The sequence below is a fragment of the Ostrinia nubilalis genome, chromosome 3, assembly GCF_963855985.1.
Source record: "Ostrinia nubilalis chromosome 3, ilOstNubi1.1, whole genome shotgun sequence".
Classification (NCBI taxonomy): Eukaryota; Metazoa; Arthropoda; class Insecta; order Lepidoptera; family Crambidae; genus Ostrinia; species Ostrinia nubilalis.
This window is the reverse complement of record NC_087090.1, coordinates 13,491,803-13,563,891: the sequence shown is the minus strand read 5'-3', so window position 1 is coordinate 13,563,891 and position 72,089 is coordinate 13,491,803. Positions and strand designations below refer to the sequence as shown.

General features: G+C 37.6%; 3 protein-coding genes across 8 annotated transcripts; 1 reads left to right on the top strand and 2 right to left on the bottom strand.

Moving 5' to 3' along the window:
- The first annotated feature begins 1,413 nt into the window (after positions 1-1,413).
- LOC135088351 (mannose-P-dolichol utilization defect 1 protein homolog) lies at positions 1,414-2,700 on the top strand. Its single transcript, XM_063983199.1, has 4 exons — positions 1,414-1,655; positions 1,738-1,936; positions 2,029-2,233; positions 2,386-2,700. The coding sequence occupies exons 1-4, from the start codon at positions 1,568-1,570 to the stop codon at positions 2,635-2,637; spliced, it is 744 nt and encodes a 247-aa protein (XP_063839269.1). The 5' UTR covers positions 1,414-1,567; the 3' UTR covers positions 2,638-2,700.
- Positions 2,701-3,644: 944 nt separating this feature from the next.
- LOC135087998 (tetratricopeptide repeat protein 14 homolog) lies at positions 3,645-16,664 on the bottom strand. 5 transcript variants are annotated; one of them, XM_063982874.1, is made up of 19 exons: positions 16,523-16,664; positions 16,047-16,355; positions 15,682-15,758; positions 15,489-15,611; positions 14,715-14,935; positions 13,250-13,390; positions 12,472-13,148; positions 11,856-12,091; positions 11,163-11,332; positions 10,190-10,342; positions 9,997-10,068; positions 9,363-9,548; positions 8,554-8,644; positions 8,128-8,262; positions 7,444-7,667; positions 6,305-6,487; positions 4,835-5,077; positions 4,338-4,457; positions 3,645-4,238 (listed from the first exon to the last, which is right to left on the bottom strand). In XM_063982874.1, the coding sequence occupies exons 2-19, from the start codon at positions 16,345-16,347 to the stop codon at positions 4,076-4,078; spliced, it is 3,516 nt and encodes a 1,171-aa protein (XP_063838944.1). In that variant the 5' UTR covers positions 16,348-16,355; positions 16,523-16,664; the 3' UTR covers positions 3,645-4,075. The 5 variants fall into 5 exon arrangements, with proteins under 5 accessions (XP_063838944.1, XP_063838945.1, XP_063838946.1 ...); XM_063982875.1 differs by having other exon boundaries at positions 7,456-7,667; XM_063982876.1 differs by lacking the exon at positions 8,128-8,262.
- Positions 16,665-61,398: 44,734 nt separating this feature from the next.
- Positions 61,399-66,659, bottom strand: LOC135087997 (uncharacterized). Of its 2 annotated transcripts, none has more exons than XM_063982872.1 (3): positions 66,551-66,659; positions 66,107-66,333; positions 61,399-65,733 (listed from the first exon to the last, which is right to left on the bottom strand). In XM_063982872.1, exons 1-3 carry the CDS (start codon positions 66,606-66,608, stop codon positions 65,458-65,460), a joined length of 561 nt encoding a protein of 186 aa, XP_063838942.1. In that variant the 5' UTR covers positions 66,609-66,659; the 3' UTR covers positions 61,399-65,457. The 2 variants fall into 2 exon arrangements, with proteins under 2 accessions (XP_063838942.1, XP_063838943.1); XM_063982873.1 differs by having other exon boundaries at positions 66,484-66,656.
- Positions 66,660-72,089: the final 5,430 nt, after the last annotated feature.

The window sequence follows — 72,089 nt, the reverse complement described above, 5'->3', positions numbered from 1 at the left end:
CTGATCAGCAGAGCTGTTGTACTAGGGCCGCGAGGAGAAAACCTCTATAAAAAACAACTGAGGGGATAAGGGGGGAGGGGATTGGGGTTTGGGGGCTCCGGACGAATGTCCAACTAGGACAATAACTCGCGGCTTCGTTTCTTTGGGCTCTGGTGGAAACCGTCGGGTTTTAGTGGGTAGGAGGCCCCGCCTTTAGTGGGTAGGCGGTGAGAGTCCGAGAAAAGACAGACAGAATTTGAGAAGTGAGTTTATTGTTTTATTTTATTGGTCTACGCCAATGATTCCGAATGTGGTCCAACGGGAGACTCAACGGGGCAAAGAATGGGAACTTACAAGTTGTGAATGGCGATCCACGAAACTATCTAGTTTCTTTATAATTGTAAAGCAATATTGTATTTTATTATATAGCCTGACCAGGAACATAAAAACCCTCGCCATGTTGCGGAAAACTAATGGTACTAATTTCTTTTAATGGCAACAGTAACTGAAAACTTCATTGTCATGTCACCTTGCATGTCAGTCTATTGCTGTCAAAGTGTAAACAAACTTTATTTTAAATGTGCGCAATTGATTTTGTGAATTAAATTGCTAAAATCTTTTTATAGTCGTGAAAGAAAAGTGGTTTACAATGTGTTAAAGTATTTGTCGAAGAGAAATACTAAGGGTTCGGACAATATTTTCATTGAATAATGTTTCCGACAAAGGTTGTCAAATTGACTGACAATACTGACATGTTTATCGCATAGTACAGTCCACTATGAAAATTAGCTGTGGTTTGTTTCAACTACCTATTTTAAAAAAAATTGTCACTTTCTAAGTGTTGAATTTTATGGAATTGGGAAAGAAGTACCGAGTTTGAAGCGTTCATGAGCAAACATTGCAGTTGAATATTCAAGTTCTGAATTTGATTATTGATGAATAATAAAATAAATCCTACTAGCTCGATTGATGGTTTCATTTAATTTATTTAAACCAGGTTACCTATAATAATACTTTTTCGTTAATTTATGAAAATATCAAATTAGCCCGTAATCCTGAATCCTGATACATAAAGTTAGCCTATTAATTTAACATAGGTACGACTGTACTCAGTGTTGCACTATCAAATGCAATTGACGCGCCTCTATGCCAGGGTTTTTATGTTCCTGTGGGTCTAGACAAAGTGCAAATTATAATCGCAAACCAGTCGAAAAGTGGTCGAAAAGCCCCTTTTTTGTATGGAGTTTTGACGGATTCGATTTTCGATTCGATCAAAAAGTGCGTTTTGTCTAGGGGGGCTGGTCAGGCTATACGTAAATTATCCATTAATTTTAGCGAGATTTTATGTCGTAAAAAAACCTTTTTTTTACTTTCAGGGATAAATATTTTAGAGAGATGGTAACACCACCACCCGCCCGCTCTTCAATCGTTGACGTTAATGACATCCCTTGATTTGATTGACTTTGTGGAAGAAAGTTGAGTCAACCGCATTGAACTAAAAAATGGAATTGTGATTATCGTGGTTGCGTTCGATAGTTTAATTTATTTATTAAGCATAATAATTTAGTTACATAATTATATATCCATAATGGCTGAATTTTTAAAAGGCCTATTGTTGTCAGTGTTATCAGAAAAATGTTACGATGAATACTTCATCAAATACAATTTTATGGATGGTATGTGTATTGTGCTGCTTTTAGTGATTTATTTACCGCACATTGACATAGTTTTACTTAATTCTCTCTTCTATTCTTTTAGTTCCGTGCTTCAAGTCATCGCTGAGTAAGGGACTTGGTATCGGTATCATTGCCGGATCGATATTGGTCAAAGTCCCCCAGATACTTAAAATACTAAGCAGTAAAAGTGCGGAGGGTATAAACATTTACGGAGTTTATTTGGAACTGTTTGCAATAACTGCTAACTTTGCTTACAGTTATGTTATGGGCTTCCCATTTAGGTTTGTATAATAAAAAATGCATTGACCCTGTTTTTTACAGATACAGTTACAGTAAATGAGTTCATGCGTTGAGTTTGTTTTTTATCTTTCAGTGCATGGGGAGAAGGTACATTCCTAGCAATACAAACTGCAATTATTGCATCTCTGGTATTGCATTATGGTGGGGGTTCTGGAAAAGCTGCCTTGTTCTTGGCGACGTACGTCGGCCTCGTGTCCACTCTAGTTAGTGGAGTTACACCTACAGACATATTGTGGACAATGCAAGCAGTCAATGTTCCTATTATTGTCATGGCAAAGGTAATAAACTGAATTGTGACTACTAGCCAAACTAGATATAAGTATTTTCATATTATGTTTCAAGGGTGTGCTTAGTACTTTCCACTTTTAATTTGTTAATTTCAGAAAATTCAAGCTCCACTGTCTCACATTAATAACTTTTCTTGTTTCAGGCTATTCAAGTTATCACCAACTACAAAAATGGCAGCACTGGTCAATTATCGGCTGTTACATGTCTGCTATTATTTGGAGGCAGTATCGCCAGAATTTTCACATCCATTCAAGAAACGGGAGACTTTATTATAATTCTTACTTATTGTGTATCTACCGCAGCCAATGCAGCTATTGTCCTGCAGCTGTTCTGGTATTGGAATGTTGATAAGTCAAATAAAAACAAGAATAAGAAGAAGAAGAAAAGAACATAAGACTGTTGATTCTGAAAACATGCATTTTAGATCAAATGAATTGAATAAATATGTTTATAAAAACATTGAATTTTAATTTGCAACACACCTAAGTAGTTTTATTAAAAAGAATTATTAGAGACATAACAATATGCTAGTATATAATATAATAATAATAATAAATCTTTGGACAATTTCACACAGCGCCAGCTAGCCCCAAAGTAAGCAACTTAATGCTTATGTTATTGGTGCTAGCTTAACGGATATACTACTTATATACTTTTTTTTTAAATACATACATATTATACATAGTAACACCCAGACCCGTCACAGAAATTAAAATTCATCACTTTAATTTCTGCCCGGCCGGGAATCGAACCCGGGACCTCTCGGCATAGTAGTCCGTTCTGAACCACTACACCAAACGGCCGACTAATATTATAAATGCGAAAGTAACTGTCCGTCACGCTTTCACGCCTAAACCACTGAAGCGATTTTGATGAAATTTGGCATAGAGATAGTAGAGTCCCGGGAGAGGACATAGGATAGTTTATTATCCCGGTTTTTGAAACAGGGACGCGCGCGATAAGGTTTTTCTATGACAGACAAAATTCCACGCGGGCGGTAAGTAAGCTAGTGTACTATGTTAGTAAAATTTTTTTGTTCTATTAGAATCTTACTAATATTATAAATGCGAAAGTTTGTGGGGCAGAGGGCGTCCACAAGCCCTCCATCGCGTTCGGTAGAACTAAAGAAAGTTTGTATTGATGTTAACATGTTACGCTTTCACGCAAAAACTACTGAACGGATTTTGATGAAACTTGTTTATAACCCAGAATAACATACAGGGTGTTAAATTAACATGGGCTAGTGTCGGCTCATGTAACCATTTACCTAACACCCTGTATAGGCAGAATAATGTATTATAATTTAAGACGATCTGAGGCAAACTAAATTTCACGCAGGTGAAGCCGCGAGAAAAAGCTAGTAGTAATTTAATAAAAGGGGAATAGGCAGAAAAAATAACGTTCACATTAAAAACATTTATTTTGCTGTTGAGCTAAACAAATTTGGTTTGGCAAAGATAATAATAATTACAGACCCAGTTTAATATTACATAACTTTAGGGAGGAATAAGATAATATTAATTCAGAAATACACGGCGAAATGTAATCAGTTAAATTAATATTGCAACATTATCTGGCACCAAAAAGTAATCTAATTTAAAATCAAATGCTCTACAAACGGTATGTTTGTGATAATTATAATGTATGATTTAAAATTAAACAATGGACTTCACTGAAACTTTAATTGTCTTATCACCATAACTATATTTACAACTAAACGATAATAATTATAAGAATAGTGTGTACACACAGTGTAAAACTAAATCGTGCAAACTCACTGGGCACCCTATGACTTGTAACCGTCGCCCTAGCCTACTCGCGCGTAATGACATCTATTCTTTGGGGGGTTGTTCGGCGGGCTTCTCTTCAGCGGGGGGACGTTCTGGTTCGTTGCCGTCGGCCCACTTCCCGTCGTACTCTTTCCTGTCAACGTATCTTTCTTCCTCGTACTCTCCTTCGCTGCGATGGCTGTCGCGTTCAGAGTAGCGCGAGTAGCTAAACAATAAAAAATATAATTAATTAAACTCTAAAATCACTAAATACAAGTTGATTGCGAAAATTGCGTTTTTAGACGTAAGAGAGTTTAGTACAAACCTGTCTCTGTCTTTGTCACGCCTCTCAGGACTGTAGGAGCGGGAGCGACGAGTGCGGTCGGGGCTGCGGGATCGAGAGTACCTGCCACCACGGCGGTCTCGGAAGTCACGGAATCCACCCCTGAAATAGTCAATATAATTAAAATATGTTTACGAAGCTAAAATTACTCGTGTAGAATCATGGCTCAAAATTTAAGCCCTACCTACATAGAATATTTTTTGGGTATTGCCACTTAAAAATTTGGTCATCAGTTGGAGTGACAGGCGCAGAATAATTTTAGTCAAATCATCATAATAATCATAATCATTTATTTACAATTAAACATGGTATATAAATGTGTTAGGTACAGACAGTGAGGACGATACATGTTTAGCTAAAATTATTAGCATGCAAAAGTTAAATTAGAAACACCACAATATTAGCGACGATTCTAAAGAAGAACAAAACTAAGCAAGTCAAAAAACTCTTTTAAATCGTAAAGGGTCAGTCAAAATTACCTGAAAGGTCTACCCCTCCCGCCGCCTCCCCTCCTAGGCCTGAAAGGTCGTCCGCCGCGCGACCTGTTATCGCGCCACTCGGGCTGGAAGCGGCGTCCATCGTCGCGCCTGAAGTCGCCGCCGCGGCCGCGTCCGCGGTTGCCGCCGCCGTTGTAAGTGTGGAAGCGAGGCCGGTAGTACGTGCCGCGCTCGTACCCGCCTCGCCCGCGCCAGTTGCCGCGGCGGTTGAAGCGGCGATTACCCCTGGTTTTGAGGATTTAATCATCATAGTGACAGCTAGCAAACAGTATTAAAGTTAAACATACAGAAGTTCAGAAATAGTATGCGAATCGCCTTACAATTTGTAAAATGAATTCAAATTCTTCAAATGTGCACATTGAACAGATGGTTATTTTTTACCAGCCCGATTTAATATGAATTGCTGGCATGACATGGATAAATTTTGTCAAATACCATGTGTTGTGTACCTTTAGTACATGAAACAATCATCTGGACACAAAAAATTGAATATTTTTTACTATTGGAAAAGTAACATTAGAGTACCCATGAAGTGGTGGTTACTCTAATGGTGATGCTTTTAATTTTAATAAAACTCGGTTCTTCTTTCAATAACACATAACATGATTTTACTGGCAAACTGCATCTAGTACAAACATAAATGTAAAGTGTATTTGTGTAAACTTTGATTTCGTAGGAATGATGGATGAATTGATAACATAACAAAATAAAAATATGAATTAGAATTTTGTGGAGTGTTTCTGCCTTACTTCATCATATGCCGATTCCTGCTTACCATGCCAGCATAAAAAACAATATTGTGATGATTAATATTTGACCTAACTTTTATTTTGGAAAAGTGATGTGATATTTTTTGCATTTTATCGATTCTCAAAATGAATATTGCCAAATAAAGAAAAGGAATGAACAAATTGGGAACTCATTGCATAGATCACTTGTCATGAAATTTTAGGCTTGAATTAACACAAATCAAATATCTGATCATGAAGTTTGACACTGTTGTTGGGACCTCCTCAGTAGACTTGCCTAAAAATCGACCATCTCCCACTTGAAATCACTCATACTATCGATAGAATCTGTTTAAGGTTCAGTTTCCAACAAGGCGGACCGGAGAAATGGTTTGAATAACCAATCGTTAGTAGATAATTATAAAAAAATATGCTAACGCTACTAGCGCGCGTTAGTCGCATTTGCAACGCACTACAGAAGTGATGCCAACGCGTTACTGCATCGCTACAAAAAGACGCCGTGGGCGAGGGCCCTTCGATAGGCTATCGACACTGGATTTTTAGGCAAGCCTACACCTTAACCCTTTAACTGGTATAGAGAAAAATATTTTTCATTAGTTTTGAACCTTATGTTTTCTCAATAAGGTTCAAAATATGGTGGCAACAATTCTGCCACTACCAGGTAAAGGTTTAACTCACAAAATATTACTAGTCGCATAATCACCTGTCTCTCGACGTGGATCGGCTGCGACTTCGGCTCCGCGAGTAGTACGATCGGCTTGCGTCGGATCGCGAGCGCGACCGCGGGGAGGCCGAGCGCCGGCGCCGCGACGCCGCCGAGCCAGACGCGCTGGAACCCGAGCGAGACCGCGAGCCTGAGCGGGAGCGGTACTTGCGAGGACGGGACCTGCGAAGTGAGTGTTTATTAGTGTTGTATTTATTAATATTGAACCCTATTTACCGATTCAGCAGATCTACACTAGTATGTAGTTACGTCTCTAGTTAATAGACAAATCGCTCTATGTCGCCATCTTGTTGTCTGTGGTAATCTCTCTGCAATAAAACTGCGTCTGCTAAATTTAAACTATTTTTATTTAAATTCATCAATTAGATAAAGAAGAAGAAGTAAGGCCGGGACCTGAGGATGTTTATTAGAAATTATTAACATTTGGAGTAGGCGCACACCGTTGATTTTTCGTCGGCCGATAGTTTAGTCGGACAGTTGATCAGTATGGGCATGTATGAGAGTGCGCACACTACGCCGATTCTTCATACAAATTAAAATCGGGCACAACTATCGGCCAACTAAAAATCAACGGTGTGCGCTAACTCTTAGTTAGCCTCTTTGGTTCGTGTGATAGATAGTCAACTATTGAGGTACTATCGGCAACAGTGTTAACTGCCCATTGCCAGTCATGTTGTCTCGTTCTATCGCAAAGAATCACCATTTGATGAGAGCGAGAGCAAAATCGGAAATGGATAGTTAATGACACTCTCATTATGAAAGTGCGTGTGAAATTAGCTGGGAGTGTCACGAAATTTTTATATTCTAATTTTTTACTGTTTTTGGATTTAGGTTTATGTCTATGTTTATGATTATTTTAAGGTAAAAACACACACATACTTAGCACATAGGTCACAAAATAACGGCGATGTAAAATTGGTATTTTGCAAACAAATATTTATAGGCAGTCGAATTTCTTAAAAAATATTTTCTAAATACATTTAGCATTACACTGCAACAAGCCTGATTAATGTACCAGCTCACCTGCAAAACGAATGCCGTCTATTGGCATTTTGAAGCAGCAACCAACATCCAGCAAGGCACAAGCTTAAAAAATGACGCGGTGAGAATTAACTCACCTGCTTCTAGACCTTTTGGGCGAGCGTCGGTCGTCGTCGGAGGAGTTCGATGACCTTCGGCGCGGCGAGGGCGGCGAACGAGGGCGGCGGCCGGCCGGCGTGGGCGGTTTGATGCGCGTCACGAATTGCTCGGGCCGCCCGTCGCCGACCGATACGGGAGTCTCGCCTTCCTGAGCGAGACGGAACGAGCCGAACTTGTCGAGGACTATGTTGCCTTTGCGCACCTGTGGAAGATGAAAAGGTTTTGGAATGACTTAGGCTAAAGAAAATTACGCTCGACGATCTAATGATGATAAGGGGGAACGCGGGTTCGAATCCCGCCACCGCTCGACTATTGTGGTGAGCTCACTCGTGACACAAGGCCCTAGCTTAGTACGAGGAGCTAACGGGACTTAAAAAAATGGTAAAAAATTCAGTTACATTCTATGTAATAGTTCAGAGCTCAGGGAAGGGCTTTTCAGGACTTTTTATAAAGTAGTATTATTTCCATTGCTTTTGATAAAAAAAAAATGTTTGTTAAATAAAAGAACGGATGACAGATAAGGGTTTTAGTTTATCTTAATCTTACCAACATCGTCGTTCTTTGGTGCAGCTCCATTTCTCTTCATTGACATGGCGTCATAACACATTAAATCCGGAATCCCGCTGCAATCTGAGCTTAGTTATAATAAGACTTGTCCTTACCGGCGGGTGCACGGGCTCGGTGCCGGGCGGGTCGGGCTCGCGCGACTTGGAAGGCGGCGGCGCGGCCGGCAGCGGCGGCGGCTCCTTCATGGCCATGGCACGCCGCACTGACACGTTCTTATCGCCCGGCGCCGGCTAAACATGTCCAACGTTAATACATTCCTCTTTTTTATTGTGAATAAAAAAGAGCAACTGGGCTTTCATTTTACTTATTAAATTACTTCATTAACAGTGCAACAGAATTAACTATGTGAAAAAAGCTATAATTGAACAAGTGCCATCATTTCATTGCAGCGAGCGTGCAATGAATGTATGTATTAATATTTGCACAAGTTTATTACATTATTAAAACAATAAAAACATAATAAAATAAATAATTTACCTGTGTTGAAGATGGGAAATATATAAATTAAATAATTAGCTTACCTTTGGTGCGTCTTGGGAATCGTCTGAGCTATCTTCAAACGCGTATCTTTCTTTGTAACCCTTTGATACAGGGGCATCCTTCTTCTTTACCCTAATAACAAGAGAAAACATAGATTATAAATTTATCAACGACAGTTCTTAAGGCCTCAGCCTCGTATTTAGCGGGCAGCGGCGCGGGAACGGCAGGATCTTATGCGTAAAATCAAATAGACCGGTTCTCGAAAACAGCGGCGCGGCAGCGGGCAACGAGCGGGCGGCGCACTCCAGTCTAGACAAAATAAATTTTATAAAATCCGATTTGTATGAAAATTAAAATAATTAAAATGAAGATATCAATTTTCTGCCTTCACCATACCATTTATATGACCATGTTAACATGGGCTAGTGTCGGCTCATATACCCATTTACCTAACACCCTGTATAATGTGCTAAAATATGGAAACATCATTATGCTACACAAAAATAATTTTATCCATCAAAACCAGCAAGATGGCCTCATAAAGGTTGCAGAAAGGAGTTGGATGCAGATTGCTGCCGATTGGTTAATCTGGAAATCAATGGGGGAGGCCTATATTCAGTAGTGGCTGAAATGATGAGGTAAAGTTGACTATTCAATGGCCACTACTCACGAATTTTTCACGGCACTCGTGGACATTTTCCACTTGGGTTTCTCGGGCTGACACTAACTGCGCCCGTCGCGATTTCCAACCATTTCTATCTCCACCATCACGTGGTACACGCTCAGAAATATTCGGCCTATTGCTAAATCCGCTATCTATAGGATATGACAGTGACTATACAACACTCACGAATCTTTCACAGCGCTCATAGACATCTTCCACTTGGGTTTCTCCAGCGGCGGCGGCGGTGCTTGATCCAATGGACTGACGGAGCCGCGCCCGTCACGTTTGCCGACCATTTCTTTCTCCACCATCACGTGGTACGCGCTCAGTTTTGACTCCAACTCTTCTAGGCCGTGCATCTCGTCTAATATCCTGGAGTGAATGGTTTTGTTAGTAGCAGGGATTTAAATTGTACAACAGGCGTTCAAACGATGGCAAACCCAACTAAACAGTGGCTACTAAGGCCTCATTTCTTTAGGAAACTATGGTGGCTTCACCGTGGCTAACTTTTCGGTTACCGGCAACTTTGTTGCGCAACCAAACAAAATATATTATGATGTGCTGTTGACTGTACTCTAGAATCCAGGAAAAACTATTCTAAGGATTAAATTACTGATTTCAGAATACATAAAAATACCATAATGAAATGTAATTGTAATCAAGCGAAAAGCTGTAAACCCATTTACTTATTGTGTTAGCAAGAGATACATTGATGGATAGTAGTAATGTTAGTTACAACAATTTCCCATTATTGCGTTTACTAAGTTCGCACACTGTTTGTTTTGTGCCTTAGTATGCGCAATAACGAAATAAAAGGTACCTCTTGTCCCCGTGTTTTCTGTCATATTCGCCCTCAGAACTGAGGTCTCTCTTTTTCCCTTTCAATTCTTTCCTGTAAAATTAATATTTTTATCAGGTTTTGTGTAGCGAATAAGAGTTTGTGACTAAAAACGTAAAATGTTGAATTTGAAAGTTTTTTTAATATTATTTTAAAACTAATAGGGTGTTTTTACCTTATGGCATCTCTGAATTTCTTGTCGCTGATGTTCTCCAGGTCGCGCAAGCTGTACTCCGAGTTGTTGGCCGCTGCGCGAGCGAGTTTCGCCTTTCTTTTGTCTTCCCTCTCTTGTTCCTTGCGCTTCCTCTTTGATTCTTTCTTCTTTTTCCTAAAATATAGCCCTCACATTAGTTGCATGTCCGCCACGAACAAAGAACGGCAAGCATTGCAAGCAAAGACATAAATATCACACGGCCCTGGTTTCTTGTCATGCAACTAGATTTATGTGGTTGCACAGTTGAGTTTGCTTTAACAATTTGTTTTATTTGCACTTTTATTGTATTTGTGATACCACGTATTGTGCTGGCAGACAAAAGAAATGACATGATTAAAATTCGTAGTAAGATGTTTTTGTACATAAGTTAGTAATGCATAAACATCTGTTATTTTAATTACTTTTAAATATATTATAATTATTAAAATAAATAACTCACAACTAATTAATGCAGACTGTTTTAATTTACACATTTTAGACTCCTCAGGTTGTGGTACATTGTTATTACTCTTCCAATAGGTCAAGTCACCATTTATTTCAATAAAGCAAATTGTCAAATGTGTATTTTTCCACACATGGAGACTATTCATCAAATGTTATGATGGTGCTGTCACCTTTGTAGAACATTAGGGTTTCCATATGGTGACCACAGACGGCTTGAGTGCGGTGCAACCGTGCAACGTGACAAAAAAGCAGCTGTAATAGTGTGACAAGAGAGAGAAAATAGAGACTGAGTGAGTGAAAGAGAAAAGAGAACTAGAGGGTGTAAAGAGAGAGAGACGCGAAATGGCGACGGTTGATATATCGCGTTGCACCCACAGAGACGCGAGATGGCGTCACCTTGCACTCACGATGCCTGTGTGTGAAAGAGAGGTAAAAGTCACGATGCCTGTGTGTGAAAGAGAGGTAAAAGTAGATTGTGTGTGACACCGACTTATCTTTCTTCTTCTTCTTCTTCTTGTCGTGCTCGGCGCCCGGCTGCGGCTGTTGGCCGAGCTCCTGCATCTTGCGGTTGCGCTTGTACTGCGCCGTCTCCTCGAGGAAGTTGCGCACTTTGTCCTCGTAGTCCGAATCCTCCTTGGTCATTTCCAGGAATTTGCGGACCTGTTTGGGATAATTCAGTTTTAGTAAGAGCACATGGGTAAAGAACAAAGCTATAGCTTCATACAATCGCGCTTTATGTCAATTTGGCACACTGCAGCGCTATTAAGAAGCATTCTTCTCAAATCATGGTTTATGACATAAGGTTGTCTTCGTTGGGTTGGACCTGAAGGCACTCATCTGAAAAGTAGGATTATTTAGCACAGCTAATAATTAATTATCATGGACGTCTTCATAAAGCAAGGTGATCTGGTATGTTTTCTTCTATTACACACATTACATTTGAGGATATAAATATACTTCGGTAATAATAGAATCACAATTTTTTGAACAATATGGCTTGAGATGACATCTATTGAATTCTAATTGAAATTACCAATTAATTTAGACTATAAACTGATCAAAATCATATGATAGTACCCAAAGAGGTTCTAATTTGTTTGCTATGTGTTTTAAAGAGCACGTTAACCAAAAGTGAGCTGAACAACAAATTGATATCTAAACCTAGGAAAAAGCACCCACTGACCTTCAGCTCATAGTCGATATCAGCTTGCGATCTGATGGGCTGCGAGTTGTTCTCTTCAATAGGCGGCGGCGGCGGCTGGTACCCGTAGGGGTGGTTGAACTGAGAGTTGTGGGTGCGAGACGCAGAATCAGCCTCTCCAAGCATCGCCATCCGTTTGCTGAGCGGCGACAGAGACCGCTGCCGCTTGTTGTTCGATTGCGAACGCCTCTTCTTCTTTCGGTTGGGGCCTTCCGAATCTGCCGATAAAAAACTTTGCATAACCAAACCCATTCAATGTTGTTTTACTAAGTCCAGGTTGACTTTACTTTTTTTTAGAAAAAAATCGTTATTTATGTTATAAATTTATGTATAATGTTGCCAAATGGGATCCTTCTTTCGTTCAGTCATTCTAACAACAAAATATTATCCCATATTGTTACTACGTATGACGAAATTAGGAGAACGATTAAATGCACGACAATTTTGGGGAATCCCCGTGATTTGTTCGTGGTTCGTTAGAGTATTGCTAGTATAAGATTAATAGTAGTTTTAGTAGAAAATTAATAAGTCAAACACACCATTTTCAAACAATCATGATATTTATCAACCTTAAGTCTAAATAAATCTTTACACTTACCACTGCTTTCCGAAGATGAGGACGACGATTCAGAGGAGGAACTGGAACTACTCGAGTCACTTGACGATGACGAGGAACTGCTAGACCTCTTCTTCTTACCCTTGCCTCTCTTCTTCTTCTTTTTCTTTTCCTTCTTCTCCGTCAAATTCAACAGCTGTTTCAGTGTCTCTTTCATTTCAAACGACTTGGCACCGGTCAGACCAGGCAACAACAGCTCAGCTGGTTCAATCAATGGCTTGGTCGTCGATGTTTTACTCTTCAGGAAGTCTAACGAATTCTGAGCCTCTTCATGGAATGGTATGATAGCTAAGCAATCTTCGTATGCCTTCTGGGCTTCAGTTATCTTGTTCTCATCCTCATAGCTACGACCTAAAGCTACGAGAGTCTCTCCAAGATATTTCCTTGCATTAGCATGATTAGGGTTTAGTTTCAAAGAAGTCTCAAAATCTTCTATGGCCTTCTTGAATGTTCCACTATTTGCATACAGAGCTCCTCTTGCTACTAGGCCTTCTACGTTTCTCGGATCTATACTGAGAGCTTTGTTCAAACATTGGAATGCTTCTGAGTGTCTTCCAGCCTTGAAATGTTCTATTCCTTCAGCGACCGAGCGGAATGCCCACTTGCTGGCTTGCGCTTGGCGAAGTTCATCGGCACAATCCGGCGGCGGGAATCCACCCCTAAGTGAACAAAATAAGTATAAGGATTAATGTTTCAAAAGGCAGGTAGGTAATTGCAATTCATGTATTGAGCATGTTATTTGCAATATAAAATTTATTACCTTAGTGATTGGAAGTTGGTGCAATGCATGTTCGCGATTCCTAGCAGTTCAGAGAGATATTGGACGCAGTTGGGGTTATTGAAGCCTGGACTCTTCTCCAAAATAGCTTCATAACTTTCTCCTTTCATATCCATAGTTTTCCTGTCAGAAAACAAAACAATTAATACATATTATATGGCGACGCAGTTTCATTTCATGAAGAAATCTCAGAGATTTTATAGTTACATCTTCTGAAAATTAATAAGGAAGTAATCAAGCATTTAACCTATTTTTTTTTCAATGTCACACATACGTTTATCCTCACCTGTTCCCATGAAGCTGTTCAAAAAACGTTATTTTACTTGTATATTTCAGACAAAAACATTGATGTCGCCTCGACTATGTGACATAAATTTTACCAAAGTGCCTGGGCTACATTCATGGTAACATGGCAGCTAAGTCTTGGGAATTGTTGTACACCTAGAAAAGAACACCCTAAAATAGTGGAGGGAATGTCTTCCTTTCGGGTTTACAGCAGGGTCCAGACTGAACCAATTGGAACTGCAGCAATGTCTTTTCAGACCAGTTTGTGTCGTTTCTGGAGCCTCACATCAGCTAAAATTTTTGGTAGCTACTTCTTTATAAAAATAAATAACGCCAACGTCCGAAAGGTAACTTTCACAAAAATGTCCAATCAAATGGTAATTGCTGGAATATTAAATATTAGCTTTAATAGAGAATTAAGTTTCCTGTTATAGACATCGAATTTGACCGGAAGTTGTACTGACCTTCTTCATGTTATAAATAAAACAAAAACAATGTGTAAATGATTTCGGCTTTTGCAAGACTTGAAGTACATCAATGATCCATCCTAATGTTATATTCATTTAGGTAAATATCCTTTTATCATCCACATGTTCTGGTTGTCAAAATTTCTTTTGATCTTATACCATGCAATCATTTTCACATAATTGGTGAAGTGTGATTTGTATGTACTGAAAAGTGATCAAACTAGTGAAAACATTTATCCAAAGCCATCTTCCTTGCACTTACATACCTACCCAAGTGATTAAAAACAGCTGTGTGAAAAACCAACCAAATTCCACATGAGTGCTTACAAAAGCAGAGGTATTTTTGTTGGTATCTCTTTATAATTTTGCTTAAAACGTTTGCTCATATTCCTTTGCCAGTAAATTCTTCAGGATTTGATTCTTATTCTTGATCCATTCTAACTTGTAGGACAGCATTCCATTTCATCAGCATTCTTTGATATTAATTGCAAAACCACTTCCATGTCATAAACAAGTTTCTTCAATTATACAAATAAATATACCACTGATTTTATAGCCTCGTGACCTTCACACAATATAAGATACATATAAAAACAATACAAAATGTGTTTTAAAACAAAAGTAGCTTTGATAGCCCTGTAAAATTGTGTACGACATTTATCAATAAATTGTAGCGTGGCTGCTATTATACATACTTGTACACCAGCGGAAAGTCGTCTGTGCTGAGCAGTCCTAGAGGGGGCTTTGGCGGAGGATCGTCCGGGCCGCGGGTGGCTCCTTTCATGCCGCACACCATTTTGTCCGTATCTGGGATAACTTCAATGACTTCGCAGCACACAGTGTCATTCATCAGGTAGTTTCTTGATACATTTTTCTTGTCTACAGCTGGTATGATATTTGTAACTGGTAAAAATGCCTGGAACAAAACATGAATTAATGAAGTGCGTCGAAAAATCGTTTAATGTCATTTTCACCATAGTAACTGGATCACTGAATTTTATTAGTATTTGCAAACAAGACCAAGTTCATTAGAAAGAGAAATTCTTTTTAAAAGGATTCTGAATTCACTCACATCTGTTAGGAGAATTGATAAAAGTAAAAAACAATAATATCACTTATTTGAATGGAAAATTTGAATTTGTATGGTAAAAGTGGTAATATGCTCGTTTTGTAAAAGTTGTAAATATGCTGCTTTTAAGTCTGTGGGCGGGAGGGAGGCTATTTCACCCACGCCTCTAAGAAATGAGGCCACTTACCTCATTTCTTACTTCACCATATTGTGAAACATGCACATAAATGGACACAAGTATTCTCTATCAAACTACTTTTTATGATAACTTGATGTCTGTCCAATGTAACTATTAAGTATTACCAGAACAAAAATGCCTCAACTAAAAGTTCTTGGGCCAATGTACTTAGGATAAATCTAGCTTTGTAAGACAACTTAGACAAAGAAGACAAAAGTTTACCTTCACATTAATGTCTGCCACAAATCTGGAAGTGGGCCCTGCTGTGCAGAGTACCTTGAGCATCATGCCAGAAGCAGTCCTGTTGATCACTGCACCAATTATAAGTTCTCCTGTCTTCACATTCTGAAAATAGAATTTAAATTAGATTCTGATTATAGTCAGAAAATGAATTTCATTACTTCTGAATACTTACGTCAAAGAAATGCCTCAATCTTGCCGATTTATCAACATTCAAGAATGTTTCAAATGGGGGCATCAAAGCATAGAGATCTGTAACAAAATAGAAATAAATGAATTTAGTAAAATAATTCCTGCAATGTAATTAATTGAATTGACCAGTTACTAAGTTGATAATAAGTTGGTACTTGATAAGAGTTTAAATTGTTGATTCTAAAGACAATGTAAATATTGAAATGGGTTTAGATTGTAATGGTAATTTATTCTGTGTAATTAGCATATTGAGTGATAAAAACAACACCTACATGAGCAAACAATGCATGTAAGTTTTAGAGGTGAAAAAGGATTTTTGAATGATACTACATATTATGAGACGCTTACTATCTTCTGGTGTGGTAGCATCAGCGCCCAAACTCGACGAAGACGGCGTTTCTTCCAGCAATGTAGAATCAAATATAGCATTGGCCTCCTTCGCTATGAACTGGTGAAGTTTGAGTCGCTTTGACCGGTCTTGGAATGTCAGGTGCTTGTGCCTGGACTGGTACACCGCGAAATCCAGCGAACCCACTCCGATCTTCGTTAAATCATCCTCCCCGCGTTCACCCTCCCACGTTTTTTGGAGTTGCTGCCCGTGGTAATTTATGGACTGCGCCACTAGGGACGCGTCCAGTGACGTTTCCATAGCGAACACTAAAACAAAATCTTAGTTATCAATTGAATAAATATGTAAATAAACGTAAATTAACCGCTAGTAAATTGATTGACAGCCGATAAAAGTGAGAGTACAAGAAGGACGCCATTTTAGTCCTTGATGTAAGGTTATAGCAGGAAACAACCAGGGAAACAATAGCACTTACCGGTTTTATATCTTGTTTGTAGTTATTTTATATGAACTTCACATTTATAATGATACACACGCTAAAACGAGAGCTTTTGTTTGAATTTCACAACAAAACTACGCCGCTATTTCATTCGCAATAAAATTGCAAATGGCGTCTGTTTTAGTGTGACCAGATGAAATTAAACAAAACTACCTATTACCAGTACTCGACATCTAGAAAAACTACTAAGAATATTTTTTGGTATTTCTTGAAGATGAACTCTTGAGCTTCAGGAAACTTTCAGTACGTGTAGGTACTATACTGAAAACTGAAAATTAGGGTTTCCATAATTATTATTGCACTCACCAGTTGGCGCTACTAGCAGAGTAAAAACAAATGAGTAGGTCATCTTCATAGAAACGCACCGAGCGCGGTTTGTATGTGAGCGCGCGCCAATACGTATGCGGCGCACACGCACACACTGACAAAATTCAGGGCAACTCACCGCTAATCAACGCTAAATTTTGTCAGTGTGTGCGTGCGAGCCGCATACGTATTGGCGCGTTCACATACAAACCGCGCTCGGGCGTTTCTATGAAGATGACCTACTCATTTGTATTTACTCTGCTACTAGCTATAGTCTGAGCCCCGATTACGGTAACTTTTATAACGTCTACAATCCAGACGCGTTTCTGATTCTGCGATACGATTGGTCAAAACAGCTGACGTACGCTGTTGAACGACCAATCGTATCGCAGAATCGAGAAGCGTGTCTGGATTGTTGACGTTAAAAATTACCGTAATCGGGGCTCTGGTCCGTGAGCACGTAGAATTTTGTCCAATGACCCCTAGCTACCCATCCTTATCGCTCGCGCGTAATTATATTGCTGTCGCGACTATGCGACTGGCACCCGCAGTAAGTGTGCGAGCGCGATAGTAACATAATTACGCGCGAGCGATAAGGATCGGTAGCTAGGGGTCATTGGACAAAATTCTAAGTGCTCACGGACCGGGCTTTAGTAAGGTCCTATCACACTTGTGTGGCAATGCCCGTTTTTACAATGAATCCCTAATTTTTAAGTGACCCCTATGGTAGAACATTTTTTTTATGTGACAGGAGGCAAACGAGCAGACGGATCACCTGATGCTGATGGTACAACATAAGTGATTACCGTCGCCCATAGACACCCGCAGACCCAGGGGAATTTGTTTTCTTAACAGGAGTCACTTATAAAATAAGGATTGATGGTAAAAACGGGCATAAGACACAGATTATGGGCTAAGACATGGCGCTAACTGGTGAACATTGACAGACTATTTTCGAGTAAGGTCAGGTCATAGGTAGGCGCCTGACTGCCTGACGCCCACATCATACTAAGTCGCCCGATAGTTTGCTCATGGCATGAAGAATCCGCCGATATCTAATCGGCGTAGGACTGTAGGTAATCCACAAGTAATCATTACAACGACATTACACTGTAATGTGTTCACTTTCATACAAGTACAATTCAATAAATACATTTTAAAAATAAAACTAACGTGACAACTTACCTTACCACAAACTTTTTGTAGTAATAAGGCACAAAGGCCCATTATATTATAGTAGTGACGGATAGCTGATTCCCGTGTCTCCCGCGAGACTATTGTAAACCCACTCTAATTACAATCATCTCAGCGCTTACCAGCTCCCCAAAACGAAGCGAAGTAACTCTACGTAAATATGCTGTGCTGGAGTAGCTGGAGCGAAGCGATTTCGAAATTACCTACAACTGTCGCGTTATGCAATTTGTCTAGGGGGTTGATTCCCATTCGACAAGGAGACACAAAACTTAACCACTTGAGTAAAGAAACCTTTTTCTTTAACCCACCTTGCTGCAGGCGCTTAGTAACTAGTTACCACCATAATGACCGCGAAGAGAAAAATGAAAGCTTTTTGTTTGTGTGTGACCGCTGATTTTCAGTTACAGAATAAAATTTTAGAAGATGACTTTTGACTTATCATTTAATTAACTATCTACTGCTAACTAACTAACTAAGTACTAACAGTGAACTTCAATAAAAGTATTTTTATTTAGATAACTAGCAACTACAGGAATGCCTATGCTACCAAATCTTTGCCTCCATACTAAGTATTGAGTAATACCTACCTCTTACATACTTCAAAGCGTCCGTAAGCGTCATTGGGAAGGACTCCTCAATAGAAAAGCGAATACAAAAGAGGAAAGAGGGCTAGGTAATGGCAGACACAATGAAAATACTGTTTGGACTGGAAGGCCGCCCTCACACAATGGTGGACCGCGAAACTTATTTTATTCCTCACATTTATTTTGTGTACCTACGTACGTATTGAAGCTTTCAACTTTCCACGTGAATAAGTTTGAAGTTATGGTCGGTGCAGGCGATCAATAGAAATTGTGTAGGCTGTATTTTATTTACCGTAGCAGATCTACTTATTGGTAAAAGATTTTCAGGTCTGCTACGCTGCTGCTAAAAAGTAGTATAAATTAAATGGCATAAGGACTGCATCTTGCTTCTTATTATTTCTATAGTTATTCATTAAACTTCAGAAATAATACAAAACAATCGAATTGAAAACCTCCATCATAGGCAAGAACCGACTGTATGGCATGAACTAATTTTATGACGTTATTTTTTCTGACTCGCAGCAACCATAGAAGCTTTCTACTTTTAATTTAACTAATTATGTAATTTACACGAGTGTTTTAATTAATGCTGTACTATATTTTTTACTTGGTTATAAAAACAACAATCAGGTACTACCTACTTTGACCGACGCGAATACGCGAAGTCACACGTTAAATAAGTAGGTTCCGTAGTTGCAACTTGCAGTGTGTTTATTTTACAACTTAGTTGTACGATTAATGTTTAGATATACCTATTAATCAGAAGTAAAGTTGCATAATTTATTTATGCTCTTTTTGAGTTTCTATAAAAATACAAAACATAGCTCAGTGCATTATGCACTTATTAATTAGCAAGGTTAACTCTACATTGTAGAGTCCACAATACGTCTGCTCCATTAATATCAGTTATTTCGACACGCAATGCAGATTGTATGTCATTTTTGCGTGTAACGTGACATTAATGCGGTAATAAAATAAGGTTGCAAATTGTATGTCGATAGTTTTTGTAGATGCTATTATGTACATATTCGTATGCAAGGTGTATTGTACGGGATCGCACAATGCCGCCCGCGGCTTTGTACCGCGTATTCGCACCATTGTATTCGGACATATTACCCAACATTTCCACATTGTATCTTCTACTTCTGGCTTCTTCCTTTGATGAGATGTGTACTCTATTTGTAAGTATCTGTGTTGAAGGCGAAACTTTATCATGGCAGTCATATTGGGTTATGGGATCGATCTAGATATAACTGAAAAAACAATGATGAAGAATGATGAGGATAGTCGTCTTAGCCCCCAAGCAGTAGCCGGCTACCGCGTAACAATTGATTATCTATTGTGTCTAGATTCGCGGAGCTTGAAGGATTAAAAAATAAATTGTTTAATCTACACTGTAGATCCTACAGAATCTGTGGTTCCAATAAATATTTTAAAATTTATCCAGTACCCCTTCGTTTAATAGTATGTGTCTAAAATAAATAACTTACTAAGTTAGGCCAGTAGAATTAAACACAAAAATTGATTAAATCGGAAATAATTCCTACAAAAGATTTTTTTGCTTTAATGGCTTCATTGGTTGCCCATTAAGACTCTCCTAAGTTTTCGACTTCGACGGAGTTGTGCTTAAGTGGTGGGGGCCCCCGAAAGGGGCGTTTTTTCGGTTTTCCGGTTATACCGCGTAAAGGACTTACCCTATCGAAAAGTGGTCTTCATGACGGTTAAAGGGCACTTAATCCTGCATTGAATAAGACCAAATTCATATGTTTTGGATAAACCGTTCTCGCGCTAAAGTTCGGCAAAGTAGAAAATATAGGTATAATTAATGACCCTCTCCACGTCCAATGGCTTGTTACCCACATGCTTCCAAGCCTTGTAAAGGGTCGCCTTAACCAGTGTAACCCCAACAAGGCTCACGAGTTTGATTCGCTTATCCTTGTTCGTCCCAGCCGTTCCTTAACTGCGGTTGCTGCACCTCTTCCTGGCACTCTCCTGAACGACTCTGTGTTACCTGATGTGGCTGCCCCTCTTCCTTGTACCCTCCTGTACGATTTCATTGCTTAGCCATATACCTGGTCCAAGGTTCGACGCCACAAAATCAACTTCGTACGAGTGAAAATAGTTTAAATACTATTTCCCGTGCTTGCAACATTTTTCTTTACTGCTTCGCCTCTATTAGTCGTAGAATGATTGTATATATCCTATAGCCTTCCTCAATGTATGAGCTATTCAACACAAAAATAATGATTTCAATCAAACTAGTAATTCTTAAGATTAGCGCGTTCAAACAAACAAACAAAAAACTCTTCAGCGTTTTAATATGAACTTGTTGTTGTTGATTTTTGGCGTCGAACCTTAGACCAGGCATACGGCTAGGCAACGTAGTCATGCAGGAGGATACAAGGAAGAGGGGCAGCCACAGTAGGTAACACAGAGCCTTGATAGGGTTACACTGGTTGAGGTGGCCCTTTTTAAGACTTGGAAGCCTGTGGGTAACAAACCATTGGACATGGAGAGGGTCATTAATTATACGTATATTTTCTACTTTGCCGAACTTTAGCGCGAGAACGGTTTGTCCAAAACATATGAATTTGGTCTTATTCAATGCAGGATTAAGTGCCCTTCAACCGTCATCAAGACCACTTTTTGATAGGGTAAGTCCTTTACGCGGTATAACCGGAAAACCGAAAAAATGCCCCTTTCGGGGGCCCCCACCACTTAAGCACAACTCCGTCGAAGTCGAAAACTTAGGAGAGTCTTAATGGGCAACCAATGAAGCCATTAAAACAATAAATGTTTTGTAGGAATTATTTCCGATTTAAAAGCTAATTCTACTGGACTAAGTAGGTAGGTACATAACTTTTTTTTCTGTTGTCCAAATCCTGAAATTCCCTTATTTTTCCAGTCAATTTTATTCCAACTCCATAAGTAGTTCTTACTTATTTTTTTTTTAATTTTTATTCTTTCAAGAATTCAAGAATTGAAAAAATACTTACTTTTCAAAAGTTTCAAAGCTCAAAAGGGTGCAAGAGTGGTGCGCAAAAGTCCTGCGCGAAACCACAGGCAGAACGAAAGCACGCCGCGCCGGCCGGCTCGCAGTCTGTCCTCGCCTGCCGCCAACCGCGCCACTCTCTGAGGCACGCTCCCTCACATTCCGGGCCGAACTTTTTCGACAATGCGCGGGAAAACTCCCGCCATTATTCTTTTTTCGAATTTTCTTTTATTTTTTGTGCGTCAGTGAATTCTTGTGTGCCAGTTTTGAGTGACTGTGCAGTGTTTGTGAATTATTGGTGATCTGTGCAGTGTTGTGGCCTCTTTGGAATATTATTTACGCGAAACGGAACACACGAGGAGCGGTAAGTTTGTTTACAAACAATAAGCAGTTGGATTTATTTATTTGCTTACAATAATATTATTTGGCTTACGTTTTTGAAGGTAGATTTATTACAGCTTTTAACGCATTATTGGTATTTAAAAATTTCCCAATAAATGATGTCGTATGAAACAGCTTAGTTCATACGAAAGAAATTCAATTTCCACATTCAATAAAATTCAATAATAATTTACAATTTTGCCATAGCTTTCTATATTCTTCAATTTCAGCGTACAATGAATGAACAGTGTGCAGAATCCTTACATGTTTTTCTTTTAATACAAAATGCCTTGTATAAAAGTGAAATCAAAGTTCAAAGTATTCAATTTGGTAGGTGGAAAGAAATACAAGCTTTGCCCACATCTGAAATACATGTTATCAATATAGGTATCTATTATAATTCAACATAAAACACCCTTCTCTTCTTGGGTCGGGTGTTAAAAATAAAATATGGAAATTGTTTTTTTCTATTTTTAATTATTTTTTGATTCCGCTCATAATCAAATTCAAAATCAAATGGCTTAGTTATTTTATGTTAGCTTTCATTAATTTATTTAAGTATGTAGGTAAGTATATTTAATTTGACGTGAAGGCACAGAATAAGTAATAGTGGTAATAGTACCAAGGTAGTGAAGGACTAATGTTGATAGTCAATTGTTTTGAAGACCTTTATCTAAGTTACAAAAGCACATTGTGCCTGTAACAGTACTTAGTTTTAGTGACAAAAGTAAATAAACCTTCCAGCGAAATGTAAACATTTTCCGTGCGTACGTCACTGGAAAAACCTCCAACAAAAGTTTCATTCATTCGCGAAAATCGATAGCGATGGCATCAATAAGCGGCGATAAAGTTGCAAACAGCCAAATAATAGTAGAGTCGCGGAATTAACGCTCCTATTGTGTTAGTACAATAATCCGCTATCTAGGCCAGCCTCAGTGCTGCAGACGAACCTTTTGTCTTTCATGTTCGCCGTTAATAATGGCGGGCACCGAAACAGCCGCGCACAATACCGCGAAATGTGCGCGTTTTCATTTGCAAGACAAAACGCGCTTTGTTGTGTGTCCGCTCAATACTAAATTTATAGCGGGTGGAGCGAGCCGTATTGACGGTCACTAACGAACGGCCGAACGCTCGTAAATGCATTTTCATCGGCCGCCTGCGGCCGCTGCGGCGCAATCCTCCGAAGGGTTGCTGCCATCACCGCGGATAAAGCATAAAGCCAAACTTCGGCCAAACATACACAATCCATTGTTAGGCTAAATATCGGACCAGCTGCAAAACTAAGCAAAGTGTTTGCAGCTTGAGTATTGGATTGTGTAGAGGATAACATGCTGCTCCGAAGATATTCTGGGAAAATTGCAGGGAAATGTTTGGTCGAACATACCACAAATGTTCGTGAAAACCTTGGATGGTCTAATGGAGAACAGACATTAGATTTGGCCAAGCTGTCTTATACGAGTAGGTAGGACACACTCATTTAGAAAGGGCAAAAAGGGCTCAGCGTTCTATTTCGTCAAAGCCGGAATAATTATTTTTAAGTTTTTGAAAATTCAAATTAGAATAACAAATGACACACAGAAAACGTACAAATTGTGGTAGGTAAACGAACGAATTTACTTTTTCACGATAATTAATCAAAAAATTTTTTGCTGACATTCCTTACACTTTTGAATATCACTTGCTGAAGCAAATCAAAGAAGAACTGTAAAGCAAAGACGAATGCTTTTAAAAGGAAGCGGAAGTGAAAGACTGCAAAGAGCGCCGGCCACCAAAGCCTTTGCGGTCGCACCGAATAGTGCTCTATTGGCCATGGCACTGCCAGCTAGCTGCAATGAAAGAGGTAGGTATTTTTAGTAAAAAAAACTAAGTTTTGGAATTTTCGCAAAAAGAAAATTTTGCAAGAAGATGTCGTTCGTTATTTTGATCTAACATCACGAATTTATCTAACTCGACATCTTCAGACGCCTCTAGAGATGCAAGAGCTTAATTAGCGAGAACATTCCAAAAGACATCAAAGGCCAGCCAGAAAGGCCTAACCGAATAAAAACCCCACACGCAAAGTTACTCCAGTCGAAAGAGGTTGTCCTCACAAAGCTCGTAATTGGCGTTCTTTTTCTACTTCCCTCAAGTATTCAGAGCCAATGAGACGTGTGCATTTAAATGACGTTCCACGCTTTGTGGGGGTCACACTAAACTTCTCAACCGCTTTGACCTTTGTTTGGGCCGACGCTACCAAAGATCTCTCTCGCTAAGAAGGCATTAGTCATGCCTATTTCTACTATTATGCAGTGCTTGTGTCTTGTATACCTACGTGTGTCAATGCTGGTGCATCTTTTGAAACAACCGCGATGTTATAGAAACGGGCCTTGTTAGAAATCTATTGACACGCGTTTTCAAATAGGAATGACTCAAATTAGAATTCTTAAATATGTTTTATGAAATATTAATAACTGTTATTGCATAAATATTAAAGGTCTCTTTGTTATTTGTGATTAATTAACATTTTCATATGGGAATCTAAATCTTTAATTTACTACGACCTAATCTCTCACGTCACCATATTCCATTGTTCTTTTTGACTTCAATAAAAAAGTAGGTACTTGTTCGAGCCAGGAGTCTGCGTAAGTCAATTTATTCACGAATCATTGCTGTTATTGTGATGTACATAGGGTTGCATTTGCAAGTCATCTGTTACACCCAATCAACTTTTTGGCGCTTCAGAAAAACTGCTTCCTTTGCACCGCACGCACCACAAAACATACTTACGTAACTACCCCCCTTTCTCCTATTGAATCGCTCCCCCGCTCCCATTCATTCTTTAAAGCTTTTGTAGGAGCGCTCAGGCTTTTTGTAACAATGCCACACAACTTGAATAGTAACTGTCGAAATATTGTAAAAGCGTGATGTCAACTCGGAGACACTGCTTCGTGATTAGAGAAACAGCTACGGAATGATGTTGTTAATTATTCGTTCATTGTGAGTTGTTTTGTGCCTTTTGTAATAGATTAGCTAATAAAAACTATGTGTGGTTAATTATTCTTTAGGTCTAGCACCTAAAAAATAATTATGAATGAAAATCGGTCAAGTGTGAGTATTATACATCATTATCTAAAAGTTAAATAATAACATCAATTTCATGCACGGTTTAAGAAGTGGTTTTCAGTTTGAAGATGGAACACCTTTTTTTTTAATTTTACATTCAGTTACTTCGGTGATTTAAGAGAACTTTACTTTTAGTGAATTTGTCTAGGCCTACTCAATTAATTGTTGCACTATTGCTGCCAGATGTTATTTTTACTTTCAGTGAGTTAGGTCACCCTGCAAATCGAAGTCCGAAATCCAAAAAACGTAGTCCGAAGCGTACATCAGCTTCAAACACCATTAACAGTCGAACAATCGGTGCTCTGATGAATTTCGGTTTATGTTCAACGTCTTTGAGGCTCTACTTTCAGCTACACAATAGGAACAAAAGTTATTCAACGACAATGCGAGCGGCAAATACCGATCGCCCCCACCACCCTGTTCCTATCTATTGTTTACTTTAATACCCTATTTTTATGTATATTATCGGCAGCGACATAATCGCGAAATTGAGTCATTGGAGCTCGACAGGATTCGCTTTTGGTATCTATTGAATTTCGTGGTGGGAGACATTAGTCTCCCACCACGAAATTCAATAGATACCAAAAGCCATTACCATTAGGTAGAGCTGTTCCCTTACTTTTTACCCGACTGCGCCAGAAGGAGGGTTATGTTTTTATGTAGGACAAATAACTAAACTTCGCACTCATAAGCAAAGGGTTAGAACACACATTTGTCTTTAAGCTATTATATACAATAAAATTAATTTAAAGACAAGTGAATTATGTATGACTGAAAATGACAAATCTTTGAAGGTTTTTTAATTCTCTACTTACTCGTGGTACCTACTTACTTACACATGCCAGAAGTTGGAATAATAGGAAAAAGGAAGAGTTTTTCATTCCGATAAATTCCGATTAATCGTATTTTGTAAGAGTTCTGTAAGAAGTCATACAAACTTTAAAAAATACTTTGTCCCTGAAAGTTGAAGGTCTGGTACTTGTTACAGTATTGTATTATTTTTCAGCTTAACTGAAACCATACAAAGAATTGTATTTGAGTCAGTCAATGAATAGGCCGTAATGTATGGGAGGTATTATCGTCTCGCCATTATTTCATCATACAATCGGCTCTTTTATATCGCGGAATGTACTTGCAATATTTATTGTGCTACCTTTCTATTAAAATTATTGTTTATTATACTTGTTTCTAACGATTGTTTGTACATTTCAACAATACTGTATGTGGAATTGTGGACATGTTGCTTTTACAGTTTTAATGAACATGATTCTTTATACTGTAGACATTACCAGACGTGAACAAAAAACATGTGTATATTGAATTTTTTTAAAATGTTTGTCACTTGGATTGAATATTTGAATTTATACATGACGCGTCCCTGAATTAAATAGGAACTATGTATTTACAATTTACATAATTTACTAAAATTGAGCCTTGATCTAATCGTATCTTCCCTAATCTAAACTTACCTTTCCCTTGTACTGTGGCGATAAGACACTTATTTCAACGTCGTTGTTTTTTTCGTACTACCACAGAATAATAAATTAGTACTAAATATCGAACAAATGAATTACGATGACTTAATTAACGTAACAAGCCTTATACTCGTAATAAATAAGCAAAATATTCTTACAAAAAATAATAAAGGTGACTAGCGGCTGCCCTCGACTTCGTACGCGTGGTTCCCGTTTTACCCTCTTAGGGGTGGAGTTTCGTAAAATCCTTTCTTAGCGGATGCCTACGTCATAACATCTACCTGCATGCCAAATTTCAGCCTGATCCGTCTAGTGGTTTGGGCTATGCGTTGATAGATCACTATGTCAGTCAGTGAGTCAGTCAGTCACCTTTGAGTTATATATATTTAGATTAAAATGATGTACCCAAGTCCTGAGTCCTGCGGAGTCGTACCGACTTGCAAGCCTAACCTATTTTCCTTTGATGCCGGCCTCATTCTTCGCTTTTGTCGCGAGATGTGGCAACATTCCGATGTAAAGTGTCGCGTGGTGTTTACATCTTTTCTTTGGTGTATGTACGGAGGAAGTAGCGTCTACATATTTTCAATGCTCCACGTTGGTAAAGGTAATAAATGAAACTTGAAAAACAGTAGGCACGATGTGCAACAAATTCAGCAACGAATTTGAGTGGTGCGGATTGAATTAGAAGTGAAAAGGTAATACCTATTACTTAATGGAATAAAATTAATTTAAGTTGCTTTTACATTAATTTATTGAATTAGCATCCTACTATCCTACTAATATTATAAATTCGAAAGTTTGGATGTCTGGATGTCTGGATGGTTGTTACTCTTTCAAGCAAAAACTACTGAACGGACTTTGATGAAACTTTACAGAATATTGTATATAACCCAGAATAACATATAGGCTATAATTTATGACGATCTGTGACAAACGATATTTCACGCGGGTGATTAAGCCGCGGGCAAAAGCTAGTAATAAATAATCTTACCTTTGCCAGTAAAATTATGCGAAATTACTTACAAAATTAAATAACATCCCTCTGTATCAATTCTGTAGGCTTTCCATATGAATGGTCCTCGTTAAACCTCGTTATTATGCCTCCAAGCGGGCTCAGTACGTCAGCTTTCAGGCTGAAACAAAGCAAAGCACCGTAGGTACGGGCTGAAAGAAAGGCCGCACGAGGACGATAGTTTCTCACTTTGCATGTGAATTCTGTGTATAAAGTGACCACATTCAAGACCGCCGAGGCGGGAGGATTGCCGCCCTCATTGTACCTTCACAATGAGCTATCCTCAACCTTAGAATGCGGTGTAAAGCAAGAGCTGGAGCGAGAATAGAGCACTCTGGTGAAGGGCAGGGCGTTATGATGTATTTTATGTTGCGTAGTTATTATTCTTTGAAATGAAATTTTGTGTCTATGTTCAGTAGGTCTGAGAATAGGATGTGAACTTACATACCCGTAGGTGCAAAACAACGTTTGCTAGATGCAAAACAACGAATGCTATGTGCAACAGTGCACTCATAGTGCGCATGGACGCACAGGGTGACACACGACACGAACCAATCACAGAGCTCGATCAATGCTTTGCGTTCGATTTTCTGCTTCACATAGCATCGTTTGTGAATACGGGCGTTAGATTTTTTGGATATGTCTATCTATTACAATACAACTCTCTGGATCCTCCAACTTCGTGACTTGCAATACTAGTAGTTCATTCCACGAGTCATAGGATCGCTACATTTCTGTACTTCAGTTTTCTTTTAAATTAAATCAACATTTTCATTAGTTTTGCTGAAATAAACGCTTTCATCTCACAAATTAGGGCGCATGCACCCAAACCTCTGCCTGAAAGAAACAAAATTACTCGCTATTCAATTCTGCTGAGCGTAATGTATAAATTGGAGGATTTCCTCTAACACGACTACTCGATATTTTTTCCTTTTTGAAATTAATTTGAAATAATGTTTGGTTAGTACAATATTTCAGTACTGTGAAGCGTCTTACTTTGCTGTTCAAAGAAAAAGTATTTTAAAGAGATAAGATGAAGCGAAAGCCCGACCAACGAACATTATTAAAGTAAACAGTAAAAAGCCTAAATGGAAATAAAAGGAAAAGGAAACAAAAAAGAGGATTCTAATTTTCAAGGAAACATTAGAAGAGTAAACGGGAAATCTATCTCGGTCACCAATAAAAACGGGGCTTGTGTTGACGATATTGAAAACACCCTACGAACAAAAATCAAAATCCAACCCCTCCCCACAGATAGACAAAGTAATAAAGTGCCGCTATTATTCATAGCAGTATTAGCTTAATGCGATTCAATATTGCCCCATTCAGTGAGCTGGGGTGGTCAGCGGGTGACATGCATTTTCTAACTGCCGACGAAGGGTTGGTAAAAACGCATGTACTCATTGTTCTTTGGTCTTTATTTGACGTGTACATTCACATGTAGATGTTTATGAATTTGGTAATGAAAATCGACACGCAGTTTTAATTTGTGGTGACCACTGGCCTCCCGCGGTTTCTTTGTATGAGGTACAGATTTCCTTTAGTTTTATAAAAAGCTTTATAAGACTTCAGTTAAAAGATTTAAGCAGAAAATTATAAGATTAGTGTGATTTGGGTATCATATTTGTAATATTTATTTACCACAAAAAGAAATGACGGCATTGCACACTACTTCACTCTTTTTCTTAAAAAATATGACCAATCTAGACTTCCACCTAGATACGTTTATCTACCTACCACGAAGCTTGAATTCAGAAAATAGTTTATCATTAACATTATTGAATGCTACCTACGAGATAATTTGTACATGAGTCTCCCTAAGTTCTATGGTTAGACATCGTCAACTCTCTTCCAGAAAATAGCAGCATCGCATCGTATTGATACTGTAAAGTTCAAGTGCCACATTCAGCACATCCCATGGTCTACAGGGCTAGAATGCACCAGCATCAGTTGGACTAGGGCCAAAGCATTTTTTATCGAGTGCGGTAAACAATGCCCGCCCGATGGGGCACAATAGTTCGAACGACGCGCGATCGTAGATTAGGCAGGCGCGGATCAAGACTCTTCGTTGAGATACTCTTTAATCATCAGAATTTCTTAATTTTTTACATTAAAAAAGATTTTGGGAATGATAAGAATGATAGATTAAATTAAGTGTAATGAACACATCGCAAACGAGCTTCTTTTGATGACTCTACAAACTTTGCCTTGGAATGCCTAGTGAGTATGGTAGGCAATTCGATATTGACATTTATCGTAATTGTGTAGAAAACTTTTTTCATTAATAAAACTCAAAACAATAAATCCCATCTTCATAATTTCAGCCATAGGACGTCCACTGCTGAACATAGGCCTCCCGCAATGATTTCCATAATGTAGTTAATATGAATTCTTTGTACAATGAATTCAACTAAATAAACAGTTTTATGACGTTGGAGACTGAAAACTTACTAGAATTTTAATACCAGACTTAAAATAGAAAAATGAAGCTTTTGTAAGTTAACGAAGATAATAAACATGAAAATCTTACATAATATCTAAAAATATTTATTCCACCCACTTGCATAGTAAACTGATACAATAATGTCAATGCAAACAAGAGGATCGGGACCAAACAAGTGCCGGTCCGAACCGCAATGTTTAAGTGAGTTCAAATAGGAAAAAACGAAAGTGGTCCCATTGTGACGCGAATCACTTCGGCACACTGAGCAAGAAGCTAAATAAATGGAAATGGCGAATGGAATCGAATGGAAAATCCAGATAGTGTTATAGATGAATGTAGAGTAATTTCCCTACTGTAATAAAAAAAAACACAAATCGATTGAGAATCTCCTCCTTTTATTGAAGTCGGCTAAAAATAAGAACCAGAATAGTCTAGTCCAGGGTTTCCCAAACTATTGGTCGCGACCCAGTAGTGGGTCGCGAGTGAACATTGAGTGGGCCCTGCCTGTAGAACGACACACCACCCTACAGATCCGAGTCCCATAATATTAGGCATATTGGTAACGGTTAAATTTCCTATAGGTGGGTCCCGAGTTTGGGAACTTGTATTAGATGAGTCGTAACCCAGACAACTTTGGGAACCACTAGTCTAGTCATTTTAATTCAGTTCACTTACTGGTTCACTTGCCATGAATTTTTACTGCAGGTTGTATTAGCTAAAAATGATATGTGTCATGCTTTATGATTAGACTTTTAATTATTTTTTAATTTAGATAATCATGATTATTCTTTGATATTATAACTTGAGTAAAATACGGAGTCGATAATTGCGCTGATTTGAGCAATATCGCATCCAGTACGAACTCTACATCTTTGATAGTTTGTGCAGCGTGACTGAGGGAGCCACACCACAGCCATGTCAACTGTATTTTGATATATTATCGATTGCTGTTCATATGCCAGCCAAATCATCATCATCGTCATAATTTCAGTCATAGGACGCCCTCTGCTGAACATATTCCTCCCCTAATGATTTCCATGTTGATCGATAGGTAGCGGCCTATTTTTTTAAATGTTTAATTATAAAAAATAAGAGCAAAAATATTTTAAATAGGTTTTATACTCTGCAATGTACAGTGTACATGGATTGTATTATTGTCGTCACTTCGTCAGTGATCATACCATAAGATAAAAGCAAGGTGTCTCTCTTCTCTTTAATAAAATAGATTTGCGTAGATAGCATAGGTAGCAAAAATGACAGACACCGGCCAAAATCGTAAAGTACGCACCTACGGCTCACTGTTCTAATTATTGCGTCCACATTGTGTTACGATATCATATTTGTCGTCCACAATGCCGTCCTTTATGTAGCAAACAATCGTGTTGCTGATGAATTTCGGTCTATGTCTGCGCCGTGTCTTTGTGTTCGCCTCCCCTGGACAACAATAGGACAAAAGTTGTTCAATAGACGCGCAAGCACCTAATACCCTGGCCCTCCCCCCATTGTTTCGGGTAATGTTCGACTTTTATGGATATTTTCAATGGATCGGCTATAATCTACTGAATGGAGTTACGAACTCGCGCTATTACCGCTTATGGCTGGTTTGAAGCTTTCCTGAGATTACATTGTAGACCTATTCTGGTATCGCGGCGTAACGCGCGGGATCTTGGACGAAACTTTTATGAGGTTCTTATATGGCTACGACAATCGTGATGACTAAACTTACATATTCACTATTGCCATTGCAATGTTTTAAATGTTTATTCTAAGGTCTAAGGGCTTATTAAAATGAACTACCTAAATCGTGCATGTAACCGTAAAATAAATTAATTGAGTAGGTACTTACTTAAATTACAGATCTTCTGCGTCTTTCTTCTTATAATCATGAGTTATTTAAACACTACGAGTAACGATTATTAAGAGCAAAACTTTATTTAAATTCAATTTATAAAAATCCATGTTATCCTAACGCAAAAGATTGTCTCACAAAGTCTTTCCAAGCAAAACACATTGGAGTGTGCAAGCATTGTTCAACATTGGGCCAACGTCCCTCTTTCAATAGGCATTGTGGCTCCCTCTAAAGAAATAACGTTAAAACGCAGCCACTATTGACCAGCCACAAGTTTCGAGCGGAGCGAGCGCTCGCGCCGAGCGAGCTAGATTATAGAGTTGGCGGTGTCCGCAACAATAGCTCAGCTTCAGATAACTCATAATGCAGTTTGCCGATGTTGAAAGCGACCGGCACGCTTCCCCTGATCGGATTTTCCATGATAATCGCGACAAAAGAACTTTGCGGTGACTCACGTATAGTATTCCGAGTTGCAACGCATACGCCGCGTTCTATTCATATTGGCACGAACCAGTAAGTTATTCATAGAATATCGCGTTTATTTGATCGAACAAAGGCGAAGACTTAATGGGATAGTAGGTACATACAAAACATAACATTTTAATTTGTTTGTAATCTCTGGAAGAGTTTAGGAATCTTCATTGATCTATTTCCAACTACGGAATGACATAGAAAGTTGCCTTGTTCTTATTGACAGTGTTTTATATTTTCACCATTCCTATCTCCCGAATTATTTTGAGTCTTATATACCTGCTATTTGATAATCATGACTAGATACTGCATCCCTCATCAGCCCCCGAATGTTCTTATGAAGTGCAGAGCAAACACACAATTTGCGTTGACAACCGGAGGGGACGACATATCCCGTTTCATATTTTCTATCAATAGTTTTTGGACAATAGCCACACGAGGCTGGTATAAAGTTTCTTGTAAGAAACGCTTGGGTGATTCTGAAGTGGTCAATTTTGGAGGTGGAGTAACTGAGGGGTGAATAGAGTGTTTCTTAGTCACACACTTTCGTTTTTGGTTTCTGGGTGATACAAGTCCATTTTCGTCAATCTGAAGGTATTAATGCTCGTCACATTAATATCTTATTCATCTTAGTCATCTTTGAAGCACTAGCCATACTTAATTTCATTGGTGTAAAGTTTAATAAATGAATATTATTTGTGTTCTACGGTGAGAAATAACGAATTATTTATTTAATATAAGTTGTAACTCATTCATTCGGTAAGTTCTTAAACGTCCAATGCAAATTATAAAATAAATAAAAGCATGAAAGAGTAATTAAAATCTATCCATCCTCACAAACTAATAGTGTATAGAATATTATACGTATGAAAAGCCCTGTGAAGTGTGTATGCAATGGGTACATAATAATCCAGACTAATATCTGCTGAGCAACACATTTTACACGTAGTAGGTATGTAGTAAATAATATCTAATTAGATTGCGCTGTCGCTCTAGCCCTCCATTGTGCCAAGGACAATGACTCTAATTCCTGATCCGTGTAACTTCCTCATTGTTCCCGTGTTGACAGATTTTCCTATTATCAATCGAACAATGTACCCACTTGTACATCAATAGTTTCATAATAAATTCACAGTTCGGAATAAATTGAGACACCCTGTATGCCGTCATTGTTTATTGTTTGCATTAAAAAGGCGTGAAATGACGGAAAATGATGCACGTTCGATCACTTCATTGACCATCAGTAATTTTAAAAAGGTTTATTATGAAAATGATTCACGGACCGTCGTTGCTTTTCAATACAGAGTTTTCAATTTATATTTAGGTAAAGTTTTTAACATCAAGCATTAATTAAATTATAAAACTTGGGCTTCACCCGCGTGAAATTTAGTTTGTCACAGATCGTCATAAATTATAGCCTAGGTACCTATATGTTATTCTGGGTTATAAACATTAATACTGTAAAGTTTCGTCAAAATCCGTTCAGTAGTTTTTGCTTGAAAGAGTAACAAACATCCAGACATCCAAACTTTTGCATTTATAATATTAGTAGGATCTATTTACATGACAAGGTAAATGTAATTTAGGTGGTTTTATCTTTTTACAGTTTATGATAAAACCTTAGATATTAATAAGAACTCGTAACAATACAGTGTTAATTTTAAATAATAAATCACGTATTGTTACAATTATTTCAAAGGAAAGTATCTTTTTACTCAGACATCTTCATTGTTTGCTTTAAATTCTCTAGCAGTGTTGGAATAGTCGACGCGAATTTCTATACTTAGTTAGTAATATTTTACATAATAATAGGGATAGTCCTAAATGTACTGGTGGAAACTAAACTAGCAGTAGACGTTATATTTTTGCAAAAAAAAAAAAACAGAAAAAGTCAACCTATGGTCGTGATTTTTTTATGTACAATGAGTAAGTATGCATAACTATCTTATACGGGATCTCTGAATCTGAAGTAGTTAGTTGGTCATACCACTCGACTACAGAGGCGGATAATGATGCTGTACTAAGATCACATATAATTTTAGCTTGAGAAATCATGATGATAAAGATTTAACCTTGCATTAGAAACCCTATTAGTGTAATTTAAAAATAATACAGGGTGACAGGATACTCGACTTATTCCAGGAAAGGGATTAGGTATACTAGAGATCATTAGCAACAAATTAAGTCCTGTGAACCACGGGTCAAAACTGGATGCTTACGGAGGTGTGACCGTTCTTAGATTTTTTAGAATTCCTTTCAAGGAATCGGTCAAGTTTCCCTGTCACCCTGTATAACTGTATAAATATGAACTAACCTGTGATTACAGATAAGCAATAAATTGTCAAACACCCAGAGCTAATATCCGCAAGCGATCCGGATCCGTAGATTAATGAATTCCGGTTCCGATATACTGATACGGATGACCCGTGAGGATCGCGATTGAGATATCGCCTATCGCGTTGTACTCCATTGTTATTGCTTACTCGCCTGATATATGGGAGCAAAAACAGAGCCAATCAAAATACAATACATAATAGGTTAAATAATCTTCGGCTACGCTTAATTAAGTTCGTTTGGGGAAATGTTAACTTTTTTGTTGTACAGAGAGGGATGTAGAGACAGAAAAACAGCTGAACTAACTCATGTCATAACTTTTTGAGGTTAAGGTCTTTCGCAATTTTCTGTAAAGTGGCACATATTCTTTTAAAAAAGGTGGGTAGAAAATTCTGTTAAAACTGGCTCGTTATTAGTCTGGAATAAGTTCACGTTTATCTAATGTTTGTTTGTAACCGAGTGAAGTCATTTTGACCGAATTAATAATATTTTACGTAGACATGGCAAGCTGATATTATAAAGCATGTGTGTTCGATTACAATTCATTATGCATTTCATTTGTCTCCATACAATGTTGTCTGAAATTGTGATCAATCATGGGCTGAATAACATCTCATTGAATAGTTGGTGGACCTCCGAAAGCTCCTTCACGCCCTCCAGGCTTCTGCTGTTGGTTCGAATGAGAAGGGGGGTAAGTGTCAGGTTAGCCTGGTGCTGGTAAAGCATTGTTGTGGAGTCAGATTCGAGTGCGAATTGTCACAGGCAGTGGCGTCGGTCGATTTTATCAATCGCTTATTATTCAACTCTTAACAAATGGATGATTCATTGAACAGGTATACATTCACTGGAATGCTTTTTAGTACGTGTGCTTTTGTAATCATTGTGTATTATTTACTTTTTGTTATTGCACAATGAGTTAGTTTTATCTATAGTATACCTATCTTATTTTCAAATCAGCCAAGTTCAAGGGGATAAATCGTACATCAGGATAATTTCAGACTTACGCTCGTATTTAAACAGTGTTTTAAAGTGATGTTTAGTATGGAAATGTCAGTTTAAAATAGTGTTAAAGGGTGTTAGTACTCGTATATCGACTCAGGAGTTATAGTATAGTATTCCACATTATACTATACATTTAAAGATAAAATGTAAAAATTATCCTACCTACTCGTAATTTTCGCCCATCCATTGCAATGCCTTCTGGATAAAAATGAGAAGATCCAATTTATTTATTAAAGTCTATCTCCCAGCTCGAAGTTCCGAAACTTCGGAACGGCAAGAGTTGGCTAAACGACGCCGAGCCAATTTTGCGGTCCACAAACTCACTTTTCATCAACGACCACTATTACAATATTAAAGCGATTTTCATTCGATTTAGCCGTTTGAGTGAACACAACAGTGGCTGATACGAACGCTTTCATTGTCGAGGTGACAACTGAAAGCATTGTGCGCGCACAATCGCGCCATTACCGCGCCTTTGTAACAATGTTAACATATCGTTATCTAGATCAAGCGCCATCTATTGTCCAACAGAGAGACTTTTGTGTAAGAATACTATTCCTTTTTACTGTTTGCCGGCCCGGATAGTTTTGTTAAGATTTATCGACCCGTAAAGAATGATATCTGCTCTTTGAATTGTGCTGGCTACGCGGATTATTCCGTTTAATGCGTTTGTCTTTGCGTGTTAATGGTACCATTAATGGTTAGTCTGTGATTTTTAACTCTTCTTCACCAGTCCTCTCAAACAAAGATGCAATCAAGATGTAATTATAGTTGTATTATGTTGTAACGTTAAATTTTCACAAAGTTTGGAAAAAATCAAGAGAAAAGACCCACAAGTTTCGATTAAGGTTAACATTATGAAGTTTGACAATATTTATTTTACAAATTGTAAAAAATTGTTCGTAGCAGCCGGATCTCGCTGTAGCAACACGCTACGAGAACGCTACAACGCTACGACGCTACGAGAACGCTACAACGCTACGAGAACGCTAAAAACGCTACGAGAACGCTACAACGCTACGAGAACGCTACAAATGCTATGAGAATGCTACTTTCATTGTCATCAATTAATGTCGTGTTACCTTCCAAAACTCACTTTTATTTGTAGTTAAATCTTTATTATGTGAAGGGTTTGTTACATCAGACTGGGGTTACAATCATCAGACATTATACACGTTTGATAGCGATTAATTTAAGTTTAATATTAGTTCTATTTACATGGCTCTGTCCATGTCCAAGCGATGTGAGTAAGCTTTCTAAAGTTTAAACGGCTATGTCTATTGTGCAAATTAATTAAACCTCAACCGATCTTATACCTAAAGCACTAGCAAGGATGACGCTTTGCTTAGCCATTGTGCTGACCACAATGACTGGTTAATGAGATCAGATCCATCCTGCTGGACAATGGCCGCCGGCAGCCCTCTGATTTTATTAATTAATTTATTACAATGGACCCAAACCTGGCTCCACTATTCGCCTTTGTCGGACGATAGTGACTTGGCAACACTGACCTTCTATTGACTCCGGTTTTGATGAATGCGAGGGAGAATCGGCGTATTTGCATACGTTAGTGTTTTAATTTAAAGGGACTGGCTTTAGTAGTGAACGCAATTACTGAAGGTAAGGTGCTGATTATGTAATAAAGACCATTTTGTTTACTTTTTTTTAACACTGATCAAATATTAATAACTATTTTTCCGCCCGCGGCTTCGCCCGCGTGGAATTTTGTCTGTCACAGAAAAACTTTATCGCGCGCGTCCCTGTTTCAAAAACCGGGATAAAAACTATCCTATGTTCTTTCCCGGGACTCAAACTATCTCTATGCCAAATTTCATCAAAATCGGTTGCGAGGTTTAAGCGGGAAAGCGTAACAGACAGACAGACAGACAGACAGACAGACAGAGTTACTTTCGCATTTATAATATTATAGTTGGGATAGTTGGGATTGACGTAAAGTGATACATATTTCATTGTTACCCCTATTAAACATGACAGCATTTAATGTTACAATGTAAAACTTTTTTAATAGTAAAAAAATCGATAAGTTGTTCAAAACAATCCATCCTTTATTAGCTGTAAAATTATGTTTCTGAGTAAATTGACTTCAAAAGGAGTTAGTTACTAAGCTTGGCATTTCATCCGTTCAAAGTTTATAGAGAAGCAGCGTATTGACAGCTCATAAAAAGTGGGACAGTGATTGATGGCGTGATGTTCTCAATTATTGGGAGATCTCGGTTACTACTACATTGCTATGAAAGAAAATATTAGAAGAATTTTGGCCACAGTATGCGTCCTTTTTTGGAAATGCGTCAAAATATTCAGAAAGCGGAAGCAAGCAGCAGCGGTTATACGATTATGTGAGACTATTTTACTAACCATTTATAACCATGCTGACCCGCAACAGTAGCTAAGGATTCTCTAGCGGCCGCTATGGTTTTCGATCACAACTAACTATACAAAGTTACTATATGGCTCGCAGTTTAAAAAAGTTTAAATAAGTATATAGATATTTGACCGCGTGTAGCTGTGGCCAAAGTATTTAATTCAACAAGGTCATACAGCGGGCCATCTTTAACTTACTTTGGGACACTGGGTATTTAAGGACCAAGGATAATAATAACTTTAACCTGAAAAAAAAAGAAGAAAACAAAATATTGATTTTTTAGCAATAACAAAACGAAACCTACAAATTGTAGGTATTCAAGGTTTTCGTTTTTTTGAAGCAGATGGGCTCGATTGCTTCATAAGGCCTTGGAGCTTAGCCCAGAGTCCCCAGTAAGAAAGAGGAGCTTGAGATTATGTCAACCCTCAATCTATAAAGTGATTCTACCAATTTCAACGAAAGTATAGCGACCAGTGCCGTCGATAATTCACACGAGGTCACATGCACATCGTAATTCGTCCATTGTTTGGAGACACAATGAAGTGCAGTTCTTTGGAGCCGCCGCGGAGTTAGCATATTAATGGGCTGGACAAAGACCACGTCACTATAGGATTTTATTAATTGCTGAGCTTGGAGATAATTTAGTGTGATCGTTATCGAGTGTTTATGGGCTTATGTTGTCATATCCTATCTTAGTGGTATAGGAGCAGGAGGGTTCCCTTACCGTCTCTTGATCCGAGGGTCTTTGGTTGGATTCCTAAATAACTATTTATCAGTAATTAACTATGGCTCTAATACCTAGCATTTTATATCCCAGGGATAGGTACATATGACATGGCATCAGTAATTCGTATTGCTCGAAGTCTGGAATATTACAATACCTACCTCATTTTTATGTCCGAAAAATTCCTAATTCTAATAATCTAGTATCGTAGGCCCACAACTAGAAACCCAACCGGTAAAATTCAATTTGAATATTGCGATGCATGTAGCGGTAAAAGATTGAATTTTGATACGTGCGCCGTGGGACGCCGCCCGCCCACCGCATTCAGGCCCGCCCGGGCGTGCTTGCACATCTGCTGTAGGGCTGTTCCTCTGGCCTGCCTAATACATAGTACACTAATATTATAAATGCGAAAGTTTGTGTGGATGTCTGGATGTTCGTTACTCTTTCACGCAAAAACTACGGAAGGGATTTTGATGAAACTTTACAGTATTATTGTTTATAACCCAGAATAACATATAGGTTATAATTTATGACGATCTGTGACAAACTAAATTTCACGCGGGTGAAGCCGCGTACATACTAATGTTATAAAAAAGACAGTGGCAAATGTAGCCGGACGCGCACTAGCTCGATGGACCGATGATCTCAAGAAGATAGTAGGCTGAAAAAAACGGGATATATGCGTCTTGCAGTAGACTGCCATAGGCTGAAATGATGATGATATTAATGAAGATAATGAAGGTGCTTGGATATAAAATATTACAAAGTTTCGTAACATTAGGTACAATAATTAACTTTTAAAAAAAATAAAACCGACTTCAAATGCGTGAACACAAAAAAAAACTAAAAATTAAAAATATTGCATATAAAAAAGTTCATCCCCAATTTTCCACCCTTGGGGGTGAAATATTTTCTTTAAATTCGCATGAAACCATCCTTTTGATAATACCTATTCAACAAAAAAATAATCGTTCAAATTGATTTATAATCGGCGGAGATATTGCGTATAAAAAAGTTCAGCCCCAATTTTCCACCCTTAGGGGTTGTTTTTTCTATTATTAAATTTAAATGGGACCACCCTTGAGGTATTACCTATACGCCAAAAAAAGATTTGTTCAAATCGGTTCATAATTGGCGGAGTTATCGCGTAACAAACATAGAAAAAAAAAACATACGGGTCGAATTGAGAACCTTCTCCTTTTTTGAAGTCGGTTGAAAAGGGTCGTTTGGAAGGTATTTTGGCATCCCTAGTAGTTTTCTGAGGGGGTTGTAATGTAAGTATGATAATATGATAAATTATGATGATTATAATAACTTAATTTCACATACGTACGAGTATGTACAATAAATGAAAACTAAGAATTAATGAAAGGTTCCATTTGTTATGTATACGGCAAATCGTTGTTTTTGTTGCCGCTTTTAATTCATTACATAAGAACAATGTACCGATAGTTTAATATGCCGTCGTTTGGGCGTTTACAAATTTGAAATAAAGTAGCTAGGTGTTTGTTGTACCAACTCACTAGAATTAATGCACATAGATACGGGACAGGATCTACCCTGTCTCTATGGATCTTGTTTCATTGTAAAAGGTTTATGAAAATATGTTATTATACCTCTTAACTATCAATGAAATATCAACGATAACGATGGTTAAATATATTTTTATTTAACCATCGCTATCGTTGGACCCATTAGACCTAATAATAACAACAAATACCCTCCCAGGGTTAGTCCTAATTATTGACAACCCCAGTGTGCGGTCAAGTGTCGGACACTGGAAGAGCCAACAGGCGAGAGATCAAAAGTGTCGCGGGCAAAGCATTATAATAGCCTCTACTCTTATAGAGCACCGTCAGAAGGCAGAAAGGAATCGTACTCTTTGCTGCACAGTGAGCCGTGGTCTAGTACTGTCTGGGGATTAGTTGCTCGTTATACACGAATTTAAAAGATTTGATCATGACTGTCATGTAGTTAAGTATTTGACCTCTACTCTATAAGGAGCACGGTCAGAAGGCAGAAAGAAATCGTTCTCTTTGCTGCAGTGAGCCGTGTTCAAGTACTGTCTGTGGATTAGTCGCTCGTTATACACGAATTTACAAGATTTGATCATGACTGACATCAAATTAAGCAATATTAGCCTCTACTCTTATAGAGCAAGCCTCTACTCTTATAGAGCACCGAAGTCAGAAGGCAGAGGACTCGACCAAACTTTTATCCGAGAATAACTCCTGGTATAACTAGCACATTTACAGTTTCAGTATGGGAAATATGTCAAAATGTCAAATATCTGACGATTTATTCTGAGATTACTATTTGCTTTTGTTTGGTCTAATTCACCCTTAAACTTAAACATGTTGTAGTACTGTCTACGGATTTGTTGCTCGTTATAAATGAATTAGATTTTATTCATGACTGATATCTAATTTTGATGGTATTTGTTACAGGTATTGGCAGCGTCTGAAGCAGAATTGGTGAGTTTAGCAATAGTTTGAATATAACTTTTGTGCGTAAGCTGAGATGCTTGTCAAACTTTAACTTACTTAGAGATGTTTCAGTATTTTTTATATTCTTTTTCTTTATAAAAAATACAGTTTTAATATTTTTTTTCAAAATAGGTTGTTCACCATTCTCTTGCTCTACATATTTTTTCTGAAGCTAAAGCTGATAATATTTTGTGATGCCGGACGACATCATGGACAACGTAGAGAAGGCATCGCATCTCAGCTAACTTACAGCTTTTAGCTTTTTTTACGCCCGTAAGCTGGCGGGCCAGTTACGCTGGTGGTGACACAAAATAAGCTTAAATAAGGGCCGTGTAGCATTTAAGGTGCATATTTTAATATACAATATTTTTACGTTATTGACGTTATTTATTACGTGTAGTTTAATATTGACTTGATCTTGATTGCTGTGATCTACGAACAGAACCCGCCCCCGCCTTCATTGTTTTATACAATTCAATAAACGTTATAGAATTTCCTTCTTTCAGATATTAACTTTGCTAGGCCAGCTTAAAAACTTTGCTAAAGGAAAGAGATACACTGGCGGTCGATTTGTTTGGTCCATTTATATATTTATTTTCCTTTTCAAATCCAATAACCATTTTTTTCCGGGAATCAGGTCTTTATTAGAGGTGAGGTGACGCATATTGGGTTTGTAAAATTTTGGTCACGGCACTAGCAGCTTTAATTAGCAATACTTTTTAATCTTTGCCCCTTCTGTAACCACCTATTTATTTGCAAATAAAGTATTATTTATTATTTAATTATTTGAGTGTTAAAGGCCGATGAGTTACCGCGTAGTACCTTTCTTTAATCTGTAAAATTTTATAGGATCTCACTATTTTTACGGTGTCAAATATGAATGAGCAGTGCATGACGCTTCTCTTATCTGAAATGCTGGCTGAATAGTGACTATTCAGCACCAGGATGACATGTAACTTTGCACTATAAATTCCCGGCAGCGTTGGCACTCCGTCAGAGGCAAGGCCGTCGCGATGTCAAGTTCGCACCACGAACATATCCCGCGAAGCGGCGCTACTGTAACAATAATGGCTCAGCTCCATTGTTTGGGTCCGTGGCACATTACGCTTTTGTCTCTGCCCTCTCCCGTCCTCACAATGCGGCCAGGAAACAAGTGAGCCTTTATTTCGCCTCTTTTTGTCTCTGAGTATCGCTGCTTATTGTCTTCATTCGATTGTTCGGAGCTCTTCAGAGGGCACATTGTTGTGGACTGAGTCGTTAGTGCTGAGCTTGCGGATGTTCTATGTCCTAAGTGTCGTTTGAATTATAATACGCCGATATAATGTAGGGTAGGATGCGTGTGGTAGAGCGCTTAAAAGAAGTGTTACATCGTGTGACAAAAAAGCTGCAGTGTAATGATACTTGCGTGATACAGGCTACAACAGCTCCTCTAGTTGGCATAGGGCACTTGCGATATTCGTTTTACTTAGCCATAAATAAACTTATCAACTCTACATTCACAGCTAGCACCACTGAAATCTGAGTTCTTTTATCACCAAGCTAAACTCTAGCCATCATTCACGAAATTAGTCCGTCAGGCTGCCGAAGCGTCTTTATCTGCGAGTGATACAGGCCAGCTCCTCTAGTTAGCCCAGTTACTTGTGGCACTCGTTTTAAAAAAATGACTATCAACTTTATATCTAGACCAGGCACCATTGAAACTCAGTTCCTTTATCACCAAACTCTAGCCATCGACACTCGGCCGTCATTCAATTTGTCCGTCAAGCTGCCGATGGTAGCGTCTTTATCTGCGAGTAATACATGCTACAGCACACATGCTACTTGCTACAGACACTTGTGGAACTCGTTTTACCGCAGCTATGTATTAATAAAATTGACTATCAACTTTACATTTAGAGCCAGCGCCATTATCGCCAAACTTTAGCCATCGACACTGGGCCGTCATTCACGAAATTAGTCAGTCCGGCTGTCGAAGCGTCTTTATCTGCGAGTGATACAGGCTACGCTCCACTGATTTCCACAGGCACTTGCGGCACTCATTATTAAAATTGACTAACTATCGACTCCACATTTAGAGCTCGTGTAATTGAAACCCAAGTTTCTTTATCGCCAAACTCTAGCTATCGACACGGGCCGTCATTCACGAAATTAGTCCGTCAGGCTGCCGAAGCGTCTTTATCTGCGAGTGATACAGGCTACAGCTCCTCTAGTTAGCATTGTTCGCGGGCCCATTGTGCTCGCCGCTTTGTTACGGCACGCCCCGTTTTTTACTTTTCACTTTTGGAGCGATGTGTTGAAGACGAGAGGGTTGGGTTGTATTGCCGTGTTTACATAATGAGGCCTCGGTAACACTGGCCGCTGACTACTTTATTCTTCTGCTGTTCTATGGGCTGTATGTAACACTTGTAACAATCTAGCGGCTCCACAACACGATTTTTTGTGATTGTCGCTCTTGCTCATATATGACACCATCGGGAAGCGATTGGGGAAAACGGAGGAACGGAGGAGGCGGCAACGGGCATTAGTTTTGTAGGTAGAAGGGCATTGACTAATAACTTAATTTAACTTACATCGTAAATGCTTTGCATTTAGGTACCTTCTATAGCTACGTAGGTTGGGTCTCTGGGAGAAAGGAAAGAAATGCACATCAATTTTAACTAACCCCATTGTTAATTAGCTGTTGCATAAATATAGGTATGAGTCAATTGATCCCCACCTAAAGTCAATTAGAGGTACCCATATAAATATATCCATGATGTTTAATATTGGTCGAGATTTCACTGAAGCGACTTTTTAAAATCGTTTAAAAGGGCCAGTGTCACAATACGCCACGCACTGAAGCGCCCGGGGTCTATACAAACCAGACCCTTTCCTCGGCGCCATTTATATTTCCCGCATTTTCCATACACAATATCGCGACTGGGGCACTTCTCAAGTCGCCAAATGCTCTATTGACGGGCTCCGAGCAAACTCCCTATAGCGAATTAACACTATTCATGAGAAGTTTTGAAAGAGGACTACTCTCATACAATTTGGTCGCATTCATAAAGATTCACTCCTTAGCTCTCTGAATAGCTTTATGTTCTATATTTTAGTTGCAAACTCGCTCGCGTCAGAGGTTTCCATGAAAAGCGAGTTATTATATATTGTATTTTTCTATTGACGTTCGTTTAGAAATTATGTGAATGGGGCCGCTTATATTTTGTTTTAGTGTGTTATAATTATTGTGTGTAAAGATATGTTTTTAAGTTATTTATTATTAATAAGGAGTAAATAAGCAAAGACCTGATTTTCTATTCTAATCATAAAGAGACCTTATGCTGGCGCTGGTAAGAAGAAGTGCTCTACCGATCTTACAACATCTCTATGCCTTATCCATGTTCTTCACTTACCTACTGCAAGATATTGACTTAGTAGTTATTATAATATTTCAACTTACAAGAGCCCATGCTCTACATAGATAATTGTATACTCTAAAGCTAGTGACTATATTGGTAATTTTAAAAATAAAACATATATTTTTCTTTTAATATTTTAAACAAAACTCCCTCAGACTTACAACTTATTAGTAGTCCTACCAAAGTTCCAACAAAGGCGGCTAGAAAACAGCAATTACAGACTTTATTTACAAGTAAATTACGCCGCCATTAGCTAACACTCGACCAGTCGAGGCGGGAACAATTAACCGCGACAATAGTGCAGTATTGTCGCGACGGGAACAGTTCCTGTAACGGAACAAAAGCTAGGAATGTGTTACCGACGAATTTTTAGGCAGAAAACTGATGGACAATCTGAAACGATAAGTGGATTAGGTGTGTTCATAAATTAGTGAACTTTATACATACACGTTCATTGCTTTGAAAAAAGCGTGTCGTGCGACGCCTGAAAAAGTCCTTTCAGAAGCCGCAAAAATTCTAAAATCTCCAATTAAACTCCAAAAGCAAAAACTTTAGAATTTGATTCAACGCATTCATTTATGAACATTAATTCACCAAAACATTACCAACTCTGGACGTCCTAGCAGCAGGCCTTTGAATGGTATTAATTTACTGCTGGAATAGCAACTCCCGAGTGTGAGACCTCTATAGACGACATCAGAAGCACGAAATTGTGTATGGAAAATGTGCGAAGTATAAACATCGTCGGTCTGCACAAAAAGCTCCAAAGGAAGGTGATTTTGTAAAGGTTTCAGATGGTTTCAATAGGCCACTGTTTAACATTGCTCATTGAGCGATTTTCTGCTTCCTTTTGAACATGCGGAATTCTACAGTCTACAAATAGGCACTTTTCTCTGAAAGGGCAAAGGGAACTTTTAACACATCTTCACTTGAGAAGAAACTCGGTTTTGTTCTTTAGTCGCTTTTAAAGAAGTCGTACTTTGAAAGAAGTTCTGAAATAAAAATGCAGACTGAAAAGAAATCCTTTGGCTTAGAATGTCAAAGAGGTTTTATAGATTTGTACTTTAGCTACGTAGAAATAAAAGTTTTATTTAATTGTTTGAGTTTTGATTTGTGTTACTTTAGTGACTTCTGGCATTTGTATGTCATCTCTTCGTTGTTGTCGCAAAGTATCACCACAAACTGAAATTTTATTCAATTTAAATAAAACATTTATACTAGGTATGTTAGTTATTGTGACTTACAAACTGATTATTTGAACACGAAAGTTTAAAATGAATTGTGCAACGATGATGGTTTCTTAAAAGCAACCAAATCCAAGCCAAATTAAAGGCAAGGTCAAGTTCTGTGTATATTTTATCCTGAAGCAAGGCAAGAACTGGTAAAATGGTGCTAAGTCTGAAGAAACCAAGGGAAAATCCTATGCTAGAGCCGCCTGCGTACGTGGAAATAAAAAGATTCGACGTGAAGTGTTTTTTAAAGATAGCGGTATTCGTAGTCATACTTATTGTTCAGATTTGTGCTTTCGTGATGTACCTGATGTGGCGAGAGAGTTGAACTATGAAATGGTATAATAAACAGTTATTTTAGAAGGATATGATTCACTATTGTGAGTTTCATAATAAAATGCGAGCTCTCATTCGCAATTGACCTAAGTTTCATTCTTTTTGGTATTCACTATCGTCTACCCTTATAAAGTACCCATATTCATACTTGGTTAAGTAATTTCGGAGCTATTTTCGCATTCAATGTAAGCCATGTCAACTATATCATTATTATTTAAAATGAGCAATCAGTATCCATATAAAAATTCATGTCAAATATCGCTATGATTGGGTATTGAATTAACTTTTTTGTATAAGCTATAACATACTCTAGGGTTGCCAATCTGAGCCATATAAATATGTTATGAAATGTCTTTATTCAATGTTCAGTAATTTCACACACTTAAGAACGTTAAAAAATATAGGTGTACACTACGAGTGTGCACTCGCATAGCAGTATTTTCACCGGTGTGCATTCTTGTAGTTCTGTCTTCCTACGAGTACGTATTCTCGTTGTTCAATGTTGCTACGAATGTGCGTTGTCGTAGTTCTTTCTACGAGTGCGTATTCTCGTAGTTCAATGTTGCTACGAATGTGCGTTGTCGTAGTTCTTTCTACGAGTGCGTATTCTCGTAGTTCAATGTTGCTACGAATGTGCGTTGTCGTAGTTCTATCTTTATACGAGTGTGATTCTCGTAGTTCAATGTTGCTACGAATGTGCGTTGTCGTAGTTCTCTTTCTACGAGTGCGTATTCTCGTAGTTCAATGTTGCTAAGAATGTGCGTTGTCGTAGTTCTACGTTGCTACGAATTTGCGTTGTCGTAGATTATCTTTCTACGATTGTGCATTCTCGTAGTTTTGTTTCTGAAGTATACGAGAGAAAGGAAACACGTCTATTGTGTGCACGGTTTATTTTAGACTGGCGTTACATTTCGGGTCTTACACTTTTTAACTGACAACTAGTTATCTTAAACTACCTACATACACTACAATCCTTCACCCTTATTTATCGTTAATTAACATTTTTTTTTTACGAACTAAATTTATAACTACATTTCTATGTACGTACGTACGCATAAGTTACCTTAATAATAATGATAAGTATACAAACAATAAAAACTACAATTTATATTTTGGAGGGTTGAGCCTACACTGTCGTATCGGTCGGGACTGGGGCGGCTCGGGCGCAGGCGGGCTGGGCGCGGACGCGGCGCCGCCGGCGCTCGGCTCGCGCTCGTTGCTGGGCGGTTGGGTGGTGCTGGTGGTTCCCGCTGGTTCTTGGCTTGGCGGGCGCGTCTCCTCTGGACCGGCTTCATTCATAGTGGTACTGGGGATAGATAGCCTGTTCTCATCCTGTTTATCTGACAGGGGTGAGTTAGGACAAATGAGTGAACTCCTTGACCTACGTTTGAGCTGATCAATATGTCTATGGTTCTCTCTCCCTAACCCATCTAGTACCTTATAGTCGGTACCTCCTATTTTCTGCGATACCTCCCCTGGTAACCATCGCGTCGTTCCTTGATAGTTCCTATACCATACTTCCTCCCCCGCGTGCAATTCTCGATTATCTCCTGGCTGTCCCCTACTCTCTGCCTGACGCGCCTGCACTATACTGACTCTGTTCTCGACGTTAGGTCTTAGGATATCTAATTTGGTCCGGAGTCGCCTACCTAACATGAGCGCCGCAGGACTTTCTCCTGTGGTGCAGTGTTCCGTGTTACGGTAGTGTAATAAGAAAGTATTCAAAAATAAGTGAACGTCGAGATTTAGTCTTATCGCCTTCTTAATAACTTTTTTAATCGTGCGAACCGCATTCTCGGCCGCACCGTTCGAAGCCGGGTGATAGGGGGCAGTAAAAAAATGAGCGATACCACAACCTCGCAAAAATTCTGAAAATTCTTTGCTTGTAAAAGGGGGCCCATTGTCCGAAACTAACTGCTTGGGAAGTCCCCATCGCGCGAATAACTCCGAAAGTTTATGAATAGTACTCGTAGCCGCAGTGCTCGGTACCTGGAACACTTCTAGCCATTTGGTTTTAGCATCTATAATTACTAGGTAGGTTTTATTAAAAATAGGTCCCAAAAAGTCTACGTGCAACCGCGACCACGGAGCGGCGGGCCAGGGCCAGGGGCTGGGCGCGTGGCGCGGCGGCGCGTCCGCCTCCGCCGCGCACGCCGGGCACGCACGGCACAGCGCCTCCACCGCCTCGTCGATCCCCGGCCACCAGACGTAACTTCGAGCTGTCGCTTTTGTTTTTACTATTCCCATGTGGGATTCGTGTAATTGTAATAATACTTTACTCCTACAATTTTCAGGTATGACTACCCTGTGACCCCACATTATACAACCTAATTCCTCATAAATCTCATTTCTGCGATTAAAATATGGTTGTAAGTTTTTAATCTCGGAATTACTAGGCCAGCCGTCTCTTATGTAACTGAGTACCCGACCTAACATAGCATCGCGCTGCGTTTGTTTTTTCAACTCATTATAATCTAGTAACATCTCATTTTGCGCAAAATGTAAATAAGTTTGTTCAGGTAATTCCAAGCAATCGCTCGTATTGGGTAATTTTAATGAAACGGGGAGCCGAGACAGGCCATCTGCTCCATTGTCTTTAGAGCTAACAAATTCTATGTCGTATGTATAAGCCGCTAATTTAATCGCCCAACGCTGTAACCGGCTTGCCGCCATTTGCGGTATGCCATTTTTAGGGCCGAATATACTGACCAAGGGTTTGTGATCGGTTCGTAAAACAAATCGTCTACCGTATAAATACTGATGCAACTTTCCTAAACAAAACACAATCGCAAGCGCCTCGCGATCTATTTGCGAATAATTTTTCTCTGCGTCAGTGAGCGCGCGGGACACATAGATAACGGGCCGCTCCCGCCCCGCGCCCGCGCCCCCCGCCCCGCCATCAGCTGTGCTCGCAGACCGCTGCGTCAGCACGCCGCCTATGCCGCGGGCGCTTGCATCGCATGTTAAATATAAAGGCTGTTCCGGGTCATAATGAGTTAAAACTTCAGCACTGCTTAAAATTGACTTAATATGTAAAAATGATATTTCTTGTTCTTTGTTCCATCTCCATGGCACATTTTTTTTTAGTAGTGTGTACAGAGGTGCTAGAATAAAGCTAAGATTTTTAACGAACTTCGCATAAAAATTAACTAAACCTAAAAAGGATCGTAATTCTGAAACATCTCGGGGACGAGGGATTTTTTTAATAGCTTCTACTTTTTCAGGATCTACTTTTATTCCCTCTTTTGAAATTAAGTATCCCAAGTATTTAACCTCATCTACCATGAATGAGCATTTACTTCTTTTTAACCTCATTCCATGACTATGTAACCTTTGAAGTACTTTACTCAGAGTAGCCAAATGTTCCCTGTCCCCTCCCCCTGTCGCAATTATTACGTCATCTAAAAATATTTCTACGTTCGGAATATCTCCTAGAAGGTTATACATAATGCGCTGAAAAATTCCCGGGCTTGAAGATAAGCCATAGACTAGCCTATTGTATTTGAATAGCCCCCTGTGTGTGTTGATTACAGTGAGTTCATTCGAGCTATCTAACTCAACCTGATTGTAGGCTTGGGAGAGGTCAATTTTGGAAAACATTTTCGCCCCTTTGAGACCAACCAGGAGGTCCTCGATACGCGGTAAGGGGAACCTATCAACCAACAAAACTGGATTTAATGTTATTTTGTAATCAGCACAAATTCGGAGTCCACCATCCGCCTTCCTCACCGGTACTAAAGGCGTCGCCCAGTCCGAGTGGTCCACGGGCTCGATGACGCCCGCCGCCAGCATCTGGTCCAGCTCGGCGTCCACGCGCGCCCGCAGCGCGTAGGGCAGCGCGCGCGGCCGGCAGAACACCGGCGCCGCGCCCGAGCGCACGCGCAGCGTCGCCTTGCACCCGGTGAACCGACCCAGTCCCTCCTCGAATAACTCCTTATACCTATCGAGTAACGATGACAAACTATTATTATTACTGTCTTTAATACAATTGTTATTCGAAACCTGATATTTATGAAACGGTGGAATGGAGATATTTAATTCGCTAAGCCAATATCGCCCTAATAGGGACGTCGTCCCTCCTTTTATTACAAATAATTCTAATCTTTTACAAACATTATTATATTTAACTTGCGGTTTGATAGTACCTAACGGTTTAATCTTACTGCCATCGTAGAACTTGAGTATGGTTTTACATGGTTCTATAGGATTAATCTTGAAATATTTATGGTATGTAATTTCACTTATACACGATATGGCTGATCCCGTATCGACTTCCATCACTATATTGTGTCCATCAATAAGTAAAGACAGGCTCACCGGTTTATATCCGTTCAAGTTCAGCTGGAATAATTCCTCTTCTGCTTGCGTCAGCCGCTCATCCGCGGCGTCCTCACCGGCAGAGTCCTCGGTGAATTCCGTTACGTGATGCATCCCTCGCTTGAAGTCGCCCTGGCTACCCCGCTCCGGGCACACCCGCCGCAAATGCCCGCGACGCCGACATCTACTGCAGATGAATTCCTTGTAACGGCAATTTTCGTGGCGATGGTCTTGTCCGCCGCATGCGCCGCACGCCGCATCCGACGGGCCTCCGCGTGCCGCCGGCCCCGGTGGTTGCGCGCGCCACCCCGCTCCGCGCCACGTGTCCGACGGGCCCCCGTGCGCCGGCGCTGCCGGTGGCGGTGCGCGCCACCCCGCTTTCCCGCCGCGCCCACGCGAGAATGACCTCATCGCGTGCACCTCGGCCGCCGTTGACATCCCTGCCGCCTTATTCCCAAATTCCACCACGGCTGCGTCTCTCTCCGCCGCTTCTAATGCCGATGCCAATTTTACCGCTCCTTGGTATTTTAAATCGTCCTCCGCGAACAGGCGTTGTCGAATAATGTCACTGCGTAATCCACATACGAACTGATCTCGTAAATTGTCCTCTAGGCTGGCCGAAAAATCGCAAAATCTTGATAACTTCTTCAGTTCTGATACGTACTGCGCAACGGATTCTTCATCTTTTTGCCTCCTTTGTCTAAAGCGATATCTTTCCGCCATGACAGATGGTTTCGGTTGTAAATGTTCACGCAATAATTTCACTATTTCTTCATATGTTTTCTGAGCCGGTTTTTCTGGGCTGGTTAGATTACTCAGGAGCTCATAGGTTTCGTCCCCCATGACCGCAATTAACGTTGGCCTCCACATGGTTTTGTCGACCTTGTTGACCTCTAAATACATCTCTAACCGCTCCACGTACAAAGTCCAATTACCACCGTCGACTTTAAATTCGCCGATTTTGCCGATTGACGCCATTCCGACAGAACAAAATCTTGCACCGACACCGATAATAATTATTAATATTTAAAATCCTCGTTCGCCACTGAAGTATACGAGAGAAAGGAAACACGTCTATTGTGTGCACGGTTTATTTTAGACTGGCGTTACATTTCGGGTCTTACACTTTTTAACTGACAACTAGTTATCTTAAACTACCTACATACACTACAGTTTCTACCAGTGCTCATGCTCGTAGTTTTATGTTTCTACGAGTGCGCATTGTCGTATTTGTTGTAGCTTAGTTCTACATTTCTACGAGTGCGTATTCTCGTAGTTTAATGTTGCTACGAATGTGCGTTGTCGTAGTTCTATCTTTCTACGAGTGCACATTTTCGTAGTTATGGCAGTTATGGTGTCTACGATTGTACATTCTCGTAGTTTTATGTTCTACGAGTGCTCTAATGAATGCACTGTGATAATTTAGTTCTTTGTTTCTACGAGTGCACATTATCGTAGTTCTTTGTTTCTACGAATGTGCATTCCTGTAATTCTACGTTTCTACGAATGTGCATTCCTGTAGTTTTACGTTTCTACGAGTGTTCATTCTGTGTCTACGAGTGTACTACGAGTGTGTAGCGAATCATAGTTCTGTATGTGCGCTTACGTAGAGATGTTTGCAGAAATCTCCGGCACTCTTACAACGGATATCTTTTAATTGATTAATAATTACTTTTTTTTAGTATTTGCTCGATTAAAGTAGCAACCCTGTTCCCAGCGTGCGGTGTTCGTGAATGTCAATGGAATGAAAGGAAGCCCGCAGGAATCAGCCGCCCTCGCAGCCTCCAATTTCTTGCTATTCAGACGTTTTACCAATCACCTTCATGTATCACAGTATTCCCAGTTAAACTTAGTTTTGTACTTTTCAAATGTATCGACTCGTATTTTAATTTAACAGCTAAAATTATCATTCGCAGAAATTATAACACCGCTATTATAACACCTAATAACAATACATAATTTAGTTCCCAGATCCACTTTTTGACAAATGACAATGTACAAAATTACCTATTCCAAAACCCTCACAATACACATCCGACAGCATCAAACAATAGAACAAGAATCGTCTTTATTTTAGCGTAAAAGCAGCGGTCGGTGGAATTCGTAATTTCTTTGATTCCCGCCCATTGTACGTCTGATAAAAGAGACAGTTTTCAGTCGCCGTTTTGAATGAATACACCCATTATGCCGGCACAAAAGTGGATATAGCAAACAAAACATTATTGGCTCGGCTATTGCGCGGAGTAAAAAACAATTCGACTATATTCCATTATGACTCCGAACAATGTAGTTGGAAATATATTTTGTCGCAAATAATCTACGCGCCGGTGGTTATTGTTTACATGAACAATTGCGGGCAAAAGTATCGGAATACGTATTGCTCGGAAACGGTAATTTTGTCAAGGACTTCTTAAACATGTACAACTCGTAATTTTTGGGAAAGAGACTGAAAGATACGTTGTATTCAGATGCTTCAAGAAAAGAGTTTCCTCAATTTGAGTTATTTATAATTTTTAGAACTATATTTTAAAACATGTAAAATTAAATAAAAGCTCTATCGAAAGCACAACCGAAGTAAAAAAACAGAATTTAATTACCAAAATAAATTCAATGAATTAAAATAAAATCCAAAAAAAATTACTTACCTTTTACATACTAAAAAGTTTTTCCGCTTGCTGAAATCTTACGTGGAAAATGATAAAAATATAATTGTAGTAGGTACATAATAAACAAACCTTATTTTCATGTTTGCAAACATTTGGTAGAGCCACCTGAAAATGCGCCACATTTTCTTATGGCATTTTCCTCGCCTCCTAGCCATCTAGTGGCGAATTTCAAAGAAAGTTACAAATCATGAAGTTGCGACGCACCCATGCTGGCAGTCGGAAAAGCAGGTTGTGAAATTTTTCGAACCCTCCGGCTCCTTTCCTGAAATTCAGTCACGATTTGTCAGCTTCGTTCGCTAGATGGCGTTAAAACGTTGTGCCCGCCACGCTACGAAGTTCAGTTGGCTTTTAGTAGATGGCGCTTGATTCAAGAACTACAATCGGGTATTGGTCTTCATTCTCACACCACAACACAAGTTCACACAACAGACAGATTTTATTGATTTCATCTGCATCGTGTAAAATGGCGGTATCGCACACATAGACATTTGCGCTCTCATGGAACAGGAAGTAATTCTTTCAATCCGTATGACAAAAATACGCCTTCATACAATAGGAGTAGGTATCTGGGCCATTCTTAAATTTGTGCCATTTTTTTTTTTTAAATTAAAGATTCTTTTTTTAAACTTTTTGCGATGTGTATCGAAAGTATAAACCAAAAGCATACTTTTGATGTATATGGACAACCTTAAAGCCCTCGGAAAGGAAACAAAATAGCCTACGTAAACACGGCTGTGACACTACATGACACGGATGTGACAGTTTTACATTTTTACTGTAAATAATAATATTTATGTTGTTAAATTTATATCATTATAGTTTAAATTGATTAACAATAAAATACACTAAATTCGTTTCATCAACAAAGGTGTTATTTGGTAATATGTACTTTTTTCTGAACATCCAAAAATTTAATTAAAATTGAGATCAAAAATACCGTCAGGTAGTTAATATATCTACTAGATAATAAAAAAATAGACTTTTTATTATTGGCACTATCTGATCATGCTTCCGATATGCTACCTACATGGTTTCGATATGATAATATGCTTAACAAATTAGTAAATCTTAAACACAGTAGGTACCTAATTGAGTATCATATGAGATTTCTGTAGGATTCACATAACAGTTGGTTTTGACAACTTAAACATGTTTCATAGTCAACGTACCACTAAAAATATGGTTAATAGCAATTCCTTTTAAAACAACTCCGACCAACTCTGCAGGGCCTTTACCGGGAGCTATCTCAGTAAAATTTGATATTACTGCAGACATGAGAAAGTGCAATAATTTTTCCTTCGTGGCATCTAGAAAATCATACTAGCGAAAAATAAGTACACTTACTAAAAGGCTACTCCTAAAAATTGCACAATACACAAAATAATTTAGCAGAACAACAAAAACTATTAAAATAATACAAATAGAAAGTCACAACCACGCGTTGTAATGTCACGACCATGTACTTAAATAGTTTGCGGTAGTGACACATTTTTAATACCATGGCCGTGACAATTTGGAACGTGTCCGATATATCCAAAAAACTATCTGTGAATTAGCAGATCTTGTGCAATTATCTGAAACTATACTGCATGAGGTACATAATTATGTTTTATACAATAGCGTGACATTGATACCTACCTTTAAAAACCGTACACGGGATGGACGTGTTATGGTTGTCCCTTTTTTTAAATAAATAGGAAATAATTTTTTGCGGCTCACTCACTACGTTCAGCCATTTGCAAATCTAATAAGATGACAATGTTACTGTTCTAAAAAAACTTAGCAAGGGATGTCAATATCAAAGATAGTTTTTTACCGAGTTACGCATATTTAAAGTGGCGCACGTGGTTGTGACACAAAAACTGCTCACACAATGTTTGGTGTTCAAAATCAAAAATGGTAATTATTATTGATATTAATTTTTAACAGTCTTACATAACATGTATTAATCTTGCATAATTACTGTAATATTTATCAAAATAACATAACATCTCTTCAGAAAAAAATATTGTATGTCCAAATCCGGGAATCTCACACTACACGGTCCGTGACATTTTGGACTTGTAACTTTTTTTAAATATTCTTCTAATAGTTTTATGATAAAAATGATATTGGGCCTAGTTAATAGAGGTATTTTACTAAGTAAATTAATATACAGTGCACTGATTTTCTTTAAAAACATATGCTATTCTTACATCTCACACAAAAATGCGTAAGAATAAGAATGGCCCATCTCACAATGTCTGTTTGCTTATATTAGCTAGTAGAGTTAGTTAGTTGGACTCACAAACTAAAATTATGTAGGTAGGTATTAAGTAAGATTAAAAATGCAAAATAAAAGATGTTTTTTTACATTTACACGTCTAGGTTTACTTTTGTTTGCCATAGCAGCGCCGTTTTTAGACTTTTTAGGCGTTCGTTTGAGTTAATAGGAATTAACTTGTTTGCGACTTTTCATAGATATAAAAAGTATCCTTACTTATCCTTATATAAGTTACCTTAACTTCTAGCATAGACAAGGTACCTATATGCTTTTCTAATGTAAAATAGGCACTTATAACTTTGTAAGGTTTCATCGAAATCAAGTAAGGTTTTTTGTGGGAAGAAATGCTTACAAAGAAAACCTCAATCGTTTATTCACCCTCACAAACTTTCGCAACTATTTTTACTTACCCGACTGCGCCAGAAGGAGGGTTATTTAATAAAGTTAATTAACGAAGTAATACTTATGTTCTATTACATAAAACACTAGTTTTTAAATAAAATATGACATCCAAACCTCAATAGCGCTGAAGACCGTGTTAGCCTAGTGGGAAAATTCCACTTTTCATGCGTTGACTGTGTTCGACACTCGGTCTGACAAGGACATTATTTTTAGTGCGTAGGTACCTACCTACTTTCTTACCTCAATGTTACGGTCAAAGTGATAAATGTGAAAATTATGAATAATCGCCGGTTATTATGAATAATTACCTCATGATTTGGTAAATGTGATTAATATGAGGTCATTTATGTGTGTATAAAACTAAATAGGCGGCTTAGGGGTGGCCCAAGGGCTACCCCCGCCGCACCTTAACCTATTTTTCACTTTAAATCAAAACATTATGTTATGGGCATCATGGAAAAGTAATATTATGCAAGAAACATCATTCCAAACTCATTATGCCAAATTATATTAATATATATATGATATCAAAACGTTCAAAAATTTCGGCTGTAAAAGAGCACGTACACAAGATGTTGTTCTCTTTCATGATATTTGTTAGTACCTACTAAGGTTGAATTATTAAATAATCACTGTTAAATGTTATTAATTGATCACTTTTACCGCGACTGTCGGTAATTATTCATAATTTTCAATTTATCACATTAACCCTTATTCAAACGCGAGCTGGTATGCATTTTTTTTACAAAGTAGAAGTGGATTTTGGGTAATTGTGGGTCACTTATTTCATATTTTTGATCAAAATTAATAAAAAAATAGGGGAAGGGGTAGTTTTTTGGGTGGTAAATAATTTACCATTATCCATTCATGGCTACCAATTATTAAATGTTGGTGGTAAAATAGTTACCATTGTCCGTCTTGGTTTGTTTTTGGTTCTTGACTAGTGACTTCCTCTTGGTTCTACCTTTATTTTATTAAATATCTTGGGAATGAAAAATTTTTATTGTTTTTATAAAAAATATATTTATTAATATTAGTTATTATGCTTACAATGATTATTCTTACCTTGAATCTGAAACTAACAATTCACTAATTACGTAACGTCAAAACGTTAATATAAAAAAAACTTTAAAATTTCTCCAAATATTTATTTAGTTTTATTTGTGCAAATACAAAAAACAACAGTTTTTTTCATATATCATCAAACTTTTGTCATGACGGGATCGGACAGTGGTAAACTATTTACCACTTCTTTAAAATGTCTAAATTATATGAATAAATCAATTGCAGACGCTGCCTATAAGTGAGATTATACAATAAATGTTATAGTTTAGGAATTTGAATCGAAAAAACACTTATCAGAATTTTCGTTGAACAAAGTTTCAAAAATACCAAAAACGCGCGCTAAGAACTTGAAATTTTTCACAACAAAACCGTTTGGTTGACTTTGACATTACCTGACAGTGACAAATGACGTTGAAAAGTTGTAAAATGGCATAGATAAGTAAAAAAATATATTTAAAAATATAAATAAGTGACCACGATATCTTTAAGTATTACCATATCGAATATTAGGATCCTTTTTTAAAAGTAAACGAAGTGGTAATATATCTACCTTTATTTGAATAAGGGTTAACCGTAACATCTATACTATAAAAACATCTTAGACTTACCTACATAATGGTGGAAAACTTTTTTTGAAGACGCATCACACTTTTTTTGATTGTTTAAGAATTATTAGATAACGGAATGTAGGTAGCTACGGAAAGCAAATCGCGCCCCTTTCATATAAATAAATTGAAATGAAGTCTTTCTCTCTCATTTTAAAATTAAACAAGTACCTACCTACTTAAGTAGGTAGAGATGGTAGAGGGGAAACGTAAAGCAAAGCAATTTTTTAGTCTCTATGAAAGGATAAATTAGGTCTTGGCCTTTATAGGTACTTATTCCATGACCACACTACAATTTTACATCAGTGATAAAGGACACTAGTCACATAGACAATAATTAGGAATCGAACCTGGTACTGGTAGCCTTACCCTTCCTTCTTATGGCGTTTATAAATGTGTGGACATCGAGATTATAATATTACAGTTTCAAAGGTAGCAGTGCCTTACTTATTTTCTCGTGCTCATGTAATTAATAATAACATTGGTAAATATTTTTTCATGTAGGTAGGGGAACCTGTTGTACTTAGGCCAGTTTTTCGAATTTTGATTTTTTGAAAAATAGTGGTGATAGTTAAACTTGTCTAGTGCAGTTATATTTAAAGATCATTTAATTAACTACATAATTCATTCATAAAATTGTGTATAATTTTAAAAATTTGGGCATACTAGCTGCTAGAAAAAAAAAAGGGAAAACTGTCCTAGGTACAGCAAACCAGATGTACCTTGGACCGTGTACGTTGTACCTATTTAAATTTAAATAAATGCTTATATTCGCTTCAATTTGTTAATTTTCTGTTAAATTATTATTTGAAATGCCAATTATTACAGTTATTAGCAACAATATAAAAGTAAAAGTATTTTTTTAAAAAGATCCTAATCCATATTTTTTGTACTAATTATTTTTCACATTTTTTTGGCAACAAATCACTTAAGTTTAAGCCGGCTCTCCAGTCCATGTTTAGCCTTACACAATCAACAAAAATATGACAATATTCAACATTTTTTCTAGAAAATTTTGTTGAATGTTGATATGTTATGTCGTGTAGGACAAAATACGCGCTGGAGTGGCTTTAACTTGCAATTAGGGATTGCAATCCAGCGGCGTTTTCAATCCAGCTGGATTCTTGCTGGATTGACCTGAATCCAGCTGGATCCAGCGCGGATCCAGCAAAATGTGGAACGAAAATAAAAAGACGACATTTTTAAGACTTTTTTTTTATGTTACTAGTTTACCGCCCACAGCTTCGCCCGCGTGCAAAAAGCGCTGTTTTTAGGGTTTTCCCGGAAGTTATTCGAATTTTTCTCGCAGTAAAAACCATTCTTGGACTTCAACGAACATTTAAAAAAAAATTGGTTCAGAAGTTGTTGAGTTATGCGCTTACCAACACATTTTGCTTGCACATTTTACTTCTTACGATAATGTATGAAATACGGCTAATCAGTAGGAAACAGTCTTACAAATTCTTTTAAAATTAACTACTAAAAGGATCGTAATTTAAGCTGCAATCTATCTTTTGTATCAATAGACGTTACGAATCCGAAATATTATTCTGCGATAGTTAGGCAGTTTAAAATCTGGCGACATGAGACTGACCATTTCTTTTTTTGAATCCTCTGGAAGTAAATGTAGCCGGCTGCTGAGAATGCCCTTTCGGCCTCTACACTGGTCGGTTTTAGGGTCATTAAATAGTCATACACCATAGATAAATGTTCACCACGCACTCCTTCGGTGTCATAAACGCTCATTTCTTTTTTCAAGACCTTTTCGTAATCTAATTGACCACTTGGCTTTGGCTTTCGTTTATAAAGTTCTCCTTCTCTCTTTTAAGTTGCATCTCAAGCTCTTGCTCTAAAGTCATTTTCACGAGTTCTGCGTCATCATTTAGACCATTCTCTTCTAACTCCATGATGTCTTTATCTTCTTGCACCGGTTCTACAATGTTTTGTTTATTTACTCGTTTTAACAAAATTTCATCTCCTGCCGCATCACATTCTTTTTTGGCAAAGGAAAATAGACAGATTTTTTTACTGCTTCTTCATACTTTTTTGGATCCAGCACTGTATGCTGGATCCAGCATGTTTAAAAAGGCGCTGGATCCAGCTGGATTGCTGTATGCTGGATCCAGCAATTGCAATCCCTACTTGCAATCTAGTTTTTTTTATTTCTTATCATTTAACATAAATTCTAGCAAAATATCCATTAAAACCGCTTTATCAACAAAAATAATGTTAAAAAAGTCATATGAAGATACATTAAACGTAGATTTAAAAAACATTAGAAATTAAAAAAATATATATCAAAAACAGACTTTAAATTGCTATTTTGAGGTCTTCGGAGCATTGTTTCTATAACAGTATAATATGTTTTTTTTATTACAATAAAATTCTCATTAAAACGTAATGAAAATCAGTGACCAAGGTACATCGCTAGTTGGGTGGTCAAGGTACAACATTACGACTACTTCACTTAATAAGCATAATAAACCCACTTCCATTTGAGCTTAGGATATGAAACTCATATCGTCCAGTAGCTAGATATATAAAGATTTTGTTCTAACTATAACCGTTTTGTCAAACATGCAACATTTTTCATAAATTGACATGAAGTAAACCTCCAAAATCTCACTGCGTCAGTGTAAAATATTAAATTACCATTTTTTCTTGTACTTGCACGGCGTCGGCGAATCTTAGCTAACTTCACGTTAATGTTGACAAATAACGTATGTAATACCCTAGACAACTTTTCATAAACCGCATAATTTAAAAAATATATACAATTGTTTTAGGTACAACTCTGTCCAAGGTTCAACAGGTTCCCCTATAATCAATAATGATTTTTGGTAAATAATTTAGTAAGTTACGTTTATGTAAATTCTCCTATTATACCTATTATTATGATCCGTATTCAGTTAAATAGTAACACGACACGAGAGGTTAGTAGGTATAATACCTACCTACTGTATGATAATACCTACCTACAATTTGTTATGAATGGTGACGTGCGTGACGCTATGATGAGTCGAGTGTAAATAAACGTGAGTTGCTATCTAGCGTGGTCCCGATTCCTCGTTTTATTATAAAACTGAACTTATTTTTGCACGGAAGTGTCATTCGAAAAATCTCGATTGGCTAGCTTTTATAGCAACTTGTAAAGCAAACTAGATTTTGCCCGCGGCTTCGCCCGCATGAAATTCCGATTTGTCACATAAAGACCGACTTGACACTTTTCGGTGTGATTTGGCCAATTATTTCAATGAATTACAGCCTAGTAAACAATACTACCTGTAGTTTCATCAAAATCGGTTCAGTAGTTTTTCCGTACACGAGTAACAAACTAGACAATGGAACTTGATGTGTAGTCACTCTTGCTAATTAATTTGACTGGTTTTGATGTAATTGCTTTGGAAACTATAAACGTTAGTGCAAAGCAAATTCAGAATTGCACCCCTTATATCTCGGTTAATTATTATACAAACTATAAAACATTAATTACCATAGTTGCTGGCTGATAATATTCTTACACTAGTTGATATCAGCAGTGTATTAGACACCTACCTACTTATCAACAATTTTCTTTTCAGATTGGCACTACGCCCAAAATAATGTTTACGCCAAGAAACGTGACCAAAATTTATTAGTTAACGCCGAACACTCGACTTTATATCACATGTAGGACAAAAACGCCGATCTATTTCTGCTGGATCAGTCATTCGAGTTATTTGCAGAAAAGCAGATTAACTATGAAATCTTATTATTGGAATAGTCCACGTGAAATGCTGTTGTGTATGTGTTGTGTGTGAATAGAGCTACATTTTACAAAATAAAACAACTTGTACATATAAAAATATTTTATTAAAAACATTTTGGTAACATTTAATAAGAACACTTAGGTAAAAATAAATCGACCTCAAAATCATTTTAAAAGAACAGCCTGGACTGGAAGTTCACGGAGGAAGCCGGAACAGCAAAAACTAAAATAAATAAAAACAATGATAACATTCTAGTCAGAGACATGTCTAATTGACAACCAGAATTAAGGCATCGCAAGAATAATTATTTAAGTACGATAAAATACCTACGGCTATTATTATAATTACAACAAATAAACGCCTAGTGTCTATCTTTCAGTTGCGACTGCGCGCTGCGCCGGCGCGGCCCAGTAGGGCGCGCGAGTATTATTGCCACTTCGTACACTCACGACACTTGCTTGCCACTACGCCGTAATTATACACTACTAAATACTAAAAAATTCCAATTATACGAAGCTATGTTAAAATTTTACCTAACTAATAATAATATTAACATCTTCGGCTAATTTTGATACTAGAATGATATAAACATCATCTCATATTGTACTCTTAACATTACGCTGGATTAAATTATAAGTGAGGAATTAAATACATAATATTGCAAGCATTACTGAGATTGTGCACTACGTGTTTTCGTTAAACGTAACAATTGAAAACTTAAAGTTAAAAGGAAGATTGCTTATATTGAAGTTGACAAGTGTGGTCCGGCTGCGCCGGGTAATACATTCAGCTACGATAAAGGAACAGTCATAGATTAAATTACGAGCATTGGCACTTTCAATATTAAACCTTAATTACACTCTCGAAATAGCACTGCATATCAATAACCAACTTAAAAACTAAATTCAGATCAGTCATTTATGATATCACATCAAAATAAACAGGGAAATACATAATATGTGATTATCGATTGGATATACTATATCATATATATTATATTCTTTTCAAAAGAGGTATTAATTTTCTTAAGGGTTACTAAAAATATTGAGCTCTGCGCCGCGTGCGACGCACTATATCACGATAATACGAGAACAACATTGAACTAATAAGTTTTGGTACTTGGAGTTCATCTCCGAGTTAATCTATTTCGCTAAACCTACATAATGCTTATCAGATATACGTAATGCTGGCGGGCGCGTTGGCGATGGGCGCGCGCCCGTCGCCTATCCAAAAACCCTTCATACAATTTTCATTATAAAAATACTGTCATTTGACTACAGTTCATGAGAAAAAAATATTTACTCGTATGTGAATGAACAATAGATATAATACAACACATCGATAATATCATGTCAATGATTTGACTAAATAAAAAAATGCATAAAATTGAAATGATTAAAACATTGTAAAATCACTTGAAGACACAGTAATGGAAGGTACTAAATTGATATTTTAGATGATTTTTGTTAAATAAATAATAATAGCACAACAACCAAAATATTTGGCAATGTGGATTAAATAAACATTAACAACTACTACCCTTGGCGGCTAACTTATACACGAAACTGGAATGCAAATATTGCATCGCACCTCGGCCTCAGTTGCGGGCGGCGGGCGGCGGGCGGCGACGGGCCGTCGCGCTGCGCTGACACTCACAACACTAACTAACCTGTGCGTATCGCTCCCAATACTTTCCTTTGAACTACATTCGATTGAAGCTTGTATTAAAAACTAAAAATAATGAATGCAACATTTGATTTTAAAATAACCAATAACAACCATTTTGTGAGTATGTGTGACTGAGGATATAGCACACTAGGCAACGGAAGGCTCATCCAAATCAATTAAATTATTATTCGCAAAACTCTTCGGATGTGCCTTCCAAGAGGGCATTTGTATTACTTTCAGCTGCATTCTGAGATCCATGCTATATGTTCAGTCATGACCCACTGAATCATAAATAAATACATAAATAGATTTGTATATTATGTTATTATTACAACTACTTCATACGATTTATGTTCATAGCCCAGTAAATTGATTATTATAGACAAAAAGAGATACCTATATGTAAGCGTGTAGTGATGACTCAGGATAAAGCAGCTGATAAATAAATAATGTCGTAAAATTTGGATAAGATAACTGCTTTCGATGTAAATTTTGATATTATAAATAAATAAAACTTAAACAAAATAAACACTGCATGGATTGCCATGGATGTTGGTCCCTTCCAAAATATTTGCCAAACCTCTAAGCGAACTCCATATCAATATGTAAATGAAATTTTGAAAACTACATACTGTATTGTCTCATATCAACATTTTTTATAAAAATAACTTTGTGGGGAATATGTCAACATTATTGTGTACAAATACTCCAGTTCCAATTTAAAGCTGATCACAACATAGCAGAACTAAAGTCGCACAAAAGGACAGTATCAATAATTATTATTCATTATAGTTAGTTAGTATGTTATACATTACTTACACATAATTGAAAGAGACTCACACTATTAAATATCTTGACTAAATTAAGAGACCACAAATATTACATTTTATATATGCACATACATAGAGATATTGCCAGTCTGTTAACGACACTTAATATAATTTCACTAGAAGCCCAGCATCTGGGCGTATCAATGACTCAAACGATTTAAAACTGTCTGTAACAACTACTAATACCTTAGAATATCTAATCACTGCATTAATTTGTGATGATATGCACTGATAACCCACTTTGACTATGTTCTGCATGGGCTCGTCGTAATTATGAGTTGTTCAAGCTTTCTCATCAAGTCGCTACGAAGTTGATTTAGGGCTGTGTCAAGATCGTTATCCGCTAGTTTAATATGTCATCACTATTATTATGTAATGATCGGACGGTACATCCAACAATCATAATTATACCTTAAAATTAACCTACAGCTTGGCTTTTAAATTCGTGCCTATCTCGTCAAAATCGTTAATTTAAATTACATCCGAGAAGCAGCCTTTTGGTTTAAACAATGACGATCCTATTGATAAATGACTGTGGAATATATCTAAATCATTACTTCTAGAGACTAAAGAGAATAAAAAACAATATTTAAACAATAACTATTACATGTAATGGTGGGACTCAATAACACATTATGATAAAAGTAAATGTCCATAATTTAAATATTGCTTTAAGAATAACTGGACACAAAACCTTACTGGTTGTATGTTTTCAACCATTAATTTTTATACTAATCATTATAAATTGCGTAATTAAACAATTTATAGTTAATATAATATGCACATTAAACAATTATATTCTTTGGATAACAAATTATCAACACGTCTAAGAGGAACTAGGTGTGGCACAATAAATATTTTTAATTTTATCTGCCTTTGCTATAGCTATGAAATGTAGGAGTGTCACAAATTTTGATCATACCAATTTCGTCTTTGCAAACAATTTTTAGAATAGTAGGACCTAGAAATGCTTATTTGGAATTAGTCTGCAAAATGTATGGCATTGCAAGTATTAATTAAGCCTAACATTATCACACAATTAAATAAGTTAAAAACAAAAAACGAAGTCACGTATCGTCGCGCCTAACATTCACAGAATTTGTCAAAAATTGCCATGTTTAAATTAAGATCACAGTATTAAGTCACGTTTAAAAAATGTAACTCTACGAATGCGCGAGACGATAACAAATACAATATTCCACAGTCATCTGCAGGACATAGGCCACAACAGGGAAGCATTTCAATCAAAATATAGGAAAATGTCACCAAGCCATTGACTTCAGTTCAAAAGGAACTATAAATAAGCATTTGCTCATCAAATTATTAGTTCATTATCACATAAATACCAATCATCTTAAGATAAATTAGTAAAAAATATGTCTAAAACAGCAAACCATATCGTGAGCAAATTCATAATAAAATTGTTTTGTAAAAATTCCCTGCCATCTAGATTTCAAAATGGCAGGTCGTCATAAATTCATTTAAAAATAATATCGCTGAACTAGAGTCATTGGCTAACAAACTAAATGATGGTGAAACGATCACCCAGTGACGTTAGAGAAGTTGATATGCGCCCTAATGTGTCCCAGTCATACCCGCTCAACATTTGTTTGTTCTGAATTTATGCTGTCTCACAGTCACGTCAATCCGTGGCAGCGACAACCCAAGAGAAGCCACAAAGGCGACAGGTATCTTTTACATACTGTGTGCGAGTTCCGTAGGGTCCGAGGCGGTGGTACTGCGAGCGGTTGGCGAAGAACAGTGCAGGGTTGTTGGGGGGCAGCACCGTAGCTCGGTAGTTCCACCGCGGGTCAGTGATGTTAGCATACAGGTCAAGGATGTCACGACCTTGGTACATAATCTTGACATCTTCATTTTTTTCCTTCGGACGTGGCTGCACCACAGGTTCAAATATTTTCTGTAATGAACATAAGTAATATAAGACAATATGTAGGTAGCAAAACAAAAAACTGCTAAGATAAGCAAGTCATTCATTACAATTTTGTAAGTTATTGGATACCAAATACTGATAGCTGTGATATTAGGTTCAATTTTGCATGGGTTGGGATTTTATAGCCTTGCCCATATTATTATCTGTATTGAAGAACAAAAAAATCAAAACTGAATTAAAGATCTCAACCCTGTTAATTGGTTATGTGTGAACATTATCGAGTGATAAATGAGAAATATTGATAGCGAGGTGTAGGTATTCGCCATTATGGATTATTATGAAAATAGAGAGGTCAAGGCCAGGACGAACGCAAACAAATAGTGCAAATTTTCCAACATACCTTCTCTGTAGTCTGAGGACTAGACGGCAGGGAGTCACTGTTGACCGACTCCGACTTGAGCGACCCCAGCGAGCCGATACCGCTAGATTCACTGGACACTGACGGACTCGGGCTCGTCTGAGACTGAGATAGGCCCGCTATTTCTATGATATGCCCGAATGAGTTGAATGAATTGAAATTCTCCGTCTCCAAACCTCCCAGAGGTAGTGCAACGCTCAATGCCATGTCTGCAATCGGAATATAAATACTATAATACAATTACACGTGCAAAAACGCCACTGCGTGAGAACACTGTATAAAATATGTTGACAGAATTGAACGCGCCAAACAGGTACCGTATTCTTGTCACAACACAAGCCATTTATCGTAACACTCACCTAAGACTAGAATCGCAATCGAAAAATGCAATATCACGCGGTAGGCAATGAGTAAAACAATAATTACCGAAAAGTGTAATCCCCAAAAAGCACAAGCCTCGACGTAGTTGAAAAAGATCGAACATTTATAAAGTGAAGTTAGCTACAATCATGGATTTGCGTGTGCGTGATGTCGTCGAGCGCCAACCGGAAATGGAGAGGTCGGTAAAGCAGTCTACTACGCAGTTGCGCGCAACAAATGATTATTATGATTGAAATATTGAGCCTTATTTGAGTAATCATAAAATTTATTATCATTTTTAAAATTATTAACAATTTGCTAAATTAATATTTTGATGACTAAATAACAAAATGCGGTTTTAGAGTTTAAAAGTAGCTCAAGTAGTAGCCATCTGAGCGACATCTAGTGGCGAGTGGTAGCATTTCAACTTACGATCGCCTCACCTGCTCGCATTGGCTTTCAGTTCACAAATATAGATGGCGCACCTTGGAAAGTTAGTTTTGTGTCGCGCCATAGATGTCGCTTTCCTTTGACTTCTAGTTTTATACGGTGTGTATAGATGGCGCTATTTTTTGATATAGTGTCCAAAAATAAAGGTATATGGTTTAAGTAGTTTTAATGGATTATTTAATGTAATTAAAAACTTGTATCATTAAATGTAATACCCCGTTACAGGAGAGAGGATGTTTTGTAAAAGACGTTTATAATTTGTTAATGTAGGTAATACCTACTCGTACCTAATTTTGCTAACCTCCACCTTCGACCTCTAATTTGCTGAGTTATGTACGTAGTTACTTACTTATTAGGTTTATACTACTTAGAGGTAAGTAAACATACCTAGTTGCTTGTCCAAATAAAAAAAAATCCTACTTATCTCATTAAAATTGTAAGGATGTAATAATTTACGTATGAAATGTCAAAATAATTTAGGTAAGTAGGTTGTGGTAGGTAGCATCAAAGGGTTACAAAGTTAATAGCTTACTTACGAACGACCTAGGTATTTATTTATTGTTTAAAAGCAAAATTAAATTGTAAGGTGGATATAACATTTTCCGGTTATAAATTAGAAATTATTCTATATTCCAACTATTTTATAGGTATAGGTTGATTTGATAAGTAGGTACATATTTATACAATTATAATATAAGAAATATAAAATAAATAGTTTATTCATGGAAATAGGAGCGTTACAAGTTTTTTGTAGGTACATAGGTAAACAAGTAGGTACTCTCGATAAATTACTACATTTAAATGCCTTAATCAAAGTATGACTCGATTCTTACATGGGTTACTTATACAAAGACAATGAATTTTATTTAACAGAAATATTCAGAACCTTAAAAACTCTAACCATAATAATACAGGGTGATTTTGTTATCAGTATCCAAATTTTTAGGAGCGACTCAGAATCAGTAACTTAATCGATTTACGTAAAGAAAACAATATACATACTTACATATTGTATATTTTTTTATATGTAATTATTTTTATCCGCTGCGCGTGGTTTTCATATTGGCTCACGTGGATAATTTGCTTCGTTCATAGAAAAATACGTACACACAGTTAACTACAAAGCTTAATAGACATAACGGTACGCGAAAATAAGCCTTAACCTTTAAAAATTAAGATACCGCGATTAAGAATAATTAAAATAAAGTTGTATTGTTAAATTGTTCTATAGAGCTTATTAAAATAATTGGATACCTAAAATCATCCTGTATGTAGATAAATTCGGCATTATTACAGATGGATTTAATAAACACATCACAAATGGTAACATGAATGGTCCATGGTCTATAAAAGTTCATCATCATCATCATTTCAGCCACAGGACGTCCAGTGCTGAATATAGACCTCCTTCCTAATGATTAATAGATTGGCCTGCATCCAGCGCCTTCCTGCTACTTACCCATTAGGTCGTCTGTCCAACTTGTCTTGGACGTCCTACGCCGCGCTTGCTGCTATGTGGCCTCCATTCCAGAACGTCCTCCATCGACCATAATTTTCATGAATAAACTACATATTTATTAATAAGAATAATAATAAGAATAAATTTATTACTTAACAAAATTTAGCCTAGAAACATTTGGATTCACTTACTTAAATTGAGGTTAGTGTGCAAAGGTAAAATTATTAATACCTAAACTAAGCAAAATTGTTTGCCTGTGTCTTAGGTAGTTAGTTAATAATTAAAATAGTAAGACACGGGTCTTAACGCGACGTTTATTAATAAGTTACATTATGTACTCCGTGTCTTACTATTTTAATTGAAATGGAACGCGAAAGTTTGAAATCTTATAGTTAGTTAATAAGTTATTTATCGAGTTCTGCGTGCTATGTGCCCTGCCCATTGTCATGTTACTTTGCTAATCAGTCAGATAACATTTGTGTAAAGCGCAAACAGAGAAAAACAGTAGGTGGTACCTACTAACTACTACTACCTATATCCATAAATCGAAAATATTCTTTAAAAATAACAGTACAAATGTCTTAAATAGGTAAGTAGGTACTTATTCACCTATCAGTGTAGATGTCCAAAGTTAAAAATTGTGATGGGAAGAATCGTCAACGAATCATACTAGGTATGTGATGTTTTACATACTATACAGGGTGGAATTTTGTAATGCCACCTGGAGGGAAAGTACCTACTCTTAATACTGTAGATAGAATATTTTACTGAAAGAAAACATTCCTTTATTTTTGAAAAAAAAAAGAGAACTGCATTCATAGATTTTCGAATTTTTTTTATAAAATTCACTACCATACCATACAATATTCTGTACATAATTAAAATAATTTAAGATTTTATGGATTTCCTTTTATTTGATTTATCAAGTCTGTTAGAGAGATTTCATCCTTATACTTCCCTAACGATCGATGCAATAAAAATACAGGGTGTAATTTTTAAAAGATTTTAGTTGGTTCGATTCCCGGGTGTGGCAAGCAAATTTTTGGAAACCTTTGAATGCAGTTCTATTTTTTCAAAAATAAAGGAATGTTTTGTTTGAGATTTTTTTTTCTATCTACAATATTAAGAGTACTTTCCCTCCAGGTGGCATTACAAAATACCACCCTGTATATTAGATGTTTTATGAGGTCTGACGCAGAATGCGCACTTCGCAAAATGAGCACTCTACTCAATCGTATCGTATAAGCTATCTTTGCTTTGAGACCTTTAAGCGAAATCATTTTATCCTAGAATATAAGAAACTTCTTAGTTAAGTAACTTATTAATAAAATAAAATAAATGTGATTTTGCGTTTATGATTACAAAAATCAATACGAATAATAAGTAAGGTATTATTAAAGATTTTTTAATTCAAAACCTTAAAACATTTTTTTTATATTTTCCACTTCAAGCAATGGCGGCGCGCGCGGATGTTCGCCTTATTTACGCACCTAAATTCTAAATAAAAGTTCCATTTCTATCAACAAAACACAAGATTTAAATACTAAAGAAGTTATCGTAGAGTCGAAGGGTATTTTGTACAATTTGATACCTACTTAATAACATGCTTCAGATGCTAAGTAGGTATAGGTAGGCTAGGTAGGACTTAGGTATTATAAATTTTTTAATGTGAATTTTAATTTATTTTGACATGTTTATTTGAAATTAATTGTATTGTTTTTTGTTTTTTTTGTTAATTTTGTTAATTTTATTCTTATTGTAATTTTTATTTTATTGTGAATTTTAATTTTTATAATTTTTGGACATGTTTATTTAAAATTTTAGTAATTGTATTGTTCTTTTTTTTAATTTTATTGTAATTGTTATTTTTATTTTAATGTGAATTTTAATTAATTTGAATTTATTTTATTAGATTTTTTTTTGCCCCTGCGTACAAGGCACCCACTGAAAACCAGTGTCTTGGCACTTGGCAGTAAAATGTCAACTGTCAAGATAATACTGAGTGGGTGACCTCTTTGGCAACATTTTTTTTTCTCCGCCTCGTTGTTTTTTGTGCTTTTTAGTTGTCAAATAAATAATTTTTCTTTCTTTCTTTCTTTCTATAAATGATTGGAACTGTGCTTGTTCCAACAATTAAAAATAAATATGCAAGGTGATTTACTGATTAGTTAGGTAAGCTTTAAGCTTCCGGAACGATGTTAATGTTTCATAATCATCATCATTTCCTTCCCTTTTTCATAAAAATAAGGGAATCAGTTACATTTATCAGTTTTTAAAAAACGTGTTTAATCATAGGATACTCTTACAAGACCATTATAAGACATTGCGCTGGATTCTGGACCAATTTACAACGTTTGTGTGATATTTTAATAACCACCCCATTTTATCTACAGTATGGTAAAATTGCAAGCGTTACTGATCGTACCTATATAAAACAACAATATTCTTTTGGGAAATTGTGGGAATTAGAGTTGGACAGCCGAAGTAACCGACTCTATTATAATATAAGATACTCTACATACATAAAAAACAATAACCGAAGTAATTATACGTGTAATTATGAAATATAGGGTGTACAAACCTATTTTAAACCAACATTTTAGAGGATCATTGAAATGAAAAAAGATTGGCACCTTACATTGCTGAGGTAGAGCATTTGTATTGTTTGGAAAGGTAAAAAAACTTTTATGCTTTTCCAGTGTGGTCCAAAAAAGGTTGGTTGTTTGAATGTTTTGATATAGGTAATGCAAGTGAAGTAAAGAGTTTTAGAACAAGAAATATGTTAGTAATGATTATTAACGATAAAACGATTATAACAAGACGATGTACTAACCGGGCGATGTGGAAATCATTATGGGAGACTATGTTCAGCAGTGAATGTCCTGTGCCTGAAACAGATGATCATGACATTGATATAAGTTGTTAACCTGAAACACATCTTGAACGGCAACAATGTAGTTGTTAGGAACATATTTAATCACTATGTTGCTATTCATGAGACCATTATCACAAAAGAAGCTGTCACGAAGTTCATGCAGAGCTATGCATTTCTCATTCCGTTTAAATACCCATCAAAATGCTCATACAAAACCGTCACCCGCCAGCCTCATTACCATCAGGGTAATCGTCCCAAATCGCCCTTACGATTTGTAAATATTCTTATACCGTCCGTTCAATAAAATAATAATAGTAAACATCCGTGCAATGGCCGGCGGGGGCCGCGCGGGGTCGGGACGCGGGCCGGGCAGGGGGGGGGGGGGGTTATCGATTCGCGCCCGCGCGACACTGTATCTCCGTGCTCTCATCGATGCCCGCTCGCCGGCCTCACAAAGAAAGAGATAGGTTTCGCCGACTTTGATCCTTTTGTTTTTGGGCAGCGTCCGGCGGAGCGGGCGGGGGCTGAAAAATGTGAAGGGCCCCTGATTGGCCGGCGCGGGCCCGCCCCCGCTCCCCAGCCAGCGGCGCTCAGTTCAAGGGCGGTTGCCGAGCCGAATGTTTGGGTTGCCTATTTATAAAGCATCGGCACGATTATGGGCTATCGCTATCTGTTACTGGTCGGGAGCACGTTGCTGCCCGGAAAGTTGATGCTCTCATGTTTTTCAGCGGCTGAAAATTTTGTTGGGTCAATTTTTTCTTTTTCGGAAGAAGTAGGTAAAGCTCTTTATCAATAAACTTTAGAAATAATTAACATAACAA

Bases quoted from the DNA above. Each gene is read 5' to 3' on its own strand.
- LOC135088351 (XM_063983199.1), top strand. From the start codon at position 1,568: ATGGCTGAATTTTTAAAAGGCCTATTGTTGTCAGTGTTATCAGAAAAA. The intron at 1,656-1,737 runs GTATGTGTATTG...CTATTCTTTTAG, and splicing joins CAAATACAATTTTATGGATG to TTCCGTGCTTCAAGTCATCG. The intron at 2,234-2,385 runs GTAATAAACTGA...TTCTTGTTTCAG, and splicing joins CTATTATTGTCATGGCAAAG to GCTATTCAAGTTATCACCAA.
- LOC135087998 (XM_063982874.1), bottom strand. From the start codon at position 16,347: ATGGAAACGTCACTGGACGCGTCCCTAGTGGCGCAGTCCATAAATTAC. The intron at 8,645-9,362 runs GTGAGTGTTGTA...TCTTGTTATTAG, and splicing joins ATGAGCGCTGTGAAAGATTC to GGTAAAGAAGAAGGATGCCC. The intron at 4,239-4,337 runs GTTTGTACTAAA...TTTATTGTTTAG, and splicing joins CGTGACAAAGACAGAGACAG to CTACTCGCGCTACTCTGAAC.
- LOC135087997 (XM_063982872.1), bottom strand. From the start codon at position 66,608: ATGTTCGATCTTTTTCAACTACGTCGAGGCTTGTGCTTTTTGGGGATT. The intron at 66,334-66,550 runs GTAATTATTGTT...TTCCGATTGCAG, and splicing joins TTTGGGGATTACACTTTTCG to ACATGGCATTGAGCGTTGCA. The intron at 65,734-66,106 runs GTATGTTGGAAA...TGTTCATTACAG, and splicing joins GTCCTCAGACTACAGAGAAG to AAAATATTTGAACCTGTGGT.